We start from the raw sequence: 72,089 nt of genomic DNA, 5'->3' as shown, positions 1-72,089 counted from the left end.
TATTTTTACTTTAGATCGAATATAGTGTAATTATGCATGTCTCATTTTACACATCAGGTGTCCACATTATCATGGATGCTTAGTTAAATTTTCTGTCAAAATAATATATTAACTGCGAACAACTCGTTTATAGCATGTTTTGAAATCATTTCCATTCTGGCTTTTTTGTTGTCTTGTTAACAGTAGAATTCTAACACGTTTTAGTTATCCGGTATGGTAATTTTTCAAATAAAATACAATATTAAATATTTAAGGAATTAGTACTGCGTATATAAAATTAAATCTTAATATGTCAGATAAAAAAACAAATTGAAACTCATAATTACAGTAAAAAAGGGAAATAAAAGTAACTGTGTGTATATAAGAGTTCTGGCTATTTTGCAATGCAATTCTTCGTCAAAAACTTATTCTATCAAATTTTCGGTAAAACATCGTTTTGCTTTTTGCATAGCCTAGAATTAAAGTATAAGCTTACTGAGAACTTACTAACGTATTTTATATAGTGAGAAATAGAAAACCATTTGTTATAAAAATAATAAGCACATTCTAAATGTATTTCTTTTCAACATATTCTAAGTGCTTCTAAATGCTGTAAAAATACATATATTTAAAATCAACATTTTCACACAAATCTAAATAAGACAAACTTATAAAATCCCATTGAGTTTAACGACATGTCAACAATTTTGAGCAATTGTCTGTCTACTTGATTATTTACTGACAGTTTTTCTCGTTGATGAATATCATTATTACTATGATAACAATGTCTGGTAGAGATAAGGGTATTTGTGTCTGAGAGAGAGAAAAAATATTTAGATTGAAAAAAAAATCCACCGGCTACAAGTTACAGTTCGGCATATCTGAAGGGTAACTTTAAAGTGATAAACAGGCTCTGTTGAGTCTTCGCGTAACAGTAAAACGGGATCTAGATATTTTTAGGTGCGACCGCCAGTGTTCAAAAAATAATTATTCTTTTTCTAGCAAAGCGTATGAACTTCATTCGTAACAGCGGAGACTCGTCACTTAAAATGCCACGTAACATCATTCATTAAGGCGGTAAAAAGACGTCATAAAAAGCACGATACACATTGGGCTGCAATGCTTGGAAATCGTCATTCCTACCTGTGAGGACAGTTCAGCACGCCATTATTGTTGTGATTACATATTTTTGGCACTTTTACTTCTTTCCAGTTTAGTGTTTTTCTAGTCGGGTGGTAGATCACCTTTGATATAACATAATTAAATTAAAATTCGCTCTGACATGTATTCGTTTGTTTACTGGAAGGACAATTCACATTGGACTTGGGTTTTAATCGAAATTCGAAATTCATGTGAAAGAAAACACGCTAATTTGCATTGACAAGATGTGCATGTTAAGTTAGCTGATCATTATCTTTCCTTGTATTTCCAACATTATCAGTTAAATAATTTTTATATGCTGTCGTTTGGAGTAAACTCTTCAGTTAAATTTTAAACACAGATCACGTAATTGCATGTCGAATTGAGAAAACGAAGTTATTTACACCATGCATTATATTTATTATTTCATGAAGTCAAGATGAATCGAGAAAAACTAATATTTTTTCTTGGGAAAATATATTTTGTTGTCCCGGAAAGAATTTAATGAAAGGCGTATTTACAACAAAATAAGATGTGTTCTAACGATATGTATTGTAACTTCAGGCATAGTAAATTACCTTGTGATACACAAAGTTAACGTTTTTAAAGGCCCATTATGTCTACAAATTGCTTTTAATTTCCTTTCTTAAACACTTTTTTATTTTTGGTGCCTGTCATAGTTTTAAAATAAATTATCGACCAAATACCTGAACTCTCTTTTACCTCTTTTTGTGCAGGAATCCTAAATATAGTATAGAATTAAGCAGTTGTATATCCGCTGACTTAGTTCAACACTGAGAGCATCGGATTTATAATCCAGGTGTCGCTTGTCTTACATTGCTGATTTATGTGGGGCTTATTGATAGGTTACTTGTTGATAAATTGGTAATTACTGTTAGCAGGTTAGGTAGACCGATCGCCGAAATATGTTCAAATCTGTATAAAAATCGGGCTTAAGAAACATACTAACAAGCATTGTGCATGGGCAAGAATTGCCAATTCCAAAACATCAAATCTAAATCAATGTGTGAACTAAAAGTAAATTTCCAAGTGTGTAATCTACCGAAAAAAATGGAACTCTCAAGAATAAATGTGTTATGCACCAGTGGAACATACATGTATACTTCAAAGTAATAATGATAAACGAATGAAGAATTAAAGTCTATTTGAAAGAACAACATCTCTAATAAAAATCTGGAAACAAAGTACAAAATAGAATTTTCCAGACAACATTGTGATTAGTAAAATGCAAAATATGGAATGATGAATAGAAATAATGCTCATATTCTGCCATAAATAACTTTCTTTAAAAAAAATAAAACGATTTCACCACAGGGGAGCATACAGTGGAATTACTTTATAAAGAAAACCAATTTAACAATGCCGACTCCGGTTCACTTTACAAAATGAACAATTTATGGATATGTGGTACGTAAAATTTCATATAATGTATTTCCCTAAAGAAATGAGAAGTTCTTACCCGAACATAAAAAACTGCCGAAAAGACATCTTAAGGTGACATAAAATGTTAAAGACAATTGACAATTCCGGACAATTCAGATAAAAGTGACACTTTAAGGAGGAGCTACACTTGCTCATGAAGAGAGAATAATTGAAAGTTAACAAAAGCAGAGAATTTATTTATCCCATTAGGACATTATTCTAAACTGTTATTATGATAATCTATCTATGCAAAGATGTATATATTTTGGCGCCTGCGTTTTTTTTTTAAAGATTAATGTATCTTAAGTATAGAAGCATGCTTCACCATTTCAATACTGGATGTTCTTTCAATATCGGATTTTAAAATCTTACAAAAGCTCTTATAAAGTTACTTCGGAACTCGGGAAATGTGAGGGTTTTCCATCTCTTCCCTGGGTACATCTTAAAAATTTGTAAACATATCGATAGAAAGTGCGAAACGTTGATCAATGTATTATGAACGGTAGTGCACTGTAAAGGTATTACGGTCAATGTTCATTTGGAGCCCCGGATTTGCCATGTTCCTGATTAAGAGTATTCTTGTTTGCTTACTTAAGATATTTGCCAAACTACTTATTCTTAAAAAAGTTATATTAAACGGTTCAGGTAACTGAATAAATTGATGAATACTGGGAACGTTGATCTATTGGTCACAGTTCCTGCTTTCCAACCCAGTGATCAAATACAAAAAATATGAATCCCTAAAGAAAGCACAAGCTATCAAGCTAAAATAAAAATTGAAATTCAATTATTGAAGGAAAATTTAGATATTATTTTTGGTCAGAAATAAACTTGTCACACACAGACAATAGACTTAAAGTTAATATGTAAGCCATTTATATTATCGAGAAAAAGTGTATCTAAGAGAGAGCAAATTGACACCTCAGACATAAAGGGAATTGCTGGCACTGAATTATTAACATTAAACTGATCCTGTTCTAATTTAAACTATGAGAATAGATGTCCACTAGGGAGAGGAATTATCACGGAACGCAACACTCGCAATATCAAATACAACAGCACCTTAATGGACAATCACAGCGCAGGGTGCAGACAAACAGGGTAATGGAGGGGCCGCCAATTATTATTCAAAAGGGAGTTAGAGTACAATATTCTATGATACTTTTTGTAAGGACATTTTTGCGTATATATCCTTGAATTTTGAACAGTTGTTTATAATAAATTTATTTAGAAATGATAAGTAAAGTGTTTAAGGAAATGTAAATAAACAACAGGCAAATTTCTACTTTTGTTAGTTAACTTTACTTTAAACAACAAGTCTGGGTTGGGGTTTTAAGTATAGCCTTACTGATGGAAGGAGACCTCAAATGCCCCCCTTACATTATTTCAGACACAAACGGACACCTGTGTAGAATCACTGACGTTCTGTGAGCTAGCTGGATAGTTCGCACATGTCGAATCTGACAACGCGTGAGCGGCTTATGGTTTGAAGTAATCCACCTTAATTAACTGCCTAATCACGGACCCGCTTTCATGATGGTGGTAAAGAGTGTGTATTAATCACTGCCGTTCATTGAGTCAAGAAAATCGAGCCGACAACATTTGTCGACTGGTACAATAACATTTTCTCAGTAGAGTAGGTAAATATTATTTTTTGTTTATTTTAAACAAAGTTTCGTTACCATTACACGTTCCTCATTTTGTAGATCATGTGATATAAGATAACTTACATACAAATCCTATTAAAAATAACCATTGGAAAAATTAAAAAGAACGCAAATAACAAAAGAACAACATTTCACTTCTTTAGAACAAGTACAAAATTGCTTAACTGACATTAGCATGTAAAGTGTTTGTTTCTAGAAAAAGCTCACTTAAATAACATAAGCCTTTCTCCTAGAAATATGAATGAACCTGTTGATAAATAGGTGAATAACGACCACCAACAAATGTCTTTTTTCAAGAAAGAAATAATTCAAACAGTAATGTATTGTAATTTCATTCCTACAAATGGTTTGCAACTGATTTTTATGAGATACAATGATTTTATGCATCCCCTAGACGGATGTTGACCATTTAAATACCTGTTAGAGCAAAGATAATGATTGATCCCGATTCAATTTTAAACAAACCGAAGGCTGAAGAAGACATCACAACACAGCGAACCTTTAATCAATTTTTATTTCAAAATCATTTATAACTTAAGTTTTCATAATCGTTTTATTTTTGCGTAATAAATCAATGACATGTATTTATTAGTGAACGAAATATTACAATACAGCATGCATACGTGGACCATTTACTGAAATATATGGTGAACATGTTAGGAGTGCAGCTTAAAGAAATGTATATTTCTGAAAATAACATTAGGAAAAAAAACAAAGATGAATATCGAATTGCAAACCCTTGTTTTTGTTAACTAAAATAGTCCCAGTTTTAAAGATTTGCAGTTCTTCCCTCTATTGTCAAGATATTATTACTTGGTGTTACTATACACAGATCACATAGAAAATAACACACATAGTTTCCAATCAAAGATATTCATGACAACTAAAACAAAGTAATACTGACAGTACAAGACATTTTTAGAATTTTATCCCAAAAATTAACGATGAAATTGGAAAGAAAAATTTGAGCATAAACATTGAGTTTGTAGTCCTTATTGCTGAATATTGAATTTGTATTGCTTTTGTAATAGAGCTACTGTTAAAACAATTTACATTGCATAATTGCTTCACATGTGGTTATGGTAATGACAACAAAACGTACAATACTCAACAGCTGACCAGACAGAAACGTGTTGAAGTTTCTTATTAACAATAGAATGCAGACATTGGACAAACTAAAAAATAATATTGACAAATAATAAAAAGTTCCCAAACGGCACATATAATAGACAAATAAACAGTTTACTTACAAATAGACGAATGAAAATATAAAACATTTTCGCCCATCAGTCTATTTTTAATTAGGAAGATAACTTTTTGTCTTTCATGGTTCTGTAACTGAATTACAAGTATAAATAATAATGAAAGAATCAATTCTCATAAATATAATCGTTGTAAAATCATTGTATAATAAGTAGTGGTATATTTTTTGCAGTAACAATTTTTAACATTTGGCTAGAACAAACCTTGGTTTGTTTGTTTATGGTCCGATCCTAATTTTTGCATAAATAAATACAGGCTAAGAGTAACGTTTTTATATTTGACATGAAAGTCTTGATACAGTCGTCCCTTCTACAAGTTCCTCAATGAATTGTATCTACCATCAACAATACTGAATACTGGTTAAGATCTAGATCTGAGACTATGGACATCCAGCAAACTGATTTGCGTTTTGACAATAGCAGATGCAATCAAGCACATAACTGCCCTGCTGGGTTCCTTTCCGGTGTTCTTGTGTTGCTTGCTTTTTGTTGGACAATACTTCATTGAATGTCGCCCTTCCTTGTTTTCCCCTGTCCTCATATTGCTTTAGAAGTCTCATATTTTTATTAGAGTAAAAATGCATTATTGATCCTATCAGACGCTTTATGAAGAAGAAGTTATATCAATGAAACAGGCAGAAATGTTTTGAAGCAGAAAAAATGACAATCAATTGTTCATAATTGATAAAAATTCATTTCTGAATTCTTTTGATCTGAGTCTGATTTGTTTCGATAACAACGGAATAAACAATATTGACATCCCTTTGAATGTCAATATTTGTTATATAATTATTAATTCTGAAACAACGTTGAAAACATCTTAATGCCTGATATTTATCTTATGTTGTAGTTTTGGTGACACCCCGGCAATGGACCTTCACACCTCAAAAATATTCATCTTATGTCCGCCTTTTCACAATAAATTGTACAGAGTCAAGCTCATATTAATATTTAATGCTTCCGCGGATATTTAAATATAAAAGGCGATACATAGGAAAAAAGAGAAGTTTAATCAATTCGTTTCTGCATAATTGTTTTTCTGTTGTACTTGAGTATCATTTGAAGCCTTATAACTTTAAATTATCTTTGACATTAAAATTTATTAGAGACAAAGCGGAGAGAACTCGGATTTTTATGAGGTGTTAAGCGCTATGTTTTGAGGGTAAACTAATGTTTGCTTTGTAAGCAATATCGAGTATACTATAAACGGTTGTTGTTTTGATAAGTGGTTTTAGAAATAGACGAAAAATGTGCCACTCTTATTGCTGTCAACATTGATAACATCGTTCGCATCAACTAAAGTACGAGTATTCAAGCATCTTTTGAATAATATAGCAAATGAGGGAGACGAAATATCAATAATCATAAATAACCGTACGTCAGTCTGTTTCACAACAAATTTACCTTTATATTAATAATACTTTTATTTTCATATAATGTGAGAGGAAAAGGATGAATGTATTTACAATGTATTTTTTATTCATATAAGATGTGAAAATTTGAGCTTTGAAATGAACATATATGTGCAATCATTTTCCCTGAAATATTGAGTGTGAACAACTTATTTATAATAATTAAATTTTATGAAATCGTTTGCATTTTGGCTTCGTTGATTTCTTTTCCACGCGGAAGTTAATTAAGGTAAAATTCTAACACTGTCTCTTTTATTGATTTTTCAAATTAAAGAAAATTGGACTTTAATATCATAGAAAATAATGTTGACAGTTTTAAGTATCATACAGGAACACAATTGCTATTGTTGGTAATTGTTAGATATTTGATCCAATATGATATATCAATATATAGCAGATAATTAATTGTTTTCGAACAAAGTATTATTATTCATATTAGAACTATATAAACATTTTGTTTTTTTAAAAATATTTCATAAGAATAGCCAACATTATTATTATTATTAATATTATTATTATTATTTTTATTATTATTATTATTATTATTATTATTATTATTATATTAAATAATTTTGGAGAATTTGAACATTGTAAACCAATCCACTTGATGCAGCGTAAATTGTTTCAAAAATTAATTGACGTAAAGCTCTCTTCGAAAATCAGGCTAATACTGTATAAGTGAATATTTCCGCGTGTCGAAATGTAAGCAAATTGAAAATACAATTCATTTCGTGTGAAGCGAATCATGCAAGGGTACAATCTAATGACAGATTAGTTGATATTTACGCCAAAGGAAGTTTAAGCGGTTTTCGTCAATTCGCGAACTTCGCCAAATTGAATATTTCCGCGTCGATAAATTACCCCTATACATTATGCCATTTTGCATTGTTAGAGGCAGTTGCTGCAAAGAGGCAAAGAGCAAAATACATAATTATCATACACAATAATACTTTAGTCACTCCTATATGCTCCCTAGCATATTAACATAATGAATGACATTCATACTGTAACGAATTTAATCAAATTTCTTCTTCTGTTGCATTCAATTAATCATACAAAATCTATTGAAATATCAATTATTTAATTCAAAATTCTTGTAGCATAATGTTCTTTTAGTTTGTACAAATTCGTTTGACATTTCTTATCATTATAAATAAATATTCACATTCACTATGCATATTTCAGAAAGAAAAAACAAACAACAAACAACTAAAAACTATAAGTTGGAAGATTATTAGGTTAATTAATATGGTTTCTGAACTAATCTTTAGATCAATATCAATTATACCACACTCCAAAAAAATATTTTGCCAATTTAAACATTTTTTCATATAATAATTTGATGTCATGTTGATCATTTTTTTTCTAATTTGAGGTTAGAATAAATCAATATGAACCGTGTTATCTATCTAATACAGCGCTCCGAGCGTTTAGAATGATATGACATATGGAATGTATGGAAGATATTGCAATAGTTGTGTAGGATCAGTAGTGAATTTTCGAACGAAAAGAATAAAACTATATTATGCCAGCTCCAACTTAGTATGCATTTAACGCTATGTTTGGATAATGCAAATGACGTCATGCCAAAATATATGCACGGCCGTGCAACACCCTTTTACTGAGTCGCAAAAAAGGATGTGTGATTATCATTTATATTTCAAAATAATGTAGCATATAAATCTGCATTTCCAACTTTCACATCTAAAATATTCTTATTTTTGTGTTTTACATTTGTTAATCTTAACCAATCTTATTTTGTTTATTTTGCAGGTTTAATTTATGATATTAAGATAAATTTCATACTCTAATTTACATAAGTTGCACTATATATAGTTAACTTGTCTAGAAAAAACATTTGATGAATGATTGCAATCTCAAATGCCTTTGTGGCAATATTACCTGATTGAAGCTTACAGTTTGTTTTATAGCGTTTATCAAGATTTTTCCCCTTAAGGTCGAATTACGCACATTTAATGGTGAATATCAAGATTTTGAAAGTACCAGCATTGTTTTATTTAGTTCATAAATTGTTATTGAATTGTAGAACACATTAGTGAATGGTGACATATTTAGATTATACGAATGGTGCAATATTATTGTGCTCAATGAAATATAAAAACGCTTTCCTGTAGGAATAAATGTTATCTGCTCGACACATAATGTCAAAGGCCTTGGTCGTTGGTTGAGAGCCTAGGTATAACAAATATGAAAACACAGATGACTTCTAACAAGTTTCTAAATTCGACAAATATTTTACTCTTTAGTGAAGAGCTCCTTCACTATTTTAGTAAATTGCAATAAAAAACTACTTAATATTCAATGCTGATTACATTTAGACTGGCACAATTGATATACATGCTTTACATTCAATAGTCATGTAGCATATCGCCATACTTCACTGTTTATAGAATTCGTTTATGCTTTTTATTGTCTGTTAAGTGCTTTTCAGTTGTACCCGAAGCCTTATATCCTAATATTAGCTTTGGCATTACAATTTATTACAGACAAAGAGGATAGATGTTGAATATTTATGAGGTATGACGGGCCATTTTTGGAATGTAAACTAATGCTTGTCTTTGTAAGAAATATCAAATAAACGCTTATGTAATTTAGTAAGTAGATTCAGAACTAGGACATATGTTACATCAATGGCATTTTCGTGGCTGTCAACATTGATTTTAACATTAATATCAAATAAAATACGAGATGTCAAGTATCTTTAATTCTAACACGACCCGCATTTTTCCCTATTGAACATAGAAGAACCGAAAGTGTGTGTAATTATGCTATAAAATCACTGTTTGGCGTTCTATATTTAGACATGTGACGTAATCATTATACACGTGACGTAACCACTAAAAATGTGACGCGCTGACAATAAGTACGGACACAAATCAGGCGCAATTTAGCTAATTATCATGTATGGGCAGCATTTATTTGTTGATGTCGTGTTAGAATCGAAATAATATATCCAAATCGGTGATTTTATTGCTTGATAACATCACTGTTTGTCGTTTGGATGCGCATCATTATATCACTCGGGCTACGCCCTCGTGATATAATTCCCCGCATTAAAATCACAGTTTGAGATATATTATTTCTTAAATATAACACCAGCTAGCAGTCAAACTATTTTACTGCCGATTTCCTAATTTATTAATATAACATTTACTTTATATTCAGAAAAAATATTTAATGTTGTTTGTTTCGGTTTTTTGTTTTGTTTTTTTTCTTGCCGACAAAAGCGCAATGAATGTATTTAATTTCGGCAAATAGGGTAAACTGAGTACTTACAAACTACATACAAACATAATGCCGTAAGAATTAGAAATCAAAAATGTTGTACATTGAAATCATTTTAAATGGTGCTGCATGATTCTGAATGTAATTATTCTTGTGCCACATGACTTCTCCAATTTCATTAGTATAATGAACATCTGTATATTTATAGTTTTCTTGAAAAGAAGAAACATCAACATGTTTGTTCTGTCTTCTTTATTTACTCATGAAATATATCTAAAAATTAACTTACATTTGCTTTGTCATAAATAAGAAATTCTGAGCTACGATAACTTAACATTGAAGGGACGAGATATTAAAAAAATAAAGTTTATGAATGTCTCGATCAACACTTGCGAGCAAATTTTCACATTATTTTCAATTTAATTTACATTTAATCTAGAAATAAGTATATATAAGACACTATAATAACATGTTAACATTGTTATATATTTATATATTAATATATTATTATTATAAGGATGCTTTTGTATCACTTTAACAACGACCATTAATACTCATGTTGTATAACAAAAAATAAGAGACAATGATCCGAAATGCAATTTTCTTGCTTGTAGCGAAGTTTCAATACAATGTTAAAAAACAACGAAACAAACTATGAATGAAACCACAACATAAGATACATGAAGATTACTGTCTGTTCAATATTCACACGTGATAAAATGTATTAGATATATTTACTTTGACAAATAAATAAATAAATGACTTAGAAAAACAAAAGCTTTTTTAAAATTTCAATTGATATGTAAAAAGACATTATGAAACGAGTTTAACAAAGATTAAAAAGTCTATGCATTTATACGGCTGACCAATAGGTGTATTAAGGAACTCAGCAATGGTTGGTTCTATAAGTTGTTAAAATATCACGATGCACTACCGAAGCGATGATATTATTATTATTTTTACAGTATGCCCCGGAATCAAAAACCAATATATGCCGATTTCCGGAGTAACTACATTTTACGGTTGAACTATGAAATTTTTTTAAAAGTTAAAAATAGTAAGGCAGCACGTGAACGTGTATATATTTGTTGTAAAATCAGAAAATGCTATTGAAATATTAAAGTAGTTAGAATGTAGTGTCGCTAATATACATTTAATTGCTAATCATCTCAAGGCAAACGAGTAGGTGTAAGAAGCTAGGCTATTGAAGCATGGTAAAGATTATAAATGAATAAAACGAAAACGACAATACCAGACAGCACACTTGGTAAATTGTAATTGAAACGTTATAAACAGGGAAAATTATTTACACCCAAAAGGCACATAAATAAGACACATGAATAAATATATTATATACTGACAGACATTCCGTGTTCTTATACAATGTTTTTATATATTACGTGAATAAATATTCTTTGAACTTGTTTTGAAAATTTCATGCATACTTCCATCAGCGCCTTCTATCTTTGAAACTTTGTATCTTTACAAATAACTCATTATTTACAAATGTTACGGTTGATAAAATATTAGAGCGTGGCTTTTTTAATCATATTTTGTAATAAAAACGTATGACAACCTTATTTGATATGTTAAGTAAAACAGTCCTACATTATATAAATAAAATTATTTTAATTGTCAAAATTAATATAGTATACAACATAGCGAAATATTGAATTGGTATGAGTGTAACAGACAAAACAATAAAAGGACAACAGAATGATTTTAAATAGTATTGGTTATATATTTGTGATAACGCACAGCAGAAAGAAAATAAAAATAATAAACGCATTCTATTTTTTTCTTCAACATATTCTTAGTGCTTCTAAACGCTGTAAATATATATATTTAAAATCAACATTTTTACACAAATCTAAATAAGACAAAATAATAAAAACCCCTTGAGTTTAACGACATGTCAACAGTTTTGAGCAATTGTCTGTCTAATTGATTTTTTACTTACAGTTTTCTCGTTGATGAATATCATTATTACTATGATAACAATGTCTGGTAGAGATAAGGGTATTTGTGTCTCAGAGAAAGAGAGGGAAAATATATCTTATTTTCATTACAAGGATTGAAATATTAATACCACCATCTGCCAGTACAGTTTGGAATATATCGCAGGATTTTAACTGTTTAAGACGGTGGAGAGGCTCTGTCGAGTTTCTGATAAACAGTGATACGGGATAAAAAAAAAAACATTAAATTTTGTGTGACAACCAGTGTTCAAAAATGATTATGAAAATGAATATGATTAGCACTTTGTCTTGCACCACGAATTGCATTTATAAAGACCATAGAAAGCTGTCACTTTAATGTTATGTAGTATAAGTCTAGTCAGGTATGCCAAGAAATTATTTTCTCAGTAGTTACATAATCACGTCATGATGTTTGCAACAAGTCAAAAGAAAAGATTAAAACTTTAAACCTCAGTCTTGATAGTTTTATTTATTTACTAATATTTTATGTTTTGGAAATGCTAAAACGATATATTTGTTCATTCATTCGAAAAAAGTAGGATCAACAATTCATAACTAAGCCAGACTTACTAAGTACATTCAATTTTATAGATGTTTCACACTGAAAAGGACAAATAATGAATTGATGAGTGTATACATGTTTTACTTTCTAAGTCCAAAACGCGGAGAATGTTTAAATTAATGTATTTAAGTTTAACATTTCTCAAAATTGCTCTACAAGGCCACATGCTGGCTTGCCGATCTTTGAAGATTGTTTAGCACGACATTATTGTTGTGTTTGCCTTCTTTTTAATAATTGTCTTGTGTAGTGATTCCTGTATTCTTACTTGCTTTGTACTCAGCAAGACCTCGCTGTGCACATAACTTGTATTCGCTGTTGTTGTTGTCAACTACGTTCGCTTTTGTTAAAATATAATTTATTGTATCCCTTTTTACAGAATTTACACCCCTTATTATAAAGGCAGCCAATATGTCGACACTAACGTTCAACAACCTTATCGAGTTAAATCGAAACTGTCAAACAAGTGTTAAAAGGCTATTACCATAAGTATACAACGAGGCAATATTTCGATAAAGCTATGAATTTAAAGTGACTGAAACTTAAAAAGATGATAGAATTACCCACAAAAAAAGCTTCGTCTAAAAGGTATGCAAATAAATTGGCTAATATTTCGGTATTTTTTGTATTAGGTTCCCGATATTTATAGGGTTTTAATGAAAGTATATTTCTGATACTTGTATCTGTAAATGGCCTATTGGTAAGTTCGATAATATATTGAAATTCTAATAAAAAGAAAAATATTTTAGATTTCGATAACATTAATAGGTAGATAAACATTCTTAAAAAAGGGTGATTCCTCGAAAGCAATAATAACACAAAATAATTATAGTGTAAGCATACATAAAACGCAATAAACAAGCTTCGAAAAATATTATAGACAGTATAACCGATAAAATAACCTGATTATAATATTTTGTCTCTGATACTAGTAAGGTAGTTGTAATGTTCAATGCTAGTAATCTTTAGTAATAATATACCGTTGTGTCATTCTTTAAGGATCTGGAAATGTGATGATCCCTTGGAAGCATTAATCACAACAACTCACATAAAAATTGCCGACTCGGTTTGATAGTAATAATTAAAAGTGCAACATCCCTCATCCCCCCGCCCAGGTCCGGTTTGAGCGGAACTCAATTTTCAACACTTTAAAGTGCCAGAATCTCGAAGGACCAGAAAGTATATAACAACACTGAAGTAAGTAAGAGGAAACTTTTCGCACCTGCCACATGGCACTTCACACCTCCTGCTGTGATGTATAAAGATCTGGTGAATGGATTAACCTCGGAAGCATTTGTCACGTAAAACATCGCTTGACGCGGTGCCTCTAAAGATCATATATATCTGCGAAATCATCCTTTATCAAGATCAGACAAAAATGCGGCCTGCTTTTCTGAATGGAATCCAACCGGGGATCCCGCAGTTATCCATTGACCCGTAATTTACATTTCACAAAGATTGTTTCTATTAAACATTAAAAACATGTTTTATTTTTTAATATCATAATGATATAAATTACAGTTGTCATTTATAGTTTCATGTACATGTATATAGAAAATGTTCATGGTGTGAATTATCAACATAATTTAAACATGAATACTTCAGTCAGAATTTAGGCATGTCTCGACGTTGTAAATCATCGTTGTGGTGGTAACGGGCTTTTCCATCCTGCGCCCGCTAGTGACTTTAACATCTTCTCGACCCTAACATTGAATCGTTCTGTGTCATTTAACAGCTAGAGCGCGACACTGCCTTTCTGAAACTTGCTTGTTGCATTTAAATATGAGCGTCTGTGTTGGTGTTATACCTAAGTTCATATAAAATTTGATGATTGTGCGTTTTTCAATTTTTCCATATACGTCATTATGTGCGCCGAATTGAAAACGGGACCTTGTTCCAATATATAAATAAAGGAACAGACATGATGTTCAAAAATTTAATATTTTGCTTATCTGACGTCATGTAACAAATTAGCTCTTTTTACGTTATAATAATCTTAATCAATCACGGCTTTACAGTTCTTAAAGCCCTTTGGGACTGAATTGCCTTAATGTTCGTCTTCTGTCTTGCTTCGTCGGGCCCTTGTATGTGATTTTCTTGTTGCTCTGTCTTCCTTTAAGACATTGAGTACTTTTGTTATGGTCATTGATTTACTTTTATATGTTTCTACATGATCATTTTGGTGTTTTACTTATTCAACCTTTTGAAACCATAACAACTGTTAGACTTTCACTTGGCAGGGATTCATTTTATTTACACTGTCTCGTTTATAGGAACATGGTGGGGCTAAGATCGAGGTTTGGTGCACCATTAACCGGTTTAAACTCCCCAGCAGTATTTATGCTGCTGACCGTTCCAAGGCGGCGCCCCTCTTTGTTCCTCAGATGTATGTCTTTGTTGTTTCATACTGTTTTGGTGACACTTGTGTCCCTTGTTGTTTTCTCGTCTACGGTAAGTATCTTTCCCTTTGCTCCTGGTTTTTATTTATTTTATTTATCCCCTCCCTCCCCCGGGTCTCCTGTCCCCTTCCCTTGTGCCCTTTGACTTTGTGTGCCTGTTGTCCAATCATTTGTTTGTTTTCTTTTAGCTCCTTATCATTTACTAATTATTTATAATTTTAGTGGTTAACCTGCCCATGCTCTGCCTTGTGCCCTGTCCTGTTTTTGTTTTGGGTCCTCTTAGGCTCCTTGCCACTTGCTCTTGTTACTGGGTCGGTTGGGGGTTACGTTCATTGAACGCCGCCTTTCCTTGTTGATCATGTTTATCATATTTTAGTACGGGTACCTTTTAATTGCATATCCGAAATCGATACAGCATAAAACTTTTATATAAAAAGTAATTTATAATATGTTTATTATCAAATATGCAGTTAAAGTGTTATTACAATTAATGTAATAAAACGAATTCTTGAAATTTAACTACATAATTTTTGGATCTTCATATTACTATCAACAACAATTCTATTCACACGAAAATCTATGATAAAAGAGATTACTTTGACTTTTTTAGAGTTAATTATCCACATTTAGATGGAGACGTACCCCATGCAACATCTTACGGGTTATATGTTTCTCAGTTAATTAGATTCGCTAGAGCTTGTAGCAACGTAAAGGATTTCAACGAGCGGAATATTTTCATTACAAGCAAGCTTCTAAAACAGGGCTACCGCTATCATAAATTACGGAAATATTTTACAAAATTTTACAATCGTAATTTTGATTTAATTTCAAAATTAAATAGTGATTTAAAAACTCTTCTGCGACAAGGGATTAGCCAGCCTGTTTTTTATGGCGATGTGATTTACAAACTTTGTAAGATTTTGGGCTGCTGTTTTCACTAAAATCATTAAACGTTTTATTAAAAAAGGTTATGACCCTACTATTTTAAGACATACTGTATGCTTAGTTTTCAACCATTTTACAGTTGGACACTACGCTTTCCTCTTTTGATTACATCTGACGGACCAAGTGAGAGACTCTTTGATGGACAGTTCTTATAGCCCTTTGGGACTGAATTGTCTTAATGTTCGTCTTCTGCCTTGCTTCGTCGGGCCCTTGTAGGTGATTTTCTTGCTGCGCTGCCTTCCTTTAGGACATTGAGTACTTTTGTTATGGTCATTGGGTTTACTTTTATATGTTTCTACATGATCATTTTGGTGTTTTACTTATTTAACCTTTTGTTACCATAACAACTGTTAGAATTTCACTTGGCGGGGATTCATTTTATTTACACTGTCTCGTTTATGGGAACATGGTGGGACTAAGAGTGAGGTTTGGTGCACCATTAACCGGTTAAGACTCCCCAGCATTCAATAAAATTTATAATTTGAGTGCTAATTTTTTGCATTTTCAAGGCATATGTAACGCAGTAGTTAAATATCTTAAAAGTGTTGGTTATTCTATTAGTACTTTACAATATGTTTCAAGACCTTATATTCCACCAATACTCTCTCAGATATTAAAAAATGAAAAGGGTTCACAACCTATGCATAATATATTAAAATCAAATAACAGTACAGCTGTTTGTAAACTTAAATGGGAACAAAAACTTAATACTAATTTTGAAGATAAAGAATGGAATACATTTTTTTCACTTGTTTTTGAAACCACTAAAAACACGAATTTACAATGGTTTCAATACAGAATTGTACACCGAATACTAGGCACAAACGAACTTTTGTATAAGATACAATACAAAGATAATCCAAACTGCAGTTTTTGCAACAAATTTTCTGAAAGCTTGGAGCACCTTTTTTGGGACTGTGAAGTTGTTTTTGATATGATTCATGGTCTTTTTGAAAATACTCATTTAGATTTGACAAGAATAGGATTTCTTTTAGGAATACAAAATGTTGATAATGAAACTAATCTTTTGCTTTTATTTGTCAAGAAGTAAATATATTTTTGTAAAATGAATTTTAAAAGACCGACTATAGAGGCTGCTAAGCATTATATTAAGTACCAATACCAAATCGAGAGAGAAACACAAAAAAATATTAACAAAGTAGATATTTTTGACAAACAGTGGGACAGTTTGAAATATATTTTCATTTCTTCATACCAAGATTAGTATGTGAGTGTGGACATTGTGTTATTGATTATGTGTTATTATTATTTTTAAACACAATATGACTAGAAACAGTTTTTATTCATTAGACTACAGGTTACAAAACTATATATTGAAAAGTTAAGTGAGATTATAAATTAATCACAGGCTTCTATTTTTTTAATGTACCTTGTGTGTTTGTTTGTTTGTTTATATATATGTATGTCTTTGTATGTATGTATGTTTGTATGTATGTATTTATCTGTGTTCAAAATAAACGGGGCTACCCTTTAAGGGCCTCCCCAGCAGTATTTGTGCTGCTGACCGTTCCAGGGCGGCGCCTCAGATGTATGTCTATGTTGTTTCATACTGTTTTGGTTACACTTTTGTGTCTCTTGTTGTTTTCTCGTCTACGGTTGGTGTCTTCCATTTGCCCCTTGTTTTTATTTATTTTATTCCCTCCCCCTTCCCCGGGTCTCATGTCCCCTGTGTCCTTTGACTTTATGGGCCTATTATTCAATCATTTATTTGTTTTCTTTTAGTTCCTTATTAGTTACTAATTATTTATTCTTAAATACGACTTTAGTGGTTAGCCTGCCAGTGCTCTGCCTTGTGCCCTGTCCTGTTTTTTTTTTGGGTCCTCCTCGGCTCTTTGCCACTGGCTCTTTTTACTGGGTCGGGTGGGGGTTGCGTTCATTGAACGTCGCCTTTCCTTGTTGATCTTGTTTATCATATTTTGATAACAAAATCCACGTTACTTTCGATAACCCTTCTTGATGATACGTACTAAATCATGATACATTTTGCTGTAAACAAGGTCAACAAGGAAAGGCGGCGTTCAATGAACCTTTTTGCAAATTATCTAAATTAAAAGAAAAAGTTGTAATTCGTATGTGATATTAATTACTAAGAACTTATGCTGTCTGAGGTATACTTCTTTATATTATAACCTATGTTAGATTTTTACTTATATCTAAATCAAAATGTTGAAATGTTTTCTAACAAAACGAAAATTCGAAAAAGGCCATACTTATTCAAATTATCTTAATCATAGGATAAATAATACACTTTGTATGTAGTCTATGGTAAGATACACTGTGAAAATCTAGTATGCCTCAGGTATTGCTCTACTTTTTATAACCGACGTATGTATGTTCAATTTGATAGAAGTGGAGAATTGTCAGTCAAATAAGACTTTAAGAGAACAAAAAGCAAAAACGAAAATATATATATCTTTACTTAAGGAAAACAATAAACCTTCATTGCATGTGGGTTTCCAAATAACATTTTATTTGGATTATTATAATCTTGTAATATTACACATTTGGCCTTACAAAAATGGAATACAAAAGGCAAACCTTTTTTTATCTTTCAATGGTTTGTTTAGATCAGGCTAAATGCTTATTATATAAAGAAAGCAGCATTGAATTGAACTATTTGTCATAAAAGTAGATAACCATAAACAAATTGGTATTTTACCTTCTATACTAATTACTTAATAACTTTGTCGGTAACTTTACAAGCTTCCACAAGGGTTCATCTGTGATAAAGCAGATTTCATAGGGATCAGAGGGATCGCCCTGTCCCTAGATTTTCATAACCTCTGATCCCCTTTCAAAATTCAAATTTATTTAGATGTTTGTTTGATTATTAATTTAAAATCTTTGTGACCAAAACACTGAGAAATTAGATATAACTAGATAGTCGTCCAAATTTTCAGAATTATGAGATCCAAAGTTACCCATTGTTATATTTCATTTGTTTGGATATTAATGAAGGAAGATACAAATTAAAATGGAAATACAGCTTATTCTCTTGTCCGTAGTAGTAACTTATACACAAATAATTCAACAACGAATTTCATAAATACCTGTAATCTACGGATCTTAAATACATCTGTATTTATTTGAAGAAAAAAACTTAGATTATATATTATACACTTCATGATAAGTTCGTAAAATATCATAAGCTATACTGAATTTCTTTTTTCTGAATATGTATGATTATATTAAAGAAGAAATATTAACATGTTAATGTCTGCCGTAATTTACAATTCTCTGCTGCAGTTTATGTCAGTTATAATTTTTGAACTGTAGACAGACATTTAAATAATTTTACATGCAAAATATTCTGTCGTTATTGTGAAATTAACTGAAGGCAAAACTGTCGGCGCAATAGCTAAGCTGACAAGAAAAAGTATGGAAAGACTATTAACTGTTCTAGGAAAACGACAATTTCAGACAGGGCAATTGGTTATATGTAATTGAAACGAAATAAACAGGGAATGTTAGCAATTCCCGTAGGCCACATATCAAACACTTGCAAATATATAGTTCATCTACTTGGAACGTAGATGATATTCACATAGCATTTTATCACAACATACTTTAGGGAAAATACCGGTATATATGGCGCAATTTCATAAAGTCGTTCCAAATCTGTTGTCACTTTACGCCTAATACTAAACGTTAATGGGATAATTAAAAATCCTTCGCTGTCAATTCTTTTTCATATATGTCTGTTTCCGATACACTCTGTGTAGACAATGAAACCCTATAAACAACTAGATGGAAGGTTATCTAAAACAATGATAAACAATACATGAACTCAATATTACTACAAATAAGCAAACAGGCCTAATTCGAATTGAAAAATCATAAATATTACAAATTTATTTAAATATGACCTGAACATCTCTTGAAAAAAATAGAGTATTTCTGACTCTTGACAAAAAAATGTTTAATTATTCTTAAGTAATAAAATATATATTTTATGAACATATAAAAATATGTTATGTAAAAAAATGATACAACAGTATAGAAAAAAAGGATAAAGTATAACTGAAAAGTGCTATATTTATAACAACACTAAAAACATTGAATTACAATACTTTAAATTTGTACATGCTTCGCTCTTTTGAATGCCGGTTTTTTTGCGCGATACTCTGGGCGTGTCTGATTATATAATATGAAGGAGCTCCACTGAGGTCCAAAAGTGTTATATCATAAAAAATGTCTCTCAAACATAGATCAACTTAGAGAATTCAAAACTTCAAAATTTTACTATTTCATGTTAAAATGTTGAATTCTGCTTAAGCCGGTGCTAGGGGGCGTGGACGGTAACTTGCACTTTCAAGTACCGTCCATGAACAGGCTCAATCAAACCGAGCCTGCAACATTTTCAATTTTGCCGTTTTGGGCTTTCTTTAGGGATTCTGTATTTATCTATTTTAGACACTTTAAACGAAAAAAATCACGCAGAGGATAATGAAAAACATAGAATTTAAAAATCAATTTTGAGTTAAAAGCGTTTAAAACTCATTCTATTTTTAAGTAATTTTGCAAAATAAAAGCAATATTCTGGAAAGACGGAATAAGCGAATTATCTAAAACTTTTGCTCGCAGGTTATTGGTGCAGACCAATAACAAATGGTAAAAAAAAGTCCCGAATATTTCCAGTTCCACAGTGTCTTGCCAAAACGTTGAGTCCCTCTAAGGTCAAGTAATAAAACATTATAAAAGTGAGATTACAAAATAAAATAGAATTGTATTCACAAAAACATGTATGTATTTTCTCTAACGATATAGTCGATCTTCCAAAATCCCATCGGGCGCAAGTACGTTAACAAAGCATAGTTTAAATGTTTTATTAATGTTAGGGAAGAAATAGGGCGTTATCTTTGTCAGGTAAGAAGCTTCGTACCTGTCTGGGATTGCCGACCGTGTATTATAAAAAAGAGAGAAAAAAGAGTTCATAGAGATGTTATATCAATCTCAGCAAGATCAATGAAATTTCAGTAGACATATCTAAAATTGTTTTTAAACTTGAGAAAGACAGTCGCCGCTGTTTCTTTATCAGAGGAACAATTGATTGTCAGTCTGGATTTTTTAAACAAAACTTTCTCTTTAATTTCTATCATTTACGCTTTAATAGCACTGTCTGGTTAAAAAAAGAAGCGTCCGAGAAGGCAAGCGGGTGGCAAACTCATTCTTGAACCTCCAAAGAAATATTTTACAAATGAATATTATATTCTTATCTCATTAAAAATGTAAGTTGAAAATACACATGTAATAAACTATTGGCGGTCAATCTTTTTTTCTGGCACATCGGTTTGGTCAGACATTTCAATTCCAGTATAAACGATTTTTAATCTTAGCTATATGTTTCCTCTTTGGATGTGTCTGAGTGGTACATTATACACAATGTAAGATTTACTGTACTGTTTGAGTTTTATTGTAAGGTTCACTTTCTTTTTGTCATGTTTAGTAAGTACTATATTTATTTATTACCCTTCCAGATTTTTTCCGCCTTTTTGATTGGATATTGATTGACACCCGAAAGAAATTGATATAACCGAGCCAGACGGGTAATATACACACTAAATTTCCCCGTTTGGTACCCAACGTTGTAAACAACATGCGCTGAGGTGATGCGCGTACGGTTCGATTTTACGCGGTGTAAATTCCGATTTAAAAGCACTTTTTAACTGTCAAATGATCAATATTTACCAAAGTAGAGTAATGATACATATTACCATCAGTATCGAAAACAAATATGACCTTGTGAAAGCTTGATATTAATTACAAAAAAGTGCGTTCAATAGACTACTCCTTTTCTCTTGTTTACTTTCGTAAGGTACGGGAAAAATACGTCATGTATTTATGTGACGTCATGTTGTGACGAAGAGGTATCCTAAAGGGAATCTTATTTCGACGTTTCATTTGAAACAGCAATGATTTTTTAAAAAATCGTCTAAACTCGGCAGGGGAAGGGTAATAAAATTACGGCTCGGGTGATATAAAATCTTAACAGGTAATATATCCACATATATCACTCCAAAACCAAAATAACATATAATATACCTCGCTAAAAATATTTCCCTGAAAATATCATTTTACGTAACTCAAAGAATTTACTAGCTCTCCCCAAGGGCAGTAACTAGGTCATTTATATTCATAGACAATGTAAAAATACTAAATATAAAAATCTCATAGGAATGATTATTTTAAAAATATGTTTCACACATGGCTTTTTGTTTTAACTATACAAAACACTTTCACACAAAAGATTTTATATAATCACATATTGTAGTATAATAAATAGGTAAGGCACTGTGGCTAAGGAACTGACTTAAAAGATCCCATGTCTTTTTCAAAGCAGGAGAAATTACGTTTTTAAATGATTTTACAATACATGGCGCCAATCTATACAGCACGGCTTATATGATCATTCTTATTTAACTGCCTTTATTTAACTGCCTTCTGAAATCTTCATTTTGTTTTCGTTTCGTGACTTTACTTTTCAAATACGAGGGGTGATCCAAAAATTCGTGGACAATGTGTGTATTTCCATAACGTGACGTTCTACCGAGGTGAACTCTTTGGATATTATTAATCAATGCTTTTTTAATAAATTGACCAAATTTTAAAACACCAATTGCATTTTATATCTATATATGACAACATAAAAACATTAAGTATCAAAATCGCGGCGCAGCTTACTTTTTCTCTGTGATGTAAACGTTTTCATCTCATTTAAACACATGTAAAACCTGTGCCAACAAAGAAAATTGCGGGAAACGTTATAATTACGTTGTTTTGATGTGTATGACGTCATTCTGTCAGTATTAGAAGACATTTTGAAGTTGCGGTTATTTTACGCTCGTGCTTTGAAGAATATGTGCTAAAAACAGCTTTATTAAAAATGGACGTCACGGTTCCAGCAAAACTTCGGACAGTTATACAGTTCTGTGTAAATCAATGATCGAAAGTGTGACAAATAAACCGTCAGTGTGTCGTTCTCTAGTTCTCAGCTTGGAGCAGAAGTACTCAGTCATTCACCATATTCGCCTGATCTTTCCCCGTGTTACCTCGCCTTGTTTTCCAGGTTAAAGAAAGAGTTGAGAGGGAAACGTTTTGACAATCTGGACGAGTTGAGAGGAGCCACCCAATGCATACAGTACTGTCATCATTCAGCCAGGAATGGTATGCGAGTACATTTAGAGACTGGGTCCGCCGCCATGAAAAATGTGTGCGGATTAAAGGGGAATACTTTGAAAAGTTATAAGGCAAAACGGTAACATAGATTACTTCCTATGATAGCATAACGTCGTTTGTGACGTCGTGAGATGCGCCGCGTTTTGTCATGTCTATGTATATAAACTGGTGCAGAATCGTTAATTCTTGTACAATCTTTACAATATTTTGAGAATTTGTCGACATATGCTCACTTAATAAAATACTAGAATTTCATGTGATTTGCTTTATTACTTTTTGTTTTATGCAGCGTGTCCACGAATTTTTGGATCACCCCTCGTATTATAGCATGGAGAAAAACAGAATCCCTTAAGAAAGCGCAACACGGCAAAATTGAAAATGTGGCAGGCTCGGTTTGATTAAAGTAACTTAGAAATGATACAAATTAAAAGAAATACACACAGCGTTATTGAAAGCGAGAAAAAACAAAAGATAAATAACACTTCTCGATGCCATGTGTAATTATGACATAAACATTATTTGATTATCTAGATCTCAAGGGACTTGGATATCTTTACAAAGCTCTTTCCCGTAAAGTATATTGTTGTCAGATAATCTAGATGGTATATCACGTGCCAGTTCTATCTTTTTGTAATTACGACAGAAAATACGCATTAACGCTAATCTGTGAATTTCCCATTTCTTCCTTAACAATATTTCTTTAACTAAGTTTTGTTGAAGCGATCGATTATCCTATTCATCAGAGGATATCTTTCTGGATAAGAAACATATATTATGAAGAAACGTCTTTATTTCAAGGCCAAGTACTATAATAATTGACATTTGATTGCATCTTCTTATTTTTACACTTCATATAAAAAATGAATTATATTGTTATCCTTATATTGTTATTCTTACTTTTGTTTGATAAATATAAATAGGTACAACGTATGCTATTTTTATATTATTTAAGGTCTCAAAAATAATAAACAGAGCGTTCCAAGTTGATATTACTCTTTGATGAAAAAAGAATTGGATAAAATGTGATCCGTCGGAGGCATTAGTCACAACAAAATTTTATGAAAATTGCAAACTCGGTTTGATTGAGTCTGTACACGAGGGATAATGATAAAGCGAAACATCCTTCACACGCCTAGCATTGTCTTGAGCAATACTCAGTTTTCAACACAAGTGTTTGAATCATTGATCCCGGAAGATTAAAAAAATATAACAACACTGAAGTGAGGTCAGGGGCAACATTTAACAGCTACACACAGCACTTAGCATCTGCTACAACCCATCTAAATACATGGCAGAGATAAATGTACTATAATTAGTTCATGAAACATTTCATTATTTATTGAATACATTTGTTAGAACTAGATTATGTGGTCAAAAGAAAGTTACGCATCTTAAAAGCTTGAAGCCGGTATGATGTCTTAAGAATTCCGAGTATAAGCATAATAGAAATAACTTATCATTAGTTAGGCATTGTAACAAGGATTAGATTAATGGACTCTTAAGTTTAGGATATAGGATATATTGTCAATTTTGCCCAAAAGATATTCCATTACTGCAATTTCCAATACAGAGCGTGTATGAAGGTATCTATTAGTAATTAGGTATCTATTGTGCGGCAGTAGCGAACGCTGGTGTAAAGAAGAGAAGTGGGCGGCTCACTAAGGTGATTATATTTTCGTTACCATCGGCAGAAAAATTGGAACATCCGAGGGTATAGGAACTATTAAATTTAAAAACGTCCAGGAACAGCCTTGCAGAGAAAAGAATTCTTCGTTTAAATATAATTCCGGATTTACTTTAAATAAGACAAAAATGTAAGTTTTTTATAATAAAATGCTAGATTTTGCATTTATTATTTTATTTACATTTTCATTGAGATAACATCTAGTTGTACATCAAAGGAAATCTGTTTTTGTAAAGCATGAAGAAATAGACTTTAGCTTTATTGTACTAAGACTGTTTCTTAATATGACTCCAAATTTCTAAATAATTTCTGCGCAGGTAAAATTGATTTATTATTATACCAAATAATTTTTAAATCAATAAGAGGCATTTTACATTTTTTATCATTTAAATAGATAATTAAAGAAAGCAGATTACCAATAAAAAAATAACCGAAATGAAAAGACATTATATTATAGGAAGAATATAAAAAATCTCTAATTTAAACTGATGTTTAATTCTTAACAATACATCATTTTACGGCGGCGTTTATTTCATTGTCTTAAGTAGAAATATATTTTACTCAATTTTTATAAGGAATGCCAAACTTTCGGGAAATAAATATATTACTAAACTATTGAGATATCTTTTAATATTAATGCATAGTTACTTTATTATTTTTCTATGTTGATTTTACATTTGCATTAAAAATATTAAGTCACCTAATGCCTCAGAAATCCATATTTTTTGTTTAGAAATATCAGACATTTGTTTAATAATGCTTTAATAATGGATTTAGAACATGCAAAATGTTTTACAACTGACGAAAGTAGTGCTGAACATGAAGGTGTCATTAAGGTAGCAAAATGTAAATAAAATAATATTTTGACTTCCATACAAAATACAAATTTGCTATAATTATACCAAAAAGCAAAAGATAGTTCATAAATGTGGCAAATGAGTATTTATTTGAAACTGTAACAAAATACCAAAAGTAAAAAGTTTTTTTTTTTGAAAAAAAAGACAACAGCCTTTCTGAGGCATACTGGGCCTTACGTTTGTTTAGTTAAAAAGATTATAAAGATAGTTAATGTAAAATATGATAAACAAGATCGACAAAGAAAGACGACGTTCAATGAACGCAACCACCACACGGCCCACCAACAAGATAAAAGATTATTTTGATTTTTCATGTTTGTTAATGATAGTTAATGCAATGTAACGTATAGCAATTCTAAAGTCACTTTTAAACCAGCAAATGTAATAATGTTTATTGCTGATCTTGTTTTAAACATTTTTCTTTTCCAATAAAAAATGGAATTCTATTGGTTTGACTGAGCCTGTTCATGGACGGTTCGGAAAGTGCAACCGTCCATGCCCCTAGCACCGACTTAATTAAGCAGAATTCAACATTTAATCATGGTAATGGTAAAATGTTGAATTTATTATTTACTTTTCTTTTATTCAAGGTGGAGTACTAAAGGTAATGCAGTAATGTATATTGCTGTCGGTGTTATCTTTGTCTACAACGTTGCAGCTAATGCTGTACATGATATTATGCAACTACATCAATTGAATCATCAACAAATCAAAAGACAGAATGTGGATTATCAGGACCCAAGTTCAGGACAGCCAGACCAAGAGGTAAATATTTTTTCAGCAAAAAAAAAAAATTTATGACAAAAAAAGTAAAAATAGAGTTAAAGTATTTACGTAGCAGTTATTATTTCATTTGCCCGTAGCAGTTTGCTTCTTTTACTCTCCCCCGTTAATGTTCGGGATATTGTTAGGTCACTTTTCGGTTGTTCTGTGCGGATGAATATTGTCCGTCTGAGGTTGTTCTGTTTACATCGTTCAGTTTTGTTTATCTTTTTTCATATCTTAAAAAACTCAATTCATATACAAAAATAGAGAAAGTAGGAATCCCTAAAGAAAGTCCAAAACGGCAAAATTGAAAATGTTGCAGGTTCTGTTTGATTGAGCCTGTTCATAGACGCTACTGTCAAGTGCAAATATCAGATTTAGTTTATGCAAGGAATGAAAGATTAAACTGTGCTTTAAAGAACGTATATGTCTTCATTCTTTACCTTCGCATTTGAATCTTTATCCTTTTAACCTGAAATTTTGAGAATAAAGATTATCAACGGAAAGTGACGTTCATTGAGCGCGGCCCCCGAGAGCGTTTAGAAATATATAGAGGATATTTGTTAAGTTCAGTGTAAGATCGGAAAATATTTCACCGAGTGAGCACCAAAATGAATATTTCACGAGTGGCGCAGCCACGAGTGAAATGTGAACTTTTGCTGTTCACGAGGTGAAATATATTTCGATCTTACATTAAACTAAACAAATTTTCTTTTTATTACATGCAAACAAACGTTAAAAAGGACTTTTTTTACCTAATACTAAATGAATAGCGCTCCAAATAATTATACAACGTGACGTCATTTACGACATCACGTTATCAAGTTCGTTTCCAGTTCTGTGTAGGCTGATATTTCACTGAAACAACGTAAGGGGCTTAAATTCAAAACAGTGAAATTATCTAATTGATAATTTCACTGTTTCAAACAGTGAAATTCACTGATATATTTATATAAACCATCGAAAAGCATGTTATAATATCAAGTTTACCACCGAAAAAAATGCACCCAGTAGGGCATTGACAAGAAATTCGCCAAAATGAACTGGATAGTGCATTAAGGAGAAAGCTTAATCAGTTTACATAGCTGTATATTATAAGAATATAAAAAAGGCTCATCATAATTTTCCCGCTTAATTTGTATTTGGAATGAATCAATTTCAGTTAATTAAATTTCAGTACGATACTTGTACCTGAAAGACAATAGGCATCGGGCAGACATTTCTATCTTTAAAATACAGTAAAGAAAAATAATTAAAATAACAAAAAAAAACATTATAAGGCATGGCTCTTCAAAACCTTGTCGTACATTATTTTCTATTTTGGTCTTTTGCATTATTTTCTCATTGGGTCTTTTGCCGTCTACAATAGAATGTCCATAAAACCTCAACCTAATATTACATTTTTTAGGAACTTTCTTAGAACACAACTATAGATGACATACATGTGAACGTCAATGTAATATTTCAATCTTAACTTATGTAATTTTACAATCTTAACTTCTCTGCCCTTGTCGTCAAAATTCGAATAAAGACCTTGAACATATAAGTTTGAATACACAAAAAAACTGATACGAAGTTTCGGTCTAATCTAAACTTCTAAATGAGTAGTAGGTAAATGCTTTTTTTGTAAAACCATGCTTTCATTACAGAAATACATTTTAAAATTTTCAATCATTTTCTGTTCTTATAATTAAGCTTTTTGGCATTTGGCAGTTCATTGGTCAATATAATATACTGTGATATGTTTTACTAAAAATTTTCTTTTTTTTTTTGTTTACTTATATTATCTTTTTACATAGGTTTTCTTTTTATCATCGTCTTATATGACGGCCCGGATTTTCTTTTTTACTTTTGATGTATTACCTTTTTGTGCCTATAATATCCAAATACAAATGAAATAAAAAGATGGTTATGTGAAATACTTTAGTGATTCTACATAACTGTACTTAAGTTACTTGCAAAGAAAAGTGTCTACGAAGATCATTATGAATAGCTAAAAAGTATATGAAAATGTATCGGCCCGTTCGTTGTTGGTTTTTGTTTTTGGTTTTTTCGGTGTTGATGTACAATTTGATGAAGGTCTGGGATAGTGAATTATGTGTTGAGTTTCAAATCATGTGCTCGATCTGTTTACCACAATAATGATTTTAAGTGTAAAGAACTTCACAAGAATGAAAAGTGTTAAAACCTTTAAAACAAAAATCCGACTATGAATCATATACATTTTTGTAAATATGCGACATAACATTTACCTATGAGTATATTTCTTTATTATCTTTCGCATCTCTGTCCGTTTGAAGTGGCCCAGTTGATATATGTAAGAAATTAATATTTTATGTTTAAGACCTCTGTGGAGTTTGTTTGCCTTGGGACTATGCAAAATTGGCGGATTTCACATTTGGCTGCTGAACACAAATTGATTCACAAAGTTACTTGAAGTTGGCAATCCTTAATACTGACATGGGTGTACAATGCATTTGCCAGTTTGTATAAGAATTGCAGACACTATTTAAATCTTGATGCTTTTTTTAGGTATATTAAATATAGAAAACCTATTCTTTAACGAAAATAAAAGTTGAGGTAAAGTCGTTTTTGTTCGAAAATAACAATAAGCAAAATAAGGTGAAAAAAAAGAGAATGATTCAAGTAAATTATTATTTAATATCCCAATAACGGATATAAACATTATGTTTGCAAATAGATGATAATATTATGGGTTGGACGGACACACCCATTTAAGGAAGCGACAGGGTTGATATGACATTTTTGATGAACCTTTATTTCAATCCAATGGCTAAGTTTTGTCATGCGAAAGCAAGCAAAATAAACGCACAGTCTCTAAACGTTAGCCAGACGTGAAAATTAATTTGTTGTCTCGACTAATTCCAAACTACTCAATCGTTTCTTTAGTCTGAACGAAATGGTTTTTGAAGCGTAGCATCAGTGATGACAAAACATTCACCTAGGGAACATTACAGTGCTTGATTGAATTTCTTGTTCATATACAATGTCCTCTAAAATAATAGCAGTTGGTCATTTGTATTATCAGCGAAAACACTTTTGTTAACTTTTGAAACATAATATTAAAAATTAAGGATAGCTCGGATGTCTGTAAAGCTAAGGCAACCACTCATGAATATTTTAATAAAAGATAAAGCAAAGGCGCACAAATAGGAGAATATTTACGTAAGTACAAGTAGTGCTATGCTATTTCAATTAAGAATCTTTTCCTTAGTGTAGCTGAAAACTGCAACTATACTATTTTTTTCAAGCACAGAGTCAACAGCATCTTAATATACATGAGAAAGTGCAACTAATAAAAACTAAGGTGTCATATTTTATTACAGGGTATTATTATTAACTAGACTTTTTTACGTTTCTCCAGGATCCTAGTGTGCGTGTATACGTGTTTGTGAAAGGGTTTGTTCAATACACCATACATAGACTGCACGCATAGCAGTACTAGATTGTACAGTATTATTACATCTAATTACATTAATAATCATATGTTTTCGAAGTATAATTTTAATATGCCCAAAAGAAAGTTATGGTTTCATTAAACAATGTTTTAGTCAATAAAATCGTTTTATCAAATACGTCAATCTTATTTGATATATACCAACTGTGTTGGTCTAATACTGGTATAATGTTGAAAAGAAAATGAAAAACGATCCTTTACGGGGAAATTCCAATTTAGCCTAAATATATCATTTCCTGAATGGATAAGAAAGCATTTGTAGAGATAAAAACGCTCGATGCCACTTGTATATCTCCTAAATACAACTTTGTTATCAATCTATCATTACTCAAGATCTTATTTGTCATGGTCAAGATCGAAATCAGTTGACCTGGTTGATAAATCCGTTCATTGAAACAGTAAAGACATTAGAAGCCAGACGTTTCCTTCAATCGTCAAGGTTCTATTAAATTGATAGTTTTACATCGAAGACGTGCTGTATACAGCGTTATTTTGTATAAATATACCGATATCTAAAGTGTGCGATATTATTGTTTGCTAAATTGACAGTTCAGTTTAACTATCATTAGCTCAAAATGTGCTTTGTTATTTATCCGGTGTCAAGAAAAATTCTATTTGAAACTTAAGTATGTTTTGAAATAAATATATGTTTGTTGACATAAAAAAGATGTTTCTTTTAAAAAAACTCTTTTGGAAATCTAAACTTTTAACGTTTCGTTGGACCAGAAGAAACTTTGCTATTGACTTTCACTCTATCTTAAATTGTTGTTCAAACACCAAGATGGCTTATTTGACATCTGATATAACCTGCACATTCTATTTTTTAATTAACAAATACATGTATAGATATATTCTTGAAATGTAACTTTTCTAAAATGATAAAATATTGTCGCATCTATTATGTTTGAAATGTTCAATTATTTTACTTTTAAATGATTAAATTCATACTTAAAGCTGTTAAGATACAGTAATTTGAAAAATCGTCAGTGTTCTGTTTTGAGTAACTCAACTTATTTTCAGAGTGTTGAAACATAAAGATGGTATCAGATTTAATTGCGGAACGTTTAACAAGACTTTATTATAGATATGAGGAAATTTAAGCTTGATTTGAAGCTATTGAAAAACTAAAGTTTCCGTGTCATGGTGTTTTAAGATAAAAGATAAATCTAAAAATAGATTAAGGCTGAAAAAAGCAATTTTATAGTAACTATTTTAGACCAATACCGTTATAATAATATATCTATGTTGTTATTTATTGCATCAGTTGTCGAATAACTTTTCTTATTAACGTGTCTTTGGGGTATTTTCGTTGATTTATTTGTGTAATTAATTATGATATATCTTAAAGGCGACAGCTTAATTCGTCTATAGCTACACTTTAACGCGAATAAATAGATCAGATTGCCAAATCATTCTAACATAAGGCAAGGTGACTTTAAACACAATTATACTGTTTTAAGTGTTAATCTTATGTTTAAATTGGCAAACATTTTGCAAAAAGGATAATAATATGTACTTTTTACCTCTTTTTAGGAATACGCTACCTAAACAAAAAGTGAAAAACGTCATAAAAACAATTGGTTTAAAAGTCTGTTATATAGATGAGTTTTTAATGTAATAGTGGTATACTGTGCACATAGAAAAACACTAAAGTTAAATGCTTAAAATATCTTTAAGCTGTTCTTGAATTTGTGAATGCAATGTCTTGAAATATAATAAGGCAAAGCATTTTTATCAAGTTGAGTTGATTTAGATAAATTTAAAGAAATTCCCGTGCACCACGTATTTTATTGAATAAGAATTAAAGTAGAATTAAAATTGGAAACATGTACGGCAATATGTTAATTTATATTTACTTCTGTACATGTACTCTCATTTGCACTTAGATGGGCATAATATTCATTATAACATTAAAAGGACATAACTATATGTTAGAAAAAGGTCATTATTGGGTAATTGTTTGGGATTTTTTCTTACTGGGCATTATGTAGAAAAAAGTTCTGTCATTTTAAAACGTTCTTATTTCCTTACCCAATTTTCAAAGTTACCTCTCTCGTTTCTAGATTTACTCGGACAATTATTCTAAGTTAAAAAAAGAGAGAAAATGATCGCGTGCTTATGTGAAAAACGTGGATTACTTGTCATTTAAACCAAACGAATGTCCTGTCGTATAAAATGACGTTTGGATTATTTGATAATTCATACAATTTGAGACGAGATCATAAAAAGCGTGAAACAGATATTGCTTTATTCTGTAGAATCTCTTTGACAATTTCTGTGCTGTCAAGGTAATAAAAAGCTGCACTTTATTCAGGATTCAATTAATTATGCTTGCTTTCATACGAGAACATTGCCTGCTATCATCAATTCCGAATGAGTCTCTTCAAACTGAATGGAATAAAAATCACACTTTGACGAACTTTCTGTTGCAATAAACCTATATGTAGTTCATTTGTATATTTGCACATTTTTAAATGATTTTGTAGGGCTAAGTCTTCGTATTGCCATTTACTGATAACGAAAATACCTTACAATAAATTATGGAGAAAACAGTCTTTTTTGTTTCCCTTAGCTTGCGTGAAACACTTTATCTAGTCTATCACCGGTGGCTGTACTCAGGTGCCCGCTCGTTCATACAAAAATACACGGAGGGGCACATGAGGTGTTCGTCTGCCATTTAAGCTATAAAGTCGCCAAATGATCATAGCAGTGTAGGCGTGACTTACAACCAAACAAAAAACAACAAAAACAAACAAAACATCATTGTGTTGTTTCATTATAGTTATGACTAGACATTTGACTTCTTTTTAAATTATTTTTGAAAAATATTCATAGTGCTATTTAACACACTTGTTAAACTGATCAACAATACAATGCCTTGAGGGATATAGTTATTATGATTATAAGATCGGAAATGAACGTTTTTTTTTCATCAGTTATTGCATAGTGATGATATGGAAAAAACTATTAAAATTATTACATTAAACGGAAGTATATACAGTTACTAAGATTAATTTATACTATTTTAGGAGAAAAAATAATTTCAGCTATCCAATTATTGAAATTAGTCCTAAAAATTATGGATCATATAACTGTTTTATAGAATTATTAATATAATGTTACATACTCCATTTACGATTTGAAGAAACCAATATTTCCATTTATCAAATATCCGTTAGGTCAGTGACATTTTATGATAAACTTTTTATATTTGTTCACGTGATTCATTACATTAACGTGTCTTTTTATGCGACTTCAAAAATCATGTCGGGTATATGTTTGTTATATTTTTTATGCTATAATATTGTGTGAAACATTACCGACAAAGATGCAATATCTCATAGTTAAAATATAGACCGGCCAAATATATTTCGTTCGGAATAAAATATTTTCCTCAACTGATAAACGCAGATTACTGATGTGTAACTAACATTGCCTTCTCAGCTTATAGGTCAATGTCAAAGTCTCTTTGACCTAGTGTAAGTATAGAAATTGGTTTTTGTTCCTGATTACGATCAAAGTAAACAAACGTATTAAAGTAAAGATGAGATTAAATTTTAAATTGTATAATATAAATGCTCACAAAACGGTACTAGATCAAATGTACGGGTTGGCATATGAACGTCATGATATTTCATATATATCAAACATCAGTCAAGTCACTGTAAAACGCCAGTTAATTACATGGTGATTTTAAAACAAAGTGATTGACAAATATCATTACTTTTTACTTATGACAAGTATTTATCGACATTATCAAAGTTGCTTTTCTGCACTCTAGGGATAATGGCAACAGCACTTTCAATGGTAAGAGCAAACTTTACAAGTGTTTGAATGTTTCTCCTTGGAAAATACATTACAAAATTATAATTCATGCCTTAAAAAATACTTTAAATGTTAATCATAATGTTTATTTCTAAGTGAATAAACTGTAAGAAAAGTGTATATTTTTCTCTATTATCAATATTATTTCAAACCATAAAACTATCTTTACAAACAGAGGATTTTATCATTCAGAAATTCTGCGATGATATTGGATCTCAAAGATAGCAAATCGACTGGTTTTTCAATTTATCTTCCTCAAATCAAACTTAGAATATATTTTTCGTAGAATTTTTATTTAAATACAAAGTATATTCCAAACGATACAAAGTATATTCCAAACGATAAATGAAAATAAATAAAAAAAAGAAAAACATGCCTCTACATGTATTATTCGGTACTTTTACATTGAAGAAATATTTTAATCAAAGCTTATATCAGTTGAATTGTAAGAAAACTAAAAGCGATGCTTCAAAATTGCATTTTTTTATAATTCCCATCGGTTTCCATTTAAACAAGCGCAAAATAATTCAGTCAAACCAAATGACCAGGTTATAGAAATAAGAGTAGAACCAGACGTAGATGTTAATACCAAATTGTTGTCTTGGTTTATTCGAAAATACTTTATCGCTGTCAACAGGTTAAATAAATAGATTGTTTGAAGGGTTGTTGACTTGATGACAGAAAATCACCAAGGAAACATAACGGTGCTTGATAATAATTATTCTTCAGACAAATTTGTTAACTGATTGCATGCCTTTTTGCGGTGAAAGATTTCAGATTATTTGGACGATTATACACATCATTAAACCTTACAGTTTTACAAATGATTTTTTTTATTATACAGCTAATGGTAGCCAAGAAGTTATGCGAGTGAAAGGTATCTTACCTTATGACGAAGCAATAAACGTTTCCTAGGAAATTATACAAACCAAGTAACAAACGAACAATTAATTGTATACTAATTACATGGATTTTAACTATTCATTACTTTATATTTATCCAATATTATCGGAAATTTACAAATTATAATACTTGTTTTGTAGTTTTAAGCCGAAATGAAACAGGCATTCTACGTATGAAACGGCCACATACAACATCATGAAACTTTATGAAAAAACTTTCAACAATTTATTAAAATTGTAATAGGAAAAGTATAATAACTAAAGTAAATACAGGTTAATAAAAATACCAATTAAAACAAGAGGTGAAACAAAGAAGTTTTTTTTATCTTGGAAATAGGTATATTATGCATGATTTCTTTGATTGTTTACAGAATAAATTTGAAGATAAAATCGTATAGTGCTATTTAACTGTATCTGTAAAACTCTAAATATAAAACAATCATTTTACTGTTTCCTCCTTATATTATGATAGTGCTGCTAATGTTTCAAAATTGTGTGCCAAAACTGAACTTGCATTATGTGAATACGATTGTATTTTTATTACTTTTTAATATATTTTTATAACTTCATGATTCTAAAACTGTTTATGGTATTGTATTACGAAAATGCTATAATTATATAATTTACTATTTTACAACTCTTTTTATACTATGTCAAGTATGGAACATAATAAGAGACGTAGACATGTTTTTTTTCTCTCAAATAATTCTGGCAGGGCGTTACCCTCCTAGTATCCTTCAGTTGGAAGATAATAACGATAATAATAAAACCCATTTCAGACACTTTTGACAGACGTTGTTTTGTTTTATCATTTATATATGTTTTGATTGAAAAGTTCCTCGAGCAAAATATTTACTTAATATGAAAAGTCACACAGTTATAATAACAAAATTCAGATGTGAAAACTTACTTCAAAAACAATATTGAGGTTACTTTCAACTGTGTTTTAGTTCACACATACGGTTATAATAACAAAATAAAGATGTGAAAACTTCAAAGACAATATCATCAGAATTTACTTTAAAATTTGCCTTTGTTATAGGTCTTTTGTTTAAATAAGACAAAGAGGGAAAATGCAGATTTTTTTGCAGTTTACTTATCTACATTGAATTTTCAAAAGAGTATATGAAGATTCATAGGCAGTGTTTGCTTGAGATTTTTTTTGCGTATGTAAATGATCCAAAGACAATTAAATGTTTTCTTTTTTTTCAAAGGCCATGGAAGGTGTAATACATAGTGAAAGCACCGTCCGCCGTTCACCGTCTTTTAAGCAAACACCATCGGTTCTCTGATACTGTCGAGATCTATTGATAGTTTATTTGACAATTCATTTGATTTGACGCAGGGAAGGGCGAATATTGCTGTTGACAAAAGCATTTTCCTAGGCTATGTCTGTTCTATGAAGGATTGATTGAAAAGTAATATCAGACTGGTTAACATTCAGGATTGATTGTTTGTTATAATAAAATATTCTGTGGCGTCAGCAGTATTGCTTTAAACTGGTCAAATTAAAATGATAAAGAAAGAAAGTTATTGGATTTGTATGACATTAGATCATCACTGTTGTCAATATTAAGTTCGCTAATTTAACTGTTAAATAAAACAACAATTATCTACTGTATGAGTGGTTTAGTTAGTGATGCGGAAACATTTGCGATTTTAGCGAATTGATGAAAATCGGTAAAATATTCTCTAGCGTGAATATCAGCCAACATATTATTGAGTTCTACCTTATATTTCCCCATGCGAAATGTCTGGCATTTCAAATTCGCTAACTTTTCGATACGCAAAAATATCCACCTTTACAGTATTAAGCTTCAACAGAGTTTAAAACATTTCACTTTAGATATTTATATATTTTAATTTTATTTATTTCGCTTAAAAGCTGCATGCCTCTAGATGAGCCAAAATAGTTCAAGAAAGTCAAACTTGAGAAAAATGTTCTAATATTTTAAGAGCTATTATTTGAATAAAAGTTTAACGATTCAAGATTCAAGTAATAAGTTATAAGTTTTTAATGACTGGTTTTGCGGTATGTATCACTTTTTCCTACTGCATAGGTAAATCAGTAAGGGCTATTTTTGCATATTTTGACCGTGTTTTGGTATTTACATGGATTGCAAGTGCCGTTTGCAATGTATATACATTTTTGTTCATGTCACACATTTTAACATTAAACTTCCCATGAAAATTGGCATGAATCTAAAGGCATGCTGCTTTAATTCATGAAAACAGTTACGCTTTTCATTGAAAATTGTTTGCCTTATTGCTTTAAAAGGTAAAAAATTGATTTGGTCAGTTATTTAGTATCATCATTTATTATATTTAATTTTTATTATGAACAATATGGTAATCTGTTTCTGATTTTGCCAAAATTACATTTTGAAAAAGTAATGATCGTGAACTCTCAGATAAAATATAAACACAGTAATTACTGTTACTAAAATCTGGAAATGACAATATAAAGAAATTTTGTTCTTTGCATTTGCGGTTCTTCTTTTAATTTTACATTTTGCTACTGAATGCGTGAAACCTTCATGGAAGTTGTACTTGTTATAAAGTCACAATAGAGTTTAGTGTTATTTCTCATCTTTGTTTGTAAAAATTATGTTTTCTTTATTAAAAATAATTATAGTTACAGTGTATTTATGACTTTTTAGTTTTTATTTTATTAAGATATTTTTTTGTTTGAAAATTGTGTTTTGTATATTGTTTGGGCATTTTAACCCAAAACTTTGGAAAAAAAAGTTTTGTTCTCTTTTCAAGTTGAACTCATTGTATACCATGAAAATGCAATTATAACATAACGGTTGAACGGTTGATGTAATACAATAAATTACATACCGGTTGAACGGTTGTCATTCTTGTCGATACAACGCGTAAATACAAGGATCGTATAAAATGACAAATTGTAACATGACAATATGAACATTGTTTAATAACTCTGTTTTAAATGTCATATGTTTGATATTTGTTTGTTTGTTTGTTTCATTTTACGCCTTTTACCGACAGTATTTCAGTCATATAGGCGAATAGTTCCCTAACCATCGTTCCTGGAGAATTACACCAGTACAAGACTACCTTCCTCTGCGCTAAACTACCAAACCATCTCCCGGGGATCGAACCTTTGCCAGAAAGGTAACTGGATAAGAAGTCATCGACTCTAACCTCTCGACCACGGAGGCGGTCTAATTTTCTGATATAAACATTCAATTTATACACTGATGTGAGAAGTTACAGCAAAATGGCATAGCTGTTATTATTCAGGTTATTAATAGTTTTTTTATGAAAATTGCTAGAATTTTAGACATGTTTAAAAACTAAAATCTAAAAAAAAATCACCGATAAAATTGATCTTTCCCAAATACATGTAACAGTTGACAAGAAGGAAATCAATAGGTGATATTAATGATAAATACGTTATCATCGGTTCACTCCATTATTTCGCTTTAAAAAGCTACCAACCAATCATCGAAGTCCTTTACTTGGGTGTAACCGTACATTTATTATACATCCTGGAAAAAAAAGTTGTTTAGCTATTTCATTTGCACATTACTTGTCATTCAACCCAACGCTAATTTACTAGTCGTTCAAATGCAATCATTTTTTTCTGTTTCTGATTGCGTCTGAATAAAATTATTGATAGATGTCTAAGTTGACAATTTCTGTAATTTTATAGTAGTCCTCCAATGCATAATTTTTCAACATACTCTGTTTGACAATGTATGTGAAATGAAAGACTGCAATTTTATCAGGGTATTAAAGACTTGTCACAGCATAACATAATCTCTTATGTAAACAACATTTCTGTTATGAACTTTAATGGAAGGGAAACTATTTTATTCATCAAGTTTGTAAATTTTAAAGTTACGTTCTGTTAAAACAAAAGTATACATCATTTTTTACAAAAGATAATATAACACTAACAAACGCCCTGTCAAATCTTGAACGTTATCAAGTTCGCACATGTACTGACTTGCTTTCACTGTTTATGATAATACATGTATTTTATGACTTAATAATAATTTTTGTCATAAAATAATCTTCTATTATTTCTTATTATAAACAACACAACAACACAAATATGAATATTGTACGTTTGACTTGGGTATAAATACAAGTGGCATTAATTTTGGACATTCGACTGTGACAACCTACTCAATAAAATTGTAATTGTCAAATTGACACCTATGTTAAAACAATTTTCCGGCGTCAAAATATTTACTATAATTTTATATAGACATCTATGAATATTGAGCAACCCATTAAATAAATATTAATGAAGAAATACAAGTACTGTGTCTATTAAATAAATGTTTTAAATAAATCTTGGATGAGATGCATGGTGATTATGGCCACCATGAATAATTGACTGGATAGTTGTATTTGACAATAACTATAAATTAATACGTCTGTGGGATAAAGTCCAGACATTTCTTAATATATCAACATCGTACGGACATCACAATAAATATCTAAATATCAATAAAAGACATTTCCTTGTGATTTATATTCAATTAATCATTATTGTTCATTATTGTCCAGCACAATCTAATTGTCATCATCAGAAGTTTATTATGGCTTTAGGACTTATTCCCAATTTATATTGTATCACTCATAATATAAATTATTATTGCTATATGGATGCATTATTTTGCTTTTTGTTCCATCGTCTTAACGAATGTAGATTTGTCATATGTAGAATGTTTTATCTGCCAATTATTTACCAATTATTTATTAATTATTGATAAATTATTTATCAATTATTTACATTATACATCAAATGGCTGTCTTTTGAAAGGGTAAAGCTACATCTTCTATTATATTTCCTGTACTTGACATCTTAAAACCGTATATATTTCTATATACTGTTGAAGGTTAATCTGCCAATGACAAAAGAATAAAATGTATGTGCAGAAAGTGTATTATGAAAACAAAACTGTCATTAAATAGTATGTAGTCAATTTTTGCAATTCCTTGATATACATGTATTTTACACTGACCTTTCAGATACGGACGAGTTTATTTTAATAGATAAAATAGTTAAGAAAAAATGTCAAGAGTTTTAGAATTGCGTCTTCAGAAGCAAGAACAACTTTGCATAGCTAAACACATTTTGTGAGTGTCTTAAGCAAGATAGAGTTGTATACTTTAAAAACATTAAAGTACTCGAAACATCTTCTCATATTGTTATTTAGCACGGAGAAAGAGGCATATCACTTAAAAATATAAGGATGCCTTTTTATTAAAGCAAAATTTCGTTCTTCCTTGCTTCCTGTCATTTCTTTCCTGTCTTTATCTTCTTGCATGACAACACCAATAGAAAGTTTCCTTTCATGCGAAATGAAAGACAATGAATGTGAGGTCTTCAGTGGGTAGCCAGACGTAAAACTAATTTGTCGTCTAGCCGCATTGGAAACCACATAATATTTCCATAGTCTAAAACCATTGGTTGTCATGGTTTACACCAATGCGATGACAAAAAAAATGACAAAAAAACTTATTAGGAGAACATAATAGTTCCTCCTAACAATGTTATGCGACTAACGATGTGTTGGTCAAAAACACATTTACATCTATTTATAGATATGTTTAAAGGCGTCGGCAATAAATCCCACTATTGCATTTAAATTATCGTCACATATAGGTTAGATCAACTTGGGATGTGCTCGCATCTCATACAAACAATGATGATACTACTTCTTTTTTAAGCATAGTTTCAATTGAATTTACTTTAAATCTCATTCTCAGTGAACCTATTTATGGACGTGTTTGCTATATTACTGTTTGGTCATTTTGGAGAGAACAGATTTATGCATGGTGCATAGGCCACAAGTTCATTCACTATATGAATAGGTAGATTTGCCTATTACCTCAATGAATTTATTTACTTATTTTAAAGGAAGAAAATTAGGTTAGTAAAAACCTTGTCACAAAGTTGATTTAAAATAGTTCAGATGCTTGTTTTCTGTAAATTATGATAAATTCTTTTTTTAACAATACGTCTTACATAGCATTTTATTCAAATTAAGAATCAACTTATTTATCGAACATTTATTTAAAAGAATAGACACAATACATCACACTTATATCTTCATCGTTTTCAATAGATAAAAGAAAAGGGACGTCAATTATATAAGTAATTACTTAAAGAATATAGTTTAACTGTTTTTAACACAAGTTTATTTGACATCTTTGTAGCTGTAGTGTAGCATTTGTAGAATCTATTTCAGGGATTTCCTCAGACAACTCGTTATTTTTTGTCAAAAAGTCTTTGTAATCACTTTAAATATCTCTTTGAAAAGTCTAAATTAAACTTCTCTTGTATATCATAATACGGATCAACGATTCTGCCACACAAAGTTTTTTTGTGTATAAATATTGGTATTTCAAGTGAAAATATCCTTAATAGGGGAATATATTTTCTAACTTCAAAGAAAATGTTACAAGTATTTTACAATATGAAAAACATTTTACAAGTTTATTGAATGAAAGACAAAGCGTCTTATATATTTTTCTCTAAAGATTTTATTGTAGCATCTAGAACATTAAATCACAGAAACAAGCATCAGAGATGTAAAAGAATAATAAACTTTGCACCGTTTTTCTCGTGAAGTTATTTTTATGAGTGTGGTTCCATGTCATATACTTACCACCTGCTGTTGTAAAATATGGGTAATCCCTTGAGAATAGCAACAACAATAATGGTTAAAATTGCAGTCTTAAACTGTTTCTTTTCTAAACTAGCAAATTAATTACACATGTATATATAAATTTAAAAAAAAGGAACGGCGTACACAAACTCCTGTACACTTCTGTTTATGCGAAAAGTTCAGCAAAACCATAATTTATTTTCAGCACACTCAGCATAATTTGCTTGCGTCAGCCGACCATAGGCCATCAAGTTTTTTTTTATTTTACGGATAGTTATTTGACATTCTTGTAATTTAACTTGTAAACTTCAAAGCAAACAACAGATATTGTTTTGTTCAAAGGATTCTCTATGCCAACTTGTGAGCCATCCGTCACTTCAAACGAAATCAAACCAATAATGCTGGGGACAGTACATACGTATTGCTTTCATTTTACGGTTTTTGCATGGCAATATATAGGTATACTGACATAAAACGGACAAGTGTCAGTCTTTAGTTGAGATTTCATCATTTGCCACGTTGTATAAATTAAAGATTGAAAAGTATTTCATTTTAAAAGGTTATACCATGACTATAGTTTTGACGATTGTTGGCTTTTTTCTTTCAGTTATCCAGCTCACAAACAAATATTTCAGGCCCAATTCTTTTCTTTGAATTAATTTAAAAGTTCATTGCATTGATACGCTTTTCTCTTATTTCTATATGTTTTTGACATCTATATTTTGTGATTAAAATGCATCAATGTAACGTTTGAGAAGACGAGATTCTGTGTAAATCTGCCTTTTGTCTTGTCACTATATGAAATACTTTTTATAAATATGTGTAAGCTTGTAAAATTTTTCATGAAAATATTTAAATTTTTTGTTTATTCTAGTGTCGAATTGAAATGTTTTTTGCTACTTGTTTGATAATTTTTTATGCTACCGACCTGTACTTCAAATGATTTTTTGTTAGGGCTGTAAAACGTATATATGCTTCCTCTAGTTGTTTTATTATGGTATATTTTCATGTCTTACTGTCTCTTTTTAACGTTTGTGTTTGCTTTATTATTAGATATACAGTTTTCGTAATTTATGCTTCCGAGGGATCACTGAAAATATGTAATAACTTTAGAAGTTTCACGCAATATATAAATAATATTTAAAAAAAAAACGTAAACATGATAACACTTTATATAGGAGACAATGGCGGTTGCATGCACTGAATGAATAATTGAATATTTTTTACCAAACAGTGACTATAATTGAAGTGCCTGTGATGCCTGGATTAGATATTGCTTAAAATATCATCGTCATCCCATAACCATTGCAAAGTTAAGAATATAAGATCCTTTTTAACTAAACCCAATAAACTGATATGATTCATTAGTTCGTCAACAATTGGTATTAATTTAATTATACAATTCGCATTGGAATTCATTGAATTTGTTTATGAGTCGGAATATTTTATTTTGTTTACATAGATCTAGAGAACAAAGTGTATTAATAAGTCAACTTAAGCTCACAACCTGACTTTGTTAATAGGACATTAAATAATAATTGCCATTTCTTTATAGTCCCTTTTCAGAAAAAAGGTTGCTGACATGGTAATCTTCTTCTCCAATAACAGTGTCTTTTCGTATGACATATTTTAGCTGTTTTGTTGTTAAGGCTGTATTTTGTGGAAATGATATTTTACTCAGCCGGAAATTAATATATGCATTGTAGTAGGAAAGGATTAAGTCGTAACAATGTCGTCGAACATCAAAGCAAATTCTGCATGTGAGAGGCTCATTCGTTCAAATTATCATCAAAACACAGGGATTAAGTCTTGTTTGATTCCTGTTGACAATGTTTCGTGTCACAAGAAAATTTTACTCTTATTTTGGATCGATTCAGTTGTTTTTGTCTTCTATTTTATTGGCAACAAGGCAGCTTTATGACTATATTGTGATACTTTAGAACAAGGAACATGAAGAATAAATGAATTATTACGAGATTGATGATTTTGATTCAAAACACACAACTTTTACTATCTCGCCAACAGTTTTTTTTGCTTTTGATGCTTTAGAAATTCTAAATTTGTTACCTTATACATTAAATTATATATTACATTATATTATATATTACATTATATATATGTATATTATATTATGTATATTATATTTATTCAAGAGCATTGTTAAATATTATTATATTATTTATTTCACTTTACCTTATATTTACACTATTTAAAAGTGTTTGTGGTTTCCTTCTTTAAAAGGACTGTACCAGTATTTATATCAAATGAGCATCGAAATTTTGTTTTTATGATTGTAAAATGAATAATATAGATTTAGCTTTAAAAATTATCAGTATCATGTAAATATCAAAAGCTTAAACTGCATAAATCAGCATTGATTTATAAATACGGAGAGATATTTTGGTCGTCCATGGTATGTACAAAACGGATATTAACTATTAGAGAGAAGATATAAGTTTTTCAAATATACTGTCTGCAAAAGAAGACGCTTAGCTTCGGCAATGGCGTTGTTTTCTATAATCCAAATATTGGTATAAATGATAACATAAAGAACCACTTTATAGCCTCTACAGTAGAACTTATTAAGGATGATAGTGTTAAAAACACTTCATAGCCTCTTCAATAACACTTGTAAAGAATAAATCATTCTTAAATGGAGAAATATGTCACCGAGTTCTAACTTTGAATTGCGTTTATAAGAATATAAGATCCCCAAATATTCTAGAAATTTCTCATTATTGACGCAAGCAAAAGGTTTGTTAAGAATATTTTTCCGTATGTTATATTATCAGTATGAAGTACTTTAGCGATTAAACTATATACGTTTAAAAATATTTCGATTTTTTGTCCGCAAAATTGTTCTAAGATTGTATTGGTTTGTTAAATTCATATACTGTTTGTAGAATGTAGAGATTGAATGACATTTGTTTAAAAACGTTCACTAGCTAGCTAAATCAGTGAAACTTGCTGCAACAAATCATTTGAAGAAGGTGCAAAGTTAACTTTGTTTACATCGCAATGTTAATATGAAGTCAAACACTTGAATACACTATCTGCTCTCTGCTCATGTATACATTAAATCATCAAATAAAACAATTAATTACCAGCAAAACATTACAAGGATAACATATTTTTGAACCATGCCTGTTGCTTTTCCGCTGGTGTCTTGGCAAACGTTCCATCGCTAGAACTTGTTAGTATTTAAATTGTGAGATATCTGTTTATACTGACAATTATGTACAAATATAATCAACAATTATGTACAAATATAATCATTTTGATTATTTTAGAAAAGGAAGGCTAACGAAAGAATAGTCAAGATTGAAAGTCTACTTAGTGTTATTGGCCATTCATTACACGAAATACGTCATTCCTTACTCAAAGAAATATTCTAATTGCTTTTACTTTGTGAAAATGATTTTAAAGTTATGTTGTTTTTTTCTCTAAATAATCGACTTTATATTTTATGACTGTAGGATAATGTTATTTAAGATATGAATCTCATATTTTTGTACTAAAATAGAAAAAAAAACGGAGCACAAAGCGACAAAATTAAAAATATTGCAGGCTCGGTTTGATTGAGTATGTCAATTGGCGATACTTGGAACTGCAAATTACCTTTCACGCCCCCTAGCACCGGCTTAAGCAGAATTCAACATTTGAACACAAACATGGTGAATTTTCAAAAATTTAGAAACATCTGCAGATGTGCTCATGTTATTATACAATATAAATAAACAGAATAATAAATCAGAATGAATCATCAAAGTCAACAATTTTTCTGTTCACTTACTTTGATTGTTTTGATTACTTGCATATCTTATTTTTATTGTTTGAAAACATCCGTTATATAATGTTGAAATATACCGTTAAATTCGGACTGATCTTATGGCCATGTTAACTTTGATGATTTTCTATTAATGTACGGATGACTCAAAGGCGGAGTTTCAAATGCAAACAGAATTTGAACATCCGATTTTGCTACAATGATTTTAGCAGATTGCTTTACTTAAAATTTTGGTTTTCTGCACACAAAAATAAAAACTGAGGACAATATGAAACCCATTTGTAGTAACGAAATGCCGCTATTTCTGTTTTTCTTTATGAAATTTATAAAATGCAGCTTTAACAAATCATGTGCATATTAAATGCTAATAAATGTACGGTAGATAGCTAGTTGAATTTGGTGTCCGATATACATGTATTTTAAAAATATTTGCAAAATGGCACGAAACAGTTGCTACTATGGTAATGTATTATAACATCGTTCTAAAAGGAGGAAGGTTAACAGAACGTTTTCATGTAAAGTATTTAACCTAATTGTAGAATTTAGAGTTGTTTGACGATAAAAGGGCATATGCATAATTCAAGCATTGGTATCAATAATGTAAGGTTTAAATTTCCATGCATAATTTCTTACTTAAAATTATGCAAATTAGTTCGCAATCTTTATTTCAGATGTTGATTCGACCTTTGAACAATATTGAATTTCTAATCTATTTAAGAATGCAAGTCTGTGATGATATTGCTAAAGCTTGGAAAATTGTTTTGAAAGAAAAATTAGGAACAAATATAAAAAGCTAAAATTTAAAACTACATGTAGGGATGCAAACATTCATTTAATTAAATTCAAAATTTTCTGTATACTCATACAGTTATACTTATATTTCTAGCATGATAATAAAATGAAAATCTCGAAGAAGGGCAATCCCTCAGAAGCATGATTCAAAATAAATTTACATGAAAATTTCAGACAAGGTTTGATTGAGTCTGTACATGAGAGATAATGAATAACTGTAACATACCTCAAGCCCCCTAGCAACGGCTTAAGCGGTACTGAATATCCAACTTTTAACAGTGCTGAAATCAATGACCCCATTAGAACAGAAAAATGTAACATCACTGAAATGAAGTTCTTGGCAACATTTAACAGTTGCAACACGGACTTTGACACATGTTGTTGTGAAGTATAAAAATCTGAAAGAATGAAAATCTGGTGATACCTCGAAAGCATAAATCACAACATAATTACATGAAAATTTATTGAGTCTCTACAACTTCAGAAACATTTTGTTTCTTAATAATTGTTCTTTAATAGATGGTGTAGTTACATAAATAGGTTGATTTTCGCAAAGTCTGTTTAACGTTAATTGTATAGCCAAATAATTCATGCTGATATGGTCAAAACGGTTGGTAATAAATAACCTGAAATGCACGAAATAATATAATTATCTAGTTTTGAAGTATAACAATATATGATAAGCGAACAGTAAAATCCAAATTTTGACTTTCAAACATTTTGTTAGAAAACGACATTCTAAATGATTATTATCATTTGAACAATTTGCCAGTTTTATGTGTTTCAATGTATCAAAATAATTCAAATAAAGACTTTGTATTCATATGGTTATTATATAAAATGTTTCTAATATCAAATCATTGATTTCTAGTTAATAGATATTATATCAATTTTACGACGAACATTAAAAGTGATGCCAACATGAAATACAATTTGTTAGAAAATACGTTATTTGATACTTAGAACAAGGGTGAAAGAACAAATCACTATATGGAAACTTTAAAGGACGTCGAAAAAGCAAAATTGAAAATGCTTTTATGCTAGGTTTACCTTAACAAGTTCTTAAACGTAAGTGATATTGACTTCACTTATGCAAATCACTAGCACCGGATTTAAAACATGTCAATACACATGTTAAGGTTGATAGCAGTATGCAATGGAAACGAAATGATACGATAATTGCTGAAAACGATTATTTATCCAAATTTGATACGAGTTCTTCCAATCTAGTTCAAAACTATCAATGTCTAGTCTTTAGAATTACCATATATTTTTATCTTTTTCAGATGTGCTTTACAATACCTCATTTGCAAGGTGAGTGCCTAAAATATTTTATGTATGTTTATTCATCCTGACATAGAGCAAAGTATATATAAGGATCATTATGTTTTATTTAAAATATTATCTGGTTAATGATTTTATTAAATCTAATAATGTAAAATAGGAAAACAACAATTTCTAACGAACGTCCACATGGCAAAATTGAAAATGATGCAAAATAGTTCATGGACGGTAGTGGTAAAGACTTAGCGTCTATAATACCCAGCACCGGCTTATGCAGTCTTCAACATTTATAAATGTTAATTATCTAAACAAAACAAATCAATGATCTCCTAGAAAACTGCCTTTTGAGTGTCAATGAACGGGAGACATTTTAAAGAAAAATTAATACATTCGTCTGTTAAGTTGTGAATTCATTGTAAACATTTCATGTGTAACTATACTTCTCTGTCTAAAAGATAACAGACGCTTATACTGTTACTTAAATTAATCATTGCTTTTTTGTTGTCCAGTATCTGGGTCTATACGACATCAAATATCCAAATATTGTAGTATTACCAGAGAGGTGTCTGTTTCAACTTATGATATCAATTATTTAAATCTCTATAAACACATGTTTCAAACAAATATCAATTTAATATAAGTATATGTGAACTATTATAACAAGATAAGTTATTCAATTTAATTTTTAGTGATATAACAACGATTTGATTTGTTCGATGCTGACTGTAGCAGTTCATTTAAAGTTAAGAAAGCAAATGATTCCTGTCCCAAAACATACTGATTAAGTACTTTCATGTGTACTTTAAACAAGTTACCTTTTAACATTGCTATTTTCTGATTCTGCAATAAGTATTTTTTAAAATATAAATAATAGTGCTATGAAAGATACGTTTCGGAATAACGAAATTATGTGATTATAGGGATTTACGTTTTCCTTAACCCGAAAGATAGCTTTATTTTTTGTTAGTTAATTTAACCTATCCTTTCATATAATTATTTTTGTTGACATATACGCCTTTGATGTCTCACAAGGGAAGTGTGTTGTGATATTACATCCTCATTGCAGGGACAGTAAAAGAGACATATTTGTGGTTTTTGTTGAAAGATTGTTGAATTAATTCCTTTATTGCTGAATTTGCTATGAGGGATTAAATATAATGAAAATTCATTTGAGAGACAATGTGCATAATAAACTTTGGCTGCGGCTGTGCAGTCAATAAACAATTTCATCAATTTAAGAAAGAATTACGAGTAAACTTAATTGGATAATATTAACATAAAAAGGTGGATATGTGTATTGATTATTTATTATCATGATATTATAATTATTATTGTATATACGATATTTATATTGTCATTTAGTGAGAATATGACTCGTTTGAAGTTTATGGTTTTACCAAAGTTTGCGTCTCAATATCTCAAAAAATGATCCAAAATAATAAAGATGGCTGGTGGCTGAAGACAAGAATGTCTGTCGCTCAGCTAATAAATAATTATTCCAGATCACTGGGGTCACGGCCAGGTTTTCTAATATGATACCAATACTGGTAAGGTCCAAGACGCCGAATCGAATTACTATTACAATCAATTTTAAAGAAGAAGTACTAGCATATTTTATCTAAATATTTGTGTGTTTGTTTTTTTTGTTTTTGTTATGTTTTGTATAATTTATTAAGTACATATACATGTCATAAATGTTTTATATTTTACATGGCAACAGCTCTGAAAGAACAGTTTGCAAGTTACATCGATACCAATCGTGATGAACGTGCAAGTAAAGAAGAAATCCTCGACTACCTTAAGAAGTACAACCCAACAACAACACCAGAACAAGTTGAAAAGTTCATTGCAAGAAGAGACAAAGACGGTAACGAATTAATTTTATCTTATCTCATCTAATCTTACATGTTATCTGCTTCTAAATGCAAGGCATTAATATTTCATTTGTTTACATTTAAGGATTATATTTTTTAAAATAAGATGATTATATTGTGATTTAGCCAACTTGAATGATATAGAGGAATAGTTTTCTTCAGAATATGTCTTTGTTGTTTTCATTACTAACAAAAATGAAGAAAAATTAATCCGTTACTGTTAATAACGCCAGAATGCCGTAATATCTACAAACAATTGCAGTAGAACACATACCTCTAATGTTCTTATAAAAGACACGTTTCTCATTAATTAAGTTCAGATAACGTATGGTTGACATAAAAGTAGTTAATACCACAGCTCGGAATTATATTCAACCCAGGTCAGATGAAAATTGCCTAAATCAATTAAAACTTGATTATTCATGTGTAAAAAATGTGCCAGATAATACAATTGCTGCCAGATATCAGGCTTCCGGCCTAAATTACATGCGTGTTTATTCATTTGAAAAATGTTGTTCCCGGGAATTAAGAAGAACTTAGGCAATTCAATTTATGTCCTTATTATATAGTTGATTAATCCACAAGCTTTAGGATATAATGTACATTAAATGCGCTAGAAATGAATTCCACTGGGCTTGAAATTGCTTAAATTTTGCATTTTCGTTATCATTGTCATTAAATAATTTAACTAAATTTCATAGAAATAAAAACTTGTTTGTGTGTATGGGGTACAACAATTTAATGTTCGTCCAGTACTGTCTTTAGTAAAATACTTTTAAGGATAGGGTTTTTTCTTTTAAAGAAAGATGCTTGCATAAACAGAAGTTGTTTTATTTTCTGTTGTTCTCAACTAATAGTGTTTCTCGAAAACCCCAAAATGGCAAAATGTTTGTTGACGATATCAAGCATAATGTCAAATAAAATTTCAGCTCACAATAAAAAAAGGACCACATGTATATTGTTATTATAATAAAATTAACGCTGTTAGTTCAATAAAATATTAAAGTGAATAAACATGGTTTTGAATAGAGACAATTATAACAGTTTGTGTGGCATAGAACTGTCGCGGGAAAAAAACGGAAAGTATGTGTAGTAAAATCTATTTTATTGGTAACTGAAAAATGTGTCTATATTGCTATGTAAGTGCAAACACTCAACCTAGATGAGTATATAAAGCTTTACGAGTATTATCAGATGGTAATGCTTCGTTTGATATAGTGGTAATGAGAAGGTACTATGAAGTTCATGTGTGGTGACAAACGACTTTCAAAATAGATGTTGTTGTTGCTGCTGTTGCTGATGTTGTTGTTGTTGTTGTTGTTTATGGTTATTGATAATGTTTCGGTATTCGTCTATTGCAAAATTATCTGTCATCTATGAAAAATCATACTATGTTTATACTTGTAATAAATAATCAGTCAAATGATATTTGCATAAATATCCATTCATAGTTAGCTTATCTCCAAATAGTTTGAATTGACAATTTCTTTTCTAAGGCATTTAATATGTCACAATAAACTATGTTCCAAAATTATTTATATCTTTTGATTTATAAATCAGTCTTTGCTAAATATCATATGTTATCACGTTTCATGAAATGTCCAATTTTTCCGTTATGCTCATTGAACACTTACCAATTAAAACGTTCGACATTAATAATATTACATTAGAAATAATATTTGTGAAATCAATTAAATTTCATTTAACTGACAATCATCACGCCAAGGTCATAAAATACAGATACGATTCGATGTAAGTTGGAATATAGAAATCATCCCCAAATTTAAAATTGCATTGTTTTATTAAAACTCGTTTCGAGGAATTTTCTTGATGTGATAATATCTGCATAAATGTAACAGTATGAAAAATGTTTATTCAATTAAAGTATCTTTATTGGAATTCGGAGACAAATCTGTCAAGTCAGCAAAATGCGTGATTAAACTTTTCTGGAAATTTAGAGTAAGTTATGTCAATATCTTTTATTTTGAACCAAAGAATGCTTAAGTCTGTCCTTAGGGAATTAAATTGTGTTAACTACGAGAAACCAATTGTGTACAAATTAGATCAATCATTCAAGTTTACAGGTTTTGTTTTTGTTTTGTTTTTTGTAGCGTATCTTTTTTCTTTGTTTGTTCTTGTTGTTTTCGTTTGTTGTTGTTTGATTTGGTTATTTTGGTGTTGCTCTTTTGTGTTTGTGTGTTTGTGTTTTTTTTTAAATTTTTTTTTGGAGGGGGTGGTGATTTCGGGGGTAGGGGTCTTGTTTGTCGGGGTTTTTTTGTTTTCTTTTTTTGTTTTCTTTTTTCTTTATTATTTTTTAACTCACGCTAATTAAGAACTTCAAAGTTGTTCTTTTAATTTTCAATTAACAATTAAGAATTTTATTAAAGCGGAAAGTTTCGGAACAAAGATAAATGATAAATTATACTTTTTTACATATGTTTATTTTCGTCCATTTATGAAATACATCTGAATGTATATAAACTATTTTGAATATTTGTTATAAATAAGCAAATGTAATATACATAAATTGTAACAACATTCCACTAAGTCAAATTCGATTTTTGAAAATATCTCTTCTAATTACGAACTTCATAGATTTGTTCTGTTACTCATTAATTCTATTATTTAATGTTAAGCTAGAATTGCATGTAAAGTGAAGCAAGAGTGATTTATAGTGTTCTAGTCTAATAATACTGATTTCGGTTTTGTAAAAACGTTTTTTGATTTCGTACACAGGGACAAACGTTTCTAACGATTGCGTTGAGCAAAGAATGTCAAAATTCTTTTGTTGTTTTTTTTATATATATTTGTCCTTTTATTTCCATCCATTTAAAAGAATTATTTTTATGTAAATATCATTTTGTCTGGCAGACAAATGTTTAGGGCTTCAATGTGCTATTTTATCGTTCCATATGATGTTTATGAATAATGAAATTATGTGCAAGGAAGACTTTTGCAGCAATAAATTACGTGTTGCAGTCACCTTTTCCTGCATTTAGCTAGCGTGTCATTTTGACCTCATGAACAATTTATGACAGTAACAGTTGATACATTTGACAAGTTTCTCCTGATATGTTAAGTCAATGATTTGGTTTCCATAACGCCACCAATTTCTGTAATCTTGTATTTCTATAACTCACACAAAAAACTAACAACAGAAATATTGAGCACTGCTGTTTTCAAAATAAATATATATTACTGTTTGTCCCTACATAGAAACATAAAATAATCAAGAGCCGCTAGCCTTTTTTACTTGAGCCTAAATCTAATCGGTAAAAAGTGTTCAATAATTTTGAAAGGAGTTTTTTGTAAATACATGTAGTGAATAATACTATAGATATCTATTAAAAATGTTCAATTTTTTCAATATTGTTTATATATTGTCATGATTTTGTTCTGTACAAAACCTTAAGATTTGATAACAATTGTCATACGTTCATTTATTTGACTTTGGTGTTTATTATTATTATTTATGCATGGATTAAATCAATGTCCCTTATAATTGATTAATGCGTAAATATTGTACTGATTGTATCAATTTATCCCTACGTGTGTGATGTCGAAATTCTTTTTAAATGTTAATTTGACTTTCAAATGTTACTTGTTTTTTTGTTGTTGTTCTGTTTGTTTAACAATTTTGATTTTACAAAGTTTTACCAAATTTGAATCCATAAAATACGATAATAAATTTAAGAATTGATAAAACTACTGCTTAAAATATTCATTATTTTAAATGAACTAGCAAATATTATTACTGTGTCCCCCTGAACATATAGATAATTGACAAACGTATATGTTTCTAATGCATAATAATTGCTTTTGCGTAAAATTTCTTATCTACTTCGTTCCATTCTATAGTTGAAACAGCTCATTTGATTTCACGCCAACAAAACTTGTTGATAATGATTTGTATATAAACAATGATGGTAGAAATGTCTAATTTAGAAGAGTAGTAGGAAACCGGTAGTTCTTTTGATTGATGTTCTGTGAGAAATCCATCTCAATTTTATTCCTGTACATTGACATTGTCACGTGAATAACATACATAAGTTTGTTTTATAAAGTTGTTTGTTAAAAGTTGTTAAACCAATAACACAAATGTTTTTGATTTACATGTTGATTTTTTGAAAATGTTGGGAAACATTTGTTTATTAATGTTAAATAAGTAGGTTTAAAAGTTTACAAATTAACTTATTGTGCATCAAATCACATCGAATCACTAGAAACAACAAGCATAGATCAAAAAGACTATTAGATCTATTAACTCTTTACCCTGTAGGGGTGTGAAAGATTATTCAAAATAAAGTGTTGATTTTCAACGAGCTTAAAGCTAAAATACTAGTAATTAAGTTAACATTCATGCACGTTTAACATTTATCAATATATTCCATCGCTACAGGTATCATCTTCTGATATATTAACAGTATGTAGATGTTCAGATTTAAAAGCTATTTTTGCAATGAAATCTTATAGAGAAGGGAAGATATCATATTGAATTATGTCATATATGTTTGTGCCAAGAGCCTTACCTAAAGAACGTACATATTCAAATTACGTATTTTTTTCATTTTAACGTTTGAGAGGTTGATTAAAATAGTCTATATCTACATGTCACGCTTTAAGAAAAGTACATTTGTATTTTATCTATTAAACATTGATCAAAGTTTCAACACTGTTTAAGGCCCATTATGTCCCAGAAATGCTTTTATTTTCATTTCTCAAAAGCTTTGGTGTACTTCTAAAGTATCTAAAAGGATACTCATTGGTCAATAACTGAACCATCTTTGTCATCTATTGATTTTTGGCAATAAGTATAGTTATAGTGAATTTGTATTTTGTATGGAACATCAAGCAAAAATACTATTTTTTTTACATTTTGCTACTTTAAGGACAATTTATTTCACATTGATTGCTATTTTCTGCAAATAACACATATAATATTCTTAAAAAACATTATTCAAACATATAATATTCATGTTTGCCCTTTCTTAAGAAGACATATTTGTTTGTTTATAAGGTTAAATGTGTCTTTCCCAAGTAACCTTAAATTAATCCTTAGCAATGCTGGACGACAAACCAATTGTATATCTAATAGTCTGTATAAAATACGATTTCATTTCGAAATATATAACAGTGTCCTTTGCCTGAAATCAGACTGCGTATTAATGCATCAAGAATGCAATATACATAGCTTTCTCTAAATATATTCAGTCAACTGAAAAATTTAAATGTCATTTAATTTTAAGACCTGTCGTCTTAATTTCATTTTTAATTAAAAAAATGGAATGGAGTATTGTCTTTATTAATTGAAAAGAATATATGGAAATACATTTACTTCAATGGTCCTAAACATTTGAATGGAATAATAAATTTTGAACAGTTTGGATAATTTTTCTTATCCAATAGCCTTGACCTTGAACAAATCGCACGGTAATGATAACGCTTTGTTCATCACATTCTCTCTATTTACTCTAAGTGACCACATTTACCCCTGTAATTTGGCACTCGTTAGCTGAAAGATAATGCGACTGTAAAGAAATTCTAATGATAATACTAACCTTAAGAATAATCTTAATTGAGCATTGTGATGCGATCAGCAATGTATTGAACGTTAAAGCGATCTTCAGTTTTTATTTTCTGTTGGGAAAAACAATTCTGTATTGTTTCAAACTAAGTATTTCAGTTTTCTTTATATTGAAAAGTGCATCATATTAATGTAAGAAAACCTGAAGACCACGTAAAGCTAAAATTGCCGTATCTCTAAAAAATAATAAGATAACCATAAGAACATAGATGTCAACAATTTCCTAAAAACAACCCTTTAATGAGTGATACATCTTATATTATTTAACCAATCGAACACCGTATCAATTATTTATTTTAACTTACCAATAATACAGCAGTTGTTAATTGTATCGCATTTCTTTTATCAGAATACATATGTCCAGTATAATTCTTACTAGTTTGACCTAGAATGAGTACGGCTGAATAAATTTCAGTATGACCTTAAAAGTTTTGAGTTGACCAATGCAAATTTTCAATACCTTAAAAAGCCTCTACCATACGAGAATTATTCGGACTTTTTGTTCATAACTCGCCTTTACCATCACATACCTCAAATTGTTCTTCATCTATTTTATAAAAGAGAACAAAAATCAATTCAACAGTTATTGGTGGGAAAAATGATGGATGAATTAATTTAGTTTAACTGAACAATGTCACGTCATTATTGTTGGAATGTTTCCGGACAAATCTACATCTCCGATATGACACGAGTACTTTATATCAATTTAGATTTTTATAAATTTTGATCATATAATAATAACCCATTACCCTGCTAAATATATATTACAAGAATGGACTTGTTCATATTTTAATCTTGACAAAAACCATTCAATCAGCTTTTTATTATCAAAATTATAATTGACTTGTTAGCGAACAGTGCCTGACAAGGATCTAACATTGTTCGTATGTGCTGCCTGGTCTAGGTATGCACAGGCTGTATTGATAGAATCATTTGACTAAGTGTTAATCCTGCAGACTAAGTGTTAAACTGTTAATGCTGCAAATTTTACTGCATCTGATAACATTCTTGATTTACAAATTATTCATTTTCATGTTCAGTGTTATAAAGTTTGCATTACTGTTATTATGAGCGTTGTCTGAGAATAATAGTTTATGTAATTGTCTGTTTCTTTAAAGTTGTTCATTCAAATATCTTATATTTCAATTAAAAAGAATTATGTTAACGAGACTGTGCATACTGTAAAAATGATATTTTAGTTGGTATAAACAGGATACATATTTGATCATTGTGGATTGCCGTCGTTTTTGAATCTGCATTCAATTTCTATTATGTTTTGATAAGAGATTGTTATAACTATATTGGAATTAAGAATATTTCTCAATTTCTTTTGAGTGCGTCCAGAAAATAATGAAACACGGAATCTATAAAGAACGCACAAAACATTAAAATTAAAAATGTTGCAGGTTCGGTTTGACTGAGCCTGTTTAAAGACCGTAGTGATAGGTCCACGTTCCTTGCGCTTTCCCTAGCAACGGCTTAAGCAGTATTCACTCGTAACAATGGTTAAATTTGGAAGTAAGAGATACCCACATATGTGTTCAAACGGCGGTGATCATGAAACCTTCAATGTGACAATCGCATCTACCAAATACGACACGTGACAATATTCCCTTACACAAACAATAACCCTGATCATTATCAACAACAACGAAATATGTTTTCGATCTGTCTTTTTACAATTCCCTGCAATTTATAAGTCGTTACATAGGAGATTGTCATTTTAAATGATGAACGATAACGATAATAACAATGTTTATTTCATCTGTGGGAAAAAGTACATAGTGATAAAGTGGTTCATCAATTTTTTTTTCCTAAGCAAGAAAAGATGTTCACCTACATGTCAGTAAATCGTTGATTTGAAGAAAAACAATATATCTCATTTAATGTTGTAATGACTCAAATGTTCAAGTCAAAGAATATTGTGATAAAATTATGGAAAAGGAGATCTCTTAAGAGCAATGACAAAAAAAACTAAAAGAGTTGAGGGAAAATAAACAACAGAACAGTTGATAATTGCATAGCTACTCTCTTTTATTTGGTCGTCTATTCAGGAAAGATAGAATCTCTCACGCATAGCCAGATATTGTCGCCAGTGCTGTAAACCATGATCTCGAATTGTAACAAAAAACTCTGAGATAAGGTATGGCACAACAACTTTCTACAGCTGACACCTATAAAAAAAAACTGTCGAAATAAAAGAAAACAATACAGTTTAAACGCACAATTCACACGTTCTGTTTATTTGCCCCATAAAAAATTCAAATCGCAATTTGTATACAGCAATCATCAATATAATGTTAGATATTATTTGTAAGTGTTACGAATTTATCTAAGATAATGTGATTCTAATGGTTTAGAAGGGAAAAGCTTGCAATTTTTTATCAACAATGTTTTGACATTATTGAAATAAAGTTTTCATTTTAAAGCTGGTTTTTTTCCTAATAAACACGCTTCAGCAAAGTGTGAAAAAATAATATACAATTAAACTTTAAGATTTTTCATTGAACAAGCGGATTATTCATAAATATATTAAGCGAAATAGCAACAACATGGTTGGGAATTGGAACATGAAGCAAAAAACTTTTACTTTACCAAAATAATAAACCTAGAGTTTAGGTGATGTCCAAGTGATTTATCCTAGGGGCACATTTCTAAAAAGGTAATAAAATAACAAAAAAATATTAAAAGTGTCTGAAGAAAGTGTTTCTGGTGTGTTTACGTGCTTCAAGTTGATAATTACATTACTTATTCACTCGTAACGAGGAGGTATGTCTGACACTTTGTCAAAGATGTTTAGATACGTGTATCACCTTTCCAAATTTATCATATAGCTTACATCGCAGCAACTTGATAACACTTGTCTTTTGTTTATATTCGTTTCCATGTCAATAAAATGATAGAATAGTAGTGTAGGAGTCCATTTTGTTATACATTTTCATTTGACATGCGTGTTCAATCTACTTTCAATCCATGTTATTAATTATGTATCATTATGATTTAATTTTGTTTAAAACTTTAGTCATTTAACGAAAAAAAATCCAATTTACAGTCATGAATTGCACTATCTGCCCCTTCTAGATCATCCTTAGTAATGAGAGTGGACAAAACACTCACCGTGTCCTCGATTATCCCATATTTATAGAAGGGATTGAATTCTTCTTTTTTTCCTCAACAGCATTTGCCTCTTTCGACTTTTTTGTGCTTGATCGGTTACATTAGATTATTGTTTTGTTTATTTATTTATTTATTTTGATTTTGTATCGTTATTTCGTTCATGATGTGTTAACATTCATATGAAATGAATTATACAGTTAAAATTGTTACTCGTACGCAGGTACTTAAACTCATGGATGAATATGTTTACACTAATGCGACAGCAACCGAGAAATATTTGGACGTAATTAGAAAAACACAACATCAGTTGCTATGGAAATCCCATATTCAACACACAATACAGTAAAAAAATACTTTTTTGTGTTTTTCATGACAACTTTCATTTAACTAGTCCAGATTAAACAAAAAACAGCATAACAAAAAAGTAAATACCATCACACCTAAGAAGCGGACGTGTGATTTTTTTACTTTTTACTTATACTGACTTTTTTGTCAAAAGTATGCTTTAATTTTTTATGCTTTCATTCTTTGTCTCTTATCAGTTTCTTGTATACTGGTAAACCGTTACAAGACAAGAAAAAAGAAAAAAAAATACACCTCACAAAGTTTTAAAGCTGATTTTAGTTTAAAACTGTCTCTCTAAAATAAAAAAGAACATGCTGCGTTATAATTGACTTGCTAATATCACCCGAGCAAAATGTTTGTGGCCTGCAATGTTGTGTTCTGTGTTCAGTGACGTTTATGGATTTCAATGAACGGTTTAACTAAACATTCATTTCTGGTGCTCTTCACCAGACGATTTCTTTTAACATCACCTTGATTATAATTTGCCAGTAAGGTTAACAATTATGTACTGATTGAATTTTCCGAAACAAATTAAGAGCTGTGAATGGTCCAATGTAATGAATGAAAAACTGCAAATGCTGCGATTTCCTCTTCTTGGAAATTCTCAATGACCTGAAAATGTAACTGCAAAGAGGTTTCCCTGTCGTTCTAGAAAAGAAAAATTAAACGATAATAAAAACGGATGAAATCACGATTTGCTCAAAGTGAATGTGAAAAACGTTTTTTGCTTCATTAGTTACAATGGCAGCATGACAATTATCGTCATAATCAATCAAAGTAATTGAACATTTCAAAACGTGTTAGCATTTTTTGAATGGAATTTAGGATCTCATTTACACTGAACAATTGTGGTTATGTATTTGAGTACAATTTAAGTTAAAAGTCTCTTTGAAATAACCACTGAAATTATTTAAAAAAAAAATGAATTTAATAAATGAAATAAAACGTTTTAATTTATTAATTACTGTTCAAATTTGAGTAACAAAAACATCTCATGACATGTCACTTTGCCCCATTCCCTGTCCCGTCCTGTTGGCTGCTCCAGTTTATCTTTTAGTCCCGTTTCTGTTCAGAGCAAGACTCCGGTGTTCCTGCCAGGAAAATCTCAGTTTCTCAGGTGGTGCTGTCTTGCTTGATGATATGGGGGGGGGGTATTTTCCCCATGAACGTCGCTCTTTCAATTTCGCTTTGAAATAAAAAACAACATACATTATTAATTACTAATTTAAAGTTTCTTACAACAAAAAGTTGACATTGACACAAATTTAAAAAAAGAAATGCATACTTATATCTTTTCAATTTTGCTGCCTAGTGGGGACACCATTAAAATTTTCAATTTGACTTAAAGGTCAATTTGACCAGTCTTAGAACACATAGTTCACATTCCCTATCATTTTGAACATTTTTGTAGAAGTTTATGTTAAACTAAATTGTAAACTTTTGATATCTAAACATTTTATGCTAATTACGTAACAACGAAAGTAACCTAAATACTTTACCATTCTTAATCTCAATTATGAACGGTACTTATTTCTTCTGCTCTACTGAGTTCTGTGTCGGTAGTTCTGTGAATTTCTAGAATGTTGGGTGCTGCGTTTATTGAGTTCTGTCTTTCCTTGTTGATCTTGTTTTCTAATATTTCATGTTAAAAAAAAACATGGTAAAACAAATCCTTGGACATATATTCTTAATATGTTCCTGATATCAACATTACTTATTGAACCTCTTCTCAAACTCACTGTCAGCATCTATATTTTTGCAATTTATTTTTGGATCTAGCTTTATTTTGATTTTCAAAAGACAAGACAGCTTTGATGTTATTGTGTGAAATGTGGACAAGACACTGCGATCGGTGGACAAAACGCAATACAAATATATCATGGCATTCATTGTTTGCATGTCGAAATAATTTCTGCATGATTAAGAACAATGTTAAGACGATTATATAATTATATACAGAATGTCACCGACATAAAAATGCTGATTCTTAGAGGAGGAAAACGTGATGAAAATGAATTAAAATTCCGATAGAAATTTGCAGTAAAAAGAAATTATAGTTGCATTTAACAATTTGGATGGAATATAAACGTGTTTCTTAAAAATCAAATAATCAAGTAAAAATAATTACTGTCTTAAATCTGTTTTCTTTAGTCGCGATAGGTATGGAATTATTTATTAGAATTTTTTGATGTGTTATTTAATAAGGAGCTAAGGTTTTGAATCAATCAGTTTCATTTGAAGCAGACACAAATGTTAGTTTATGATTTTTTTCTGTGTTTACAAACTAAACCTTTTCTCGATTTCTCTTTTCCTTGAACAAACTAAACCTTTTCTCGATTTCTCTTTTCTTTGAACAGAGTCTAGAAATAAAACAACTACACAGGTCATGTAATAACAATGTCTCAAACTATGATTGTTAAGTTATTTCGATAATTCATTTCATAACATATTTAAATCTATCCAGCACTTTCTTTTAATAATAAGTAATAAGAAAATAATATTCAGACTTTGTCTAATAATGCCAATTAGTGTGTTTTAAAAAACATGATTCTTGCAAATAACCCCATTTAAGCTTTCGTTCTCGCAAAGATAGCCATAATAACGTAATACTAAAGTAATAATCTAATCTCACGTAGCCAATTAAGAACGAAAGAAATGTCCGATTTAAGCCTTTGAAAAACTACAAGTGCTCTCATGTTTTTCCTATCTTTTAAGATTATCGGTTCTTCAGATCCTATATCTGCATTTTTCCGGCTTTGCTGTGCATATTCTTAAATTAAATAAAAGCAAAGTATTCGGTATCAATTGGAGATAGTATATGTATCTGATGAAACTAATGAACTTATTTCGCTTATTTTTGGTGTGCAAACATTTCTGCACTTCGAATCATGAATTGAAATCAATGTAAGTCGAGAAAGAGCAGACAAATAAAGGAACAATTTATCTAAAATCTAAAATTCATACTGTTAAATATCTTAAGTAGATGATATATGTATTTATTTAGAATGTTCGGCAAATGTGTCTTCGTGACTTATAACTTTGCATGTCTCCTATTGTTTTCGAAACGTCTTAATTTTATGCCAAAAGAATGTTAACTTGATACATTGTAAATCAAATCAATTTTTTTCCCGAATACAATCTAGTTCGAAAACAATTTTCCTTACGGTTGTATTGATTTTCATACAAGTTATTTTCGAAAGTGTATAACATTAGTTTTTGTTTGACATTGCTGTTATAATCACCAAGAACTAGTAAGTAAGGTTCATGTTTAGTCCTGAAGTAAGGTCTTGAAATGGCCAAGAACATGTTCGTTTTCTGAGGTGACTGTTTAAGCTGGTTCATGATTCAATAAGGTTACAATGGTTTGACCTCCACCGTGCCACATGTTTATTTATACCAACCAGTTGATATATTATACATTGCCACACAATGAAATACTTCCAACACAAAGAACAACAGTAAAACTATACGCTTACTTATTAGTGTCATATCTTTGTTGTTGTTGTATATTTATATCAATATGTTTAAAGACCTTTATGCCCCAGAAACGTCTTTTTGTGTCGCCTCTACGGAGAAGTGGCGACATATAGGGATCACTTCTCCGTCGTCTGTCTGCCCGTCTGTCCGTCTGTCTGTCCGTCTGTCCGTCACAAAACTTGTCCGGACTACTCCTCATAAACTACTGGTGCAATTTCATCCAAACTTTACAGGAATGATCAGTACCAAGTCTAGTTGTGCATATTGTCAGCATTTTCCGGTTCAATGATTTTTGTCAGAGTTATGGCCCTTTAATATTTTTTACTTTTAAAGTTTGTCCGGACTACTTCTCTTATACCACTAATGCAATTTCAATGAAACTTTACAGGATTGATCTGTAGCTCAAATCCTTGCGCATATTGCACGGGTTTTTCGGGTAAATGATTTTTGGCTGAGTTATGGCCCTTTGATAAAAAAGTATTTTTTTCTGTGTGTTGCCAGATACACAAAAGTTTGTCCGGACTACTCCCCATAAACTACTGGTGCAATTTCATCCAAACTTTACAGGAATTATCAGTACCAAGTTTAGTTGTGCATATTATCAGCATTTTCCGATTCAATGACTTTTGTCAGAGTTATGGCCCTTTAATAATTTTTATTTTTAATGTTTGTCCTGACTACTTCTCTTATACCACTAATGCAATTTCAATGAAACTTTACAGGATTGATCTGTAGCTCAAGTTCTTGCGCATATTGCACGGGTTTTCCGGTTGAATGATTTTTGGCCGAGTTATGGCCCTTTGATAAAAAGGTGTTTTTTTCTGTGTTTTGCCAGATACACAAAAGCTTGTCCGGACTACTCCTCATTAACTACTGGTGCAATTTTATCCAAACTTTACAGGAATGAGCAGTACCAAGTCTAGTTTTGCACTGTCCGTCTGTCTGTCCGTCTGTCACAAAACATGTCCCAACATGAAATTGGCCATCATGAGGCGACACATGTGATCACTGATCGCTCTTGTTTAATTTCTCAAAACTTCTTATTTTAGGTGTCCTGTTATAGTTTCTAAAACGTTACTCCTTGGATAATTACTTAAACTATCTTTTGCCTCTGCTGCTGTTTGGCAATGAGTACAGTTACAGTAATTAATGTTGTGTATGAGAGTAAAAATACTACTTTGTTTATATTATAACAAATAATTTTGCATTCGGCGCTACTTTCATTCTGACGTATTATGTGCCTTTTTATATATTCATATGTTGTAGTTGTTGCTGTAAGTGTCCATACATGCAAATTTTACCAAATAATAATGAGTTTTGAATTATAAATTGTCCATACATTAGGAGACTTTGCTATAAATCATTGAAAAAGAACTTAATCTGCCTTATTAAGTTTCCTTAACCCCTTACTATAGCTTTATATCGTAACTCTTGTTTGCAATTAAATTATAGAATATATTCAGAACAAAAATAAACGAAAACAAACATCTAATTGCCGATGTACAAAAGGTGATTCACAATTCCCGCATGAGAAAATGCGAATGCTTATAAATTCTAAATAACACTATCATTATACTTAATGTTGCATTCTTCTGAATATAATTCTCGAGACCTAGTGTGGTATATTGTATTAACCGCTGCGATCCTTGAACAAGCTGAATCAAACCAAAGCTGCAACGGATTAGGAAAGAATTGCTCCACAATCATTTGCTTTACACGGCGTTATATAAATAGTACAATTGACTTCATTCCTACATCATCCCGGCTGATTGGCTGATTAACTTGACAATATAGTTCTGATTGTCCTCACCAATCTTTAAAATGTGTTGGTAGAAGATAACGTACTTACTAATTTTCTTTTTCTTTCTACATTTATCTGAACTAAATTACATGTTTCATTAAATTAATAGATACATCGGGATCTGTTCTTACGATTTTTTAAAAACATATATCGAAAATGGAGAGTAAATTTCTGATTATGTTACAAGATTGTCACTTTAAAACGATTTAGACTCTAAAAAGAGTTTCTAGTTGCTATGCTCGTTTTCAATACAGAAATGTAATACTTGTTTAAGCATGTTATGTTAAGTATCATCAAGCACTCCTGAACATTTTTAATATATTATTCTTTCGTCATACCTTTATAACGAATTGTTTCTATTTACTTCATTTTAATTGTAAATATCTTCTTGTATAAACCAATATGTGAACAAACATCTGCTTACTTCCCGGTCTTGAAGTATTTTGTTCGTTTATAATCATTTCCAATAAATTTATAAAATAGTGGTTATTTCCGAATTTATTATATTAAAGTCAAATCAACTGTAAAAAAAGCTTAAACATACTGATATGTTTCGTTTACACTATATATATGCTTGTGTTCTTTAATTTTATGCTTCTTACACTATTTAAGCAACATTTTCAGTTTAAGTTCCGCCAAAAATGTAGAACCTTTGGGATCTAAATAAAATTCTTTTCGCTGTCTTTCTGGTAACAGCTTATTATGACATATCGCTAGGAAATATATTAGTGATAGACGACAATGCTTATTCTAGCAATAGGAAATTGAAGCAATTCTGTTTACTCTAATCGTGTCTTGAAGGAACGTCTCGTTCGTTTCCGATGAATTGTGTACCAATTATTTAGAAATGAAATATGAAAAACAAGATCAACAAGGAAAGGCGGCGTTCAATGAACGCAACCCCCCCATGACCCAGCAACAAGAACCAATGGCAAGGAGCCCAGGCGGACCCCAAACATAAAAAGGACAGGGAAACGACACGTTAATCATTAAATGATACATAATTTGTAACTGATTTGGAATTCAAAGAAAATAATAATAGGCCCACAAAGGGGAAGGGGACAGGAGACGGCGGGAAGGGGGGGGGGTTAATCAAAGAAATAAAAACTAGAGACAATGGGGTAGATACTTACCGTAGACGAGAAAACAACAAGGGACACAAGCAAAAGTGTCACCAAAACAGCACGAAACAACATAGACATACATCTGAGGAACACAGTTGGGCGCCGCCTTGGAACGGTCAGCAGCATAATAATGACTGCTGGGGAGTTTAAACCGGTTAATGGTGCACCAAACCTCGCTCTTAGCCCCACCATGTTCCTATAAACGAGACAGTGTAAATAAAATGAATCCCCGCCAAGTGAAATTCTAACAGTTGTCATGGTTACAAAAGGTAAAATAAGTAAAAACACTAAATGATCATGTAGAAACATATAAAAGTAAACCCAATGACCATAACAAAAGTACTCAATGTCCTAAAGGAAGACAGAGCAACAAGAAAATCACCTACAAGGGCCCGACGAAGCAAGGCAGAAGACAAACATTAAGACAATCAGTCCCAAAGGGCTTTACGAACTATCCATCATAGAGTCTCCCACTTGGTCCGTCAGATGCAATCAAAAGAGGAAAGCGTAGTGTCCAACTGTAAAAGGGTTGAACACTAAACATGCAGTATGTCTTAAAATAGTAGGGTCATAACCTCTTTTAATAAAACGTTTAATGATTTTAGCAAAAACAGCAGAAAAATTACCATGACCCAAAATCTTACGAAGTTTGTAAACCACATCGCCATAAAAACCAGGCTGGCTAATCCCTTGTCGCAGAAGAGTTTTTAAATCACTATTGAATTTAGAAATTAAATCAAAGTTACGATTGTAAAATTTAGTAAAATATTTCCGTAATTTATGATAGCGGTAGCCCTGTTTTAGAAGCTTGCTGGTAATAAAAATATTCCGCTCGTTGAAATCCTTTACGTTGTTACAAGCTCTAGCGAATCTAATTAACTGAGAAACATAAACCCTGTAGGATGTTGCATGGGGTACGTCTCCATCCAAATGTGGATAATTAACTATACAAAAGTCAAAGTCATCTCTTTTATCATAAATTTTCGTGTGAATAGAATTGTTGTTGATAGTAATATGAAGATCCAAAAATGATGTACTAAAATTTCAAGAGTTCGTTTTGTTAAGTTGTAGTTCATGCGGATAAATGTCAGACACCATTTGATCAAAATAAGGATTATCTAAATTAAAAATTTCATCAAGGTATCTGGAAGTATTATTAAATGCGACTATAACATCTTGTTGTTTCTCTTCAGAGAGACTCAACATAAAGTCTCTTTCATAGCAGTACAAAAACAAATCGGCGACCAGGGGTGCCACAATTAGTACCCATAGGAATTCCTATGATCTGTTTAAATAGGGTATTACCAAACCTGACATAAATGTTGTCTAAAAGAAAAGAGAGTGCTCTACAAACCTCGTCACAGGTCCACATAGTATAATGTTTAACAATACCGTTAGTAAAAAAAGCTTTGTTAGAATTACATGCTAGAAAGGTAACTTTTTCCCGTGCAAAAGTTTTCTGAATTAGGGAAATTAGTTTATCATTGATTAATTTATGTGGCAAAGTTGTATAAAGTGTAGAAAAATCGTATGTACTGACAGTTGAAGCTTGAAAGTTATTAATTTTGAATTTATCCAAGATTTCACCAGAATTTTTAATTGACCAAAAGAGATGTTTGCCTGTTTTTTTCATAGACTTTATCACAATATCTAATTACATGTGTTTTAATGGCAGTCAAACAAGACGTCAATAAAATAGAAAGTTTACTTGTAGTGCAAGATGTAGAATTAGCAATAAATCTGGCTTTGTAAGGTTTTTTATGTAATTTAGGAATCCAATACATAATAGGAAGTTTGAGTTCTGTTTCATTAATTTGGACTTTAAGATTAGAAATATTAGTAAAATGATTGTTTACAATGTCTTTTTCGGAGGCAGAGGTTTTAGAATACGCATTAGTGCTATTTAGTTCCTTATGCAAAACGTTAATGTAATGGATTCTGAATGAACACTGAATGAACACTGTAACAAATTTCAAAATATCAAAATCATAATTTACATGTATCATATTAACAAATATAAGTTTTAATAATGCAAAAATTGCACATTTTACTTTACATGAAATGATATGTAAATCTATATATTGACTGAAATGTTTTATATCTTTTTTATTTAAGGAGTTATTGAACATTATCAGAAAATGAAAAACATAAAATGTGCATTGCCCTTTTATAATCTAAAATAAACTAGTAATTCAAAAAAGTGTTTTGATAAATATGACAATGCCAAATGCAAATATATAAATGTTTGTTCTTAAATTTAATTCAATATTTTAACTTACCTGTATACAATTTTACTCTCAGAATGTTGGCGTCTGAATTATACAGAAGCTGAGTGTAAACGACAATTCCAATTTGTTTTAACAGTGAGTAAAATAGGCCGCATGAAACAATTCACTTTTATTGGTACGAAATCACATAACACTGATACCAACACAACTTCTATCACATTTAACTAATTCTTTGTCAAACATTATCATCTGAAAACTTTTTATCTTATTTTTTACTTGCCCGGATAATTATTGGTCTCTCGGGGGTTTCTGTTTTTCTTTTTTTGTCCTAACAGCAGACTATTTGAAACTAAACTTTTTCTGTAACATATTGTTATAAATCTGTCAATCTGTGAAGCCAATGTGATTCTTATCTATATAAGAAGGTATATTGTGGTAATAATTCCTTTAGATTGAATGATACAACTGTTGCAGCACACACAATGTATGTAGCATAAATTGGGAGAAAATAAACGTACAACTTCCGGCGTATTATGCCTTCATCAGAGGTGTATTACTTGTATAATGTGCACACAATTGAGCACAGAATCTCTGAACGTCTGTTCTTATATTATCAAATTATCATTTAACTAGTTCATTATGTATGTCTTGCAGGTGACGGATCAGTAGATTTCATCCCTGACTATCTGATGGAAGTCAGCTCACCAGACTTTGACTTAAACACCGCAAAAGAATGGTTTGACCTTGAAGATACAAATGGTGACGGATTTGTGTCACGTGACGAGCTTATCGCTATCGCAATGAAAGTGGGCATGCCTAGAAAGGAAGCGGAAAGAACAGCAGTTGGCTATTACATGTCAGCTGATAAAAATGGCGATAACAAACTCTCATGGGAAGGTGAAGATCTTTATGTTAATTCAATTATCAGCGTTTACTCGTTTATCCAAAAATGTAACAGTTAACATTATGCAGCTTATCATTTTGTAATATTTAAGTTATGTTAAAATTCCAAAGTTGCAGTAACTGATGTTTTATCACATATATTAACTGTTCTATATTGTTTTATTATGTTGATGTAAAATAATTGATATATATTTACATATGCAATAAAATATTATCAAATTATTTGTTTCAGAGTACAAACCCTTGTTCCTGGCAAAGTAACACTGAACAACAGCTCCCGGTGGTTACAGTACATCGGTGACAAAGACACTTTTGCACAAGTGATTAAATGCACAAACAGTATTTTTTATTTAAGAAACACATTTCGATGCAGAACATAATTTCGTGCTTAGAAATATTCTTTCAACGTCGCATAACTAAATTACTTTATTTATTTACTTCTATTAAAACAAAATACTTTATACACCTCCCTATAAAAAATTTTATACTTTTTTTCTAAAATATTTGATACATTTCTCTTATGATACATAGAATTAAAGATTATACCCGCTTATCTCTTTGTTTGTTTATTTCAAGAAGTCGACAGAACTAAAATCTATTTGACACGGCGTTGCTAACATTTTTCCAAAGCCTAAAATCAAATGCTTATTATTATTATAATGACAATGTTTGTAAATAATTGCATATTTGCAAAAGCATTCAGCACAACTGAAGTTTTGCCACTTTTCGCTCAAATATGGCATCAATTAAAATGTGTCAGGGTGTAAAAGAAGGAATGTAAAACTTGAAGACAAAACATACAAATAGACAAATGTTGAATCTAAAGTGATGTTATTGTTTTGTTTTGTTTGTTTTGTTTTTGGTATAAAAAAGACACTAACAAACAGAAGTAGTGTTATAAAACTGTTTAACTACATGAGTATTCCCTAGAAATTGAAAGCTCCTCTATCGCATCTTTTTTTCTATGATATCAGAAAGCATGTTGTGTGAATCTATTTTGTTTACATACAGTTTACATTCTTGGTAATAATATTCTCACGCCTTTGGGATTCTAGCATCTGTACATACTAAGTAATGATTATTGCTAAAGCAGGTGCCTGAGGTGTGAAAGAGGATTCGTTCTTCTTTTTTGTCTCGAGGGATATCAACTTGAAGGGGCATTCATTGTTGTTATCCTTACAACAGCAAGTGTATATATATTGTAAATAAAGTTTTATGGTTTCCTTTGTCCCAGGATGAAAACAAAAATTAAAGATATTAAAGATTCCTTTTCCAAAGAGACGGTTTATTATATTTAATACCTAATAAGCATTTTAAAGGTCTAAGATTTGTAAAATTATTTGTTTTTCTTCAATTTTTTTACTTGATTAATTCTTTGAATTTACATTATAAGATTCTTTGGAAAGTCTTTCAGCAGGACTCTTATAAGTAATCCTTTCTTGATTTAGTTTTTAATATCGTTTTTATGTTCAGATCTTACTATTTTGAGTGATTGTTTATTTATATTATTAGACGCCGCGTGCTAACGGCGGCTAGTAACTTATGCATTCGTCTATTTAGGAATTAGAAAAATTTAAGTCTGGCTTTTGTTTACTACAAAATCGCACTGGTTTCATATTCTCTAATTCAAAAAGCGTTTGTGATGTACAACATGCCACCGAGCTTTAATGAAGTAAAATAAACGTTTAACTGAAGTGATAATGCCATGTTTGCAAATCATATTCTTTTTATTTTTATCCATTTTTTATTTACGTAATAAATAAGGTGTAAATGAGCTGGTCTATCTTTTTTTAAATTCTGACAGGGAACAACAATTATGACTAAAATACGCAACGGAGATTTTTTGGCACAACGAGCGCAACGGACATATCTTTTGCAAAACAGGTACACCGTGTGCCTATTCATGAAAATAATTAACATTTAAGTTATAAATCAAATTAACTGAGTGAAAAAGTACGATGCTGTCCGGTAATCTTGCGCACCTAAGCATTTATCAGCTAATTTACTACGATTCAAATAAAAACAAAAAACTCATAATTATTTTCCTATCTGCAAAAATCTTTGAGACATATAATGACAGAAATATTTTTTGGAAATAACTCATTGCACTTCAGGAATGCAACAATGTAAACACTCACCACCATGTTTAATCCCAACATTTATTTGTCCGGTGATCTTGCGCATGTGTTATGAATGACGTCACGGTAGCTGATTTTTTTATGTATGGTGTCCCAGTTATACTATCAATATAAATTTTGTGAGTCCAATTAATGAAAAGCTAATTTAAACTGTTCAAACTGTTCAAACAAAACGATAACACAATTTATTTACATCAAGGGTTTGTAATTTTACTGTTCACACCTGGGACATCTGAAATCATCACAACCAGTCAATGTCTCAATTTCTGAACAGAATTTCAGATGCACCCATTGACTACACACAGTACAATACCAGTTAACAAATTCAATGCTCTTTTCTAGACCCTTTTACGCTTCCGTAGGAAAAAATTGAAAAGCGCGGGAGGGGCCATTTTGACAAGATGGCGGGAATCGGCAGGAGATAACAACTGAACACACCTTAATTTCCAAAGGGAAAAAAGAAAATTTACAACGTTTTATCGGTGCAATACTGCTTTAAAATGTGTGATATAGATTGTTTTGCTGGACGTAAGATTTTGTAACTGGATGAATAGACAGGAATTTAATGGGAAAATAGGTCAGTGCGCGTGTTTATGAATAAATAATTAGGATGACGAAATAATGTAAACAAACATGTTTGACAGATATTTTTTTAACTTTCTTAACTTGTTGTAGTTCAAAGTAAGATCAAGTCACAAATTTTGGCTGAAAATTTCTAGCGACAGCATAAACAAACAGCCAAACGAAAGGAAATGCCGAGTGCGCAAGAACACCGGCCGCGCAAGATCACCGGACATGAAAAGTTCTGTTGAAGGATTATGTGACGATTGTTCTCTTTTGCTTAGATTTGTTTATTACATTTCGTGGTTCTATACCTAAATTCCATAAACAAATATGCAATGTTTTGTTTAATCGCATAGTAATATATTTATATTTTTATATAAAAAAAGTTACCAATACGTTACTAAGAATTGATCATTCATTCGAACATTATGCAATTCGCACCAATATTTCGACCCGATATTAATATCTTCACCTACCAGTAATACCAGTAATTTCATTTTTACTTATTTTCCAGTTGAGTTTGCCTCCATCAGACCTTTCAATCTTTGTCGCAACAGACAAACATTTCAGAATTTCCGACATGGCATTACTTTAAGAATTTATGCATTAGTTTCTACTTTTTTTTCACAAAAATATGCAACTAAATAATTCAACAACGGGCAGATACCAAGAACTTGAAGAAAATTCGATAAGTGCTTCGGACATTCAACTGTAATAGAGAACAATTTTCAAGGCTGACTTTGTACATTATCTTTGACTGTTCACATCATTTGGCGGCGTCTTTGATGTGCAGCATCAACATTTAACTTGTATTTTACTTAATCCATATTCACTTAGTAAGATGACACAAAATAGAAGTACTCGTGTACTGGAAACATACATGACCTCTTTTGCCCCATGTCCTAATTCAAACAGTAATTACCAAAATATGTCATCAGTAATGAATAATTTGTTCCATTCTCTCTTTTGTTTTCAATCAATTCTCATTATTTCCTCAATAGCCTTTGTCTCATTACCGCAAAGATGTTTTGCCTCTAGGTAACGTTAGCAACGCATGTTTAAGATGTTGTTTATACCAGGAGTATATCAATATCAGTTGAGACATACGTATTTTTTTAAGTTTGCCAAACATCACAGTTAAAACGGTTTCTCTGCTAATTTTATCAGGTTTGATGTTCCCTGAATTTTAAGATAAATAAATTATTACTTTTTATTTAAGACCTGCGTAATTATTTAAAAATTAAATTAGGAGCCATTTTCCTGGACATACGGTACTAAAACAGTTTTTAGTATGTGCATTTATAAAAATACGTCTTAAATAAAGCTTAAAATATGTTAGACAAGATCAACAAGGAAAGGCGGCGTTTAATGAACGCAGCCCCCAAATGACTAAGCAACATGAACTAGTGGCAAGGAGCCCAGGAGGATCCCAAACAAAAATAGGACAATACTTTACGAAGCCGTTCATGATCTGGTCATGTGCGACAGAAGGCAAGACCTGCGAAGCATTGCTAGGGAAGTCAGAATATGCTTTGGTTCAGTTCAGGCAATACTGACTGATGCCAAAAAACAGAGCATGCACCCTTGCTCACTCCCTCCAAAGAATTAGCAGGGAAGATGATTGCTTCAATCTTTTTGGATAGTCAGGGGATAAACATGATTGACTATCTTGAGCAAGG

General features: G+C 30.6%; 1 protein-coding gene across 2 annotated transcripts; it reads left to right on the top strand.

Annotated features, from left to right (window-relative positions):
- Positions 1-24,784: 24,784 nt before the first annotated feature.
- On the top strand, positions 24,785-68,261 carry LOC132724874 (uncharacterized). 2 transcript variants are annotated; one of them, XM_060709832.1, is made up of 6 exons: positions 24,785-25,042; positions 26,360-26,534; positions 47,258-47,285; positions 48,976-49,122; positions 67,460-67,702; positions 67,941-68,261. In XM_060709832.1, coding segments are annotated over exons 1-6 (624 nt in total). In that variant the 5' UTR covers positions 24,785-25,040; the 3' UTR covers positions 67,970-68,261. The 2 variants fall into 2 exon arrangements, with proteins under 2 accessions (XP_060565815.1, XP_060565816.1); XM_060709833.1 differs by having other exon boundaries at positions 24,788-24,891.
- Positions 68,262-72,089: the final 3,828 nt, after the last annotated feature.

Source organism: Ruditapes philippinarum, unplaced genomic scaffold (genome assembly GCF_026571515.1).
Source record: "Ruditapes philippinarum isolate M1 unplaced genomic scaffold, ASM2657151v2 ctg713_1_1_1_1, whole genome shotgun sequence".
Taxonomy (NCBI): domain Eukaryota; kingdom Metazoa; phylum Mollusca; class Bivalvia; order Venerida; family Veneridae; genus Ruditapes; species Ruditapes philippinarum.
This window is presented reverse-complemented; position numbering and strand designations above follow the sequence as displayed.

Coding starts and splice junctions, on each gene's coding strand:
- LOC132724874 (XM_060709832.1), top strand. Junction 47,286..48,975: donor TACAATACCTCATTTGCAAG/GTGAGTGCCTAA, acceptor ACATGGCAACAG/CTCTGAAAGAACAGTTTGCA. Junction 49,123..67,459: donor TGCAAGAAGAGACAAAGACG/GTAACGAATTAA, acceptor TATGTCTTGCAG/GTGACGGATCAGTAGATTTC.